Genomic DNA, 60948 nt, shown 5'->3' with positions numbered 1-60948 from the left:
CTGAACTGCCTTTACTTGAAGAAGACAACACTGATAGAAACGCCTGGCAAGGCAGCTCACAAGGGCTTTTACGTTTTAGCCTGTAAAAGAAACAAAGAAAGGGTAATTCCTTAATGATTAAAATGCGTAACATGTCGTACCCCTTGAGACAGCTGATAGGTTGATTATACGTCCACATGTTGTCCAGCACCAGGTCCAGAATGTCAGGATCAGGAGCCTCGCCATGGAAAGGAAGGAATCAAATCCTTAAACTTGGAGGTGGTTAGTGCTAACCCTTATGCCTCTTTCTGCCCCTGCAGAAAACAAACAAACAAAAAAACATGGAGATATATCCATAGTTTCTGTGGCAGTCACTTAAGAGGTTGGGTTGCCAGCTCGACATCTGATTCGTCATTCACATACTATGGGAGGAAACCGGTGCACCTGGAGAAAACACACAAAGCACGGGCTGAACATACAAAACTGTCCACACACCCACAGACCCGAGGCGGGAATCGCACCTGGACCCCGAGGCCACGGTGCTAACCAATACAAAACTGTACTGCCAAGATGATTATTACTGATTCGAATTGATTACAAATTGATTATTATTTATAAGAAAATAATAAATGAAAAAAATCTTTCGTGTAAAAAAAATATTGTGAATTTGTTTTTAACTCTCATACAAACAATTCTTCTTTACATTATCTTTCGAATATAAAAACAGACATGGATGGATAGATACTCATACTGTAATTTTATATTTTAATGCTAAATTCTACATCCATAAATGTAATTTTTTTTTAATCATCTCCTAAACTATCACTTTTCCTCTGTGAAATACAAAACCTCTTAAACTCCTTAAAGCTAATAGAAAATCATAAATCTGCTTTGTTATTGTCTCGACATTCTGATTTAATCAAAGGAATACTGTGAATTATATAATTATATAATTCAATCTTTTATGCGTTGTATGTTCTTGTACTTTTATATTTTTCGTATTGTACAGATTTTTTGTAATTTAATAAAGTTTACTCATGTCTGATATTTAGATACTCATGTGTGTGAATAAACAGTAGTCCAGGTCATTACACATAAAAGTCTCTAAGTGATGACGTAACCTTCACGTCATAAGATAGCGACAGCTATGTTTAAAAATAAATATATGTTTTAATAATAATAATAATAATAATAATAATAATAGTGATAAAAGTGAAAGTTTGGGGCCTGGTGCTTTAAAGGGCGCTCCCATGATGCATTGCGGCAGTGCGCCGTACTGTACACGTGCGCTGGCTGAGAGTGAGGTGATTAAAAATGGAGAGCGGGTGTGTGAATGAATCAGGAGATAAAGAGGACTATGAAGTGTTTCTGGCGCTACACACTGCTGCTCTGAAGGCAGCTCGGATTCCGCCGCTCTACTGGAAAAGTCTGCATTATAAACTTAAACATGAGGTACAAACAGCACCACCAGAGCTAAAGAGTGTGTGTGTGCGCGCGCGAGACAGTGACGTTAGTCGCACGAGATTGCTGTGGAATAAGATTATAAACAAATAATAAGCGGTGACAGTGTTCATTTATCACGTGTGAAATAAAAGTGATAAAGTTTAGACTTGTGAGGTGTCTATGTGTGCGCCTGCTGTAGGTGTTTGATGCCGGTGAGGTGTTCGGCGTCATGCGCGTGCAACAGGAAGATGAGGAAAGTGATGAAGATGTCCGACAAACGCTCAACCCTGGTGATGAAGAATTGTTTAAAGTGATTATAACTCGAGAAAGTGGCCTGCAAGCCTCTAATCCAACCAGGTGAGGACGCTAAAAGCCTTTTTTTTTTTTCAGAGCAGCTGCTCTCTGACACTTCCGGTTCATATCCGCGTTGTCGTTACTATAGCAACAGAGATGGCCTACAGCCCTGAGATGGACTGGCACCCCAAGTGTCCTGGGATTTATTTATTTTTTGCAATTATAAATGCAATAAATTACTGTACTTATTTTTTATTTATTTATTTATTTTTTGTTTGTTTTTGAAGGGAAAACGTGGGAAGTGTGTGGTGTGGAATAGTTCATTTCGTTTGGTCAGGGTACTAACAGAATCCCTTGTGTGTGTGAGGGAAATTTATTTACACAACTTTTTAGCATGAGCGTTCATCACATATTAACGATAACATCACATTTTCTGATTACAAAAGGTGCCTACTGTTGTAAACTGTGTTTGTGTCCTAATATATCTATATGGATGAAATCCTGCTGAATGCTCTATTTTAAAATGATTACAATTAAAATAGAAAATTAATTACTGATTTGATTATCGGCTTCATTCACGTCCATCTCCTGAGAAGAGGTAAAATTAATATACACAATATAAACTACACATGTGTAGGGAAGACTTGACAGATTTGATGATGTCAGGGTGCAGGAGCATCACAAACATCTTCACAGCTGATATCTGAATACAAACTGGTGATGATTGATCCACTTCGCTTTACATGTGCAGTGCAGTTTACTCCATGTACTTTTTGTGTTCCTTTGCAGTGTATACCTTGTGGATCATGCGTGGACGTATCGAATAGAAAGTGCCAGGCAGCAGCTGATGGAGATTCCTGGGCTGTTGGTCCGAATGGCCAGTCTGATGGGACTTCCTTTCCATGGCGAGGCTCCTGATCCTGACATTCTGGACCTGGTGCTGGACAACATGTGGACGTATAATCAAACCTATCAGCTGTCTCAAGGGGTATGACATGTTAGGCATTTTAATGATGAAAAACAACACACAACAACTTTTCCTTAAAAGAATAGTACGCATTTAATGCTTCAAAAAAAGTTAATATATTTGTTTTGATATTCACAAAATTCTTAGATGTGAATAATATCCATTGCCTGGTCAAAGAGAGTGTTAGACACAGTGATAGTTTGTTCTGTTGCATTTATCTTTAATTTATGCGTGTTTATGAAAATGCTCTTACTTTTACTATTAAACATAGCCATGGTTTATACTGTCAATTTTTTTCTGACACAACTTTTACCAGGAGTTTAAGAGAATTTTATTTTACATTACTTCCTCAAAGTTGATGGTACTGCGCATGTATACAGTATGTATGTATGCGGGTATGTATGCATGTATTAGACTCAAATTATGGTAATTTTTTTTTCTTGGCTTGATGCAGGCCTATTATATGATTCTCCTAAAAGGGCAACTTTTTTTTGTCCAGACAGTGTAGTACATAATCCATTAACTTCTTTCTTGGAGTGTTTTTGCTTGTTTGTTTTTTAATATAAAGTTCTATGAATATTTTAAATACTGTTTATGAGATTCATGTTGCTGAAAATCACAAAATCCAAAGACCTTTCTACTACGGAAAACAAAGGTAACTGAAAACCTCAGTCAGAAGCTTGAACACAACTGCTAACTCAACAGTCTTTTTTTATTATCTTTCTACACTGTAAAACAATGCTAAAGGCATCCAAAATATGGAATAATATCCTTTAAACAGTTGATAGTAATATGCTACTCATGATCTGTAAAGCCTTTATAACAGCTGCTGTCATCATGGAGCTTGATGGGTTTTTGCAAACGCACTAGATAATGTCTCATGTCATAGTTTTCAAATATTTAATATTGTTTTATATAGTAAACTCCACTGTATAAAGTTAATCCAAGCTTGTGTCCAAACATTTGACTGGTACTATATATGATTATGTGGTTGTATAAATGTATTATGTTTTTTTTGGGGGGGGGGGGGATTTGTACATCAAATCCCTGTGTGAGTTGTTGCTATAGAAACAGTGTTGTAGATTACACAGAACACCTTTTTTGTTAGGCAGAATCAGGGATTTAACACCATTGCTGTGTAAATGGATCATAATGTGAAAATTAATGTGTGATTTGTATTCTTGATATCTGTGCCAGATGTTTATTAATTGAGTTGTCTGTGTTCTTGTGTTGCAGTCTGCAGAGGAGAAGGTTCCTGTCTGGTACATAATGGATGAGTTTGGTTCGCGTGTGCAGCACTCGTCCCAGCCATCCTGCTGCATGGCTCCTCTGTTCTATGCTCCTCAGCAGATCGCGTATTCTGTGCTCTGGCCTCTGCAGGATCTGGAAAATGGAGGTATACACACATACTTTATTTCTGTCACACTGCAACAAAGATGGAAGATGTGTGACGATAAAGGGAACCTCTTAAATAATGCTGGATCAAACAAAACTGCACTGAAAAATTTTGAACCTTTTGCACGGTTGTGCAGAAATCATAGCAACCCAAAATCTACAGGGTGTTCAGTGTCTGTCTGCATTTAGACTTGTTCTAGAAATGTGCATTTCCTGAATCTAAATCAGAGCAAAACTTTCACATTGGCTTGGTTTCCTATTTGGTTTATCATCACTTTACATGTATTTAAATACATGTAGAGTGATCATTAGATAGAACCTTACATTGGGTTACTAGGTTCCACTAAGTACCAATAAGTTTACATCTGGATGATCAGATTGCAAATAAACTATGGTATAAACCGTAGCATTTGGGATCTGTTCACTTAAACCAGACTGGTGTGTGTGGTCTGGGATGCATATGGTCATATCACTATTGTAGTGTGATCACTGATATGTCAGAAGTTTTCTGGATTGCAACAAAGGACTTTATTTATACATTTTGTTTGCAGACAACAGAACTAAAAAAAATTTTACAGTTTGTACAAGTACATGAGGTGTGTGTGAATATCTCCTTGCGTGCCCTCCCTTCCCTGTATTATCTTTAACCTAAATCTGATTTCTTTAGTTTTTTCTAATCTTTGAAATTCATGAGAGTAAGAATAAGAGGATTTGTTTTCTGATCTCCTCCAGATGAGGTGACGAGGGATTACTGTTACGGTGAGCCTGATTCACTGGTGAGGAAGTGTCGACTGTTACCATGGATACCCGCAGACCTGGAAGGAGTGAGCGACGAGACTGCAGAGCCTGCTGACGTTTATTACGAGGTCTGTCTAATGGTCTAATCATGAACTGATTAACATCGACTTGTTGATACGGTGGAACTCTCTTTAAGATTTTCCTGGAAAATGCTCAGTATCGGTATCTGCTGCGCACTATCCAGTACGATCTCCACCATGAGAGTCTGCAGGTGAAGGTTAAATGCATGCATTAGTCCTATATGTTCGTATTCGTACCCAACTTTCTCAGCCGTAATCAGTTAGTTGAAAGAAACTTGTAAGAGTGTTACACACACCGAATAACACAAACCCGAGCAATCTTGGTTTGTTGTCTTAAACGTCTGAGTGTGTAAGGTTTACAGAAGATCCTTACATAATACAAAAAAATTAAGAGTAAAAATTGTAAAATGTATGGGGGGGGGGGCGAAGCAAATTGGGGTAATTCCATGAATGTTTATTTTCTTCATGACTGAACTTGTTTTCCTCGAATTTATGAAATAAAAAGCCAAAATTAAATTATCCCCTGGCAGCAAACCGGAAAGGTTCATCCTTTTATCGTGTGTGCTGGAGTGTGCAGTCAGCTGCTGACCCGAATAAAACCAGGGTTGAAAAAAGCTCAATAAATTGTGCCGTCGGGTGTCACACATCGGCGGTTCTGATGCATATTTTGAGCAACAAAAACTTTAACATATTTTATTTAATGTTACAAGATCACCATAATCTTCAAATTATGAGCTTATGATAAAACTAATAAAATAAAATAATATAAACTTAAATTAAATATTATATATTTAAGCCACAGGGAGCCGCAGCAGAGGGATGAAGGAGCCACATGCGGTTCAAAGAAAGAAAGTATGACAAAGTGGTATTAAGGATTTCTTCGAGTCTGTCTTAAATCATAATTGAGCTGCATATAAATACATTACAATAGGTCTTGGTCTTATTGGAGAATTAGTATACATCATATATATTATGTTTTAATTATACGGATTTTGTATAGTTATCCTAAAAGCTTTTAATTTCTTGAATATTTTTTCTTTAGACCATTTTGCAGGAGAACCAAGAGAAGCTCCCAGTAGAAGTCCAAGCTTGTACAGTGCCTGAGGGGAAGGTATTAAAGTAAGTTAATATTCGCACTGCTTTTTGTGCTCGCTTTTTTTGAGATGTTCCTACCCAGGTAAAATGGTAGGGTTGCATCAGGAAGAGCATCCGGCATAAAACCTGCACCAGGTTGTGTACAACAACCACCCTATAGAATTTTTAAATTTACTGTTTTATGTTTGCGTCAGAAAAAAAAAAAAAAAATTAATAATAAAATAACCCTGTGCTAAGCTTGTATGTATGATCTCGATGATATGATTATGATGATACATTTGGTACCAGTTTGTTCTCCTGACTCCAAGCTAGCTAGGAGTTTTTTGGTTAGATTGGAAAACAAATTACAACACATTATGAGGCTCACGATGGACATGTTGAATTCTTTGGTTCAAATCATGTTGATAAATTTTTTACCCTAAAAATCATGGCAAACATCACTCCCTAGACTATTCTGCATTGGAATCACACTAAGTCGGCAAAGAACAACCTCCACGCCTCTCACTATTTTGTGCAATTGTACCTTCATTTCATGGCTCTTGTTCATTTAGACTTTAAATGAACAAGATTGGTCAAACTGTTTGGGAGCCCTCAAAGTTTTTTTTTTTTCATAAAATATGATTTATACTGCGCAATGTCTCAGAGTGTGAGGAAACTTCATAATATTCTGGACTATTTAACCACTAGACCTTAGTTTGTGTGGTTTAAAGACTGTGTCTCAGACATGATTACACAGGTGCCCCTCAAGGGGCTGTATTTAATTATAGGTACTGTATTTTCCAGACAAAAGAGAATTTTTAAAAGTATTTTTATTTACTATTATTTTTTTAATTATAATTATATTGTGAAGCGATATATTCGTGAATTTAATGTCATTTGGTCAATAGATGGAGCTCTTGGCACTCGTGATTCAATTGAAAATAATACTGTCATGTGAAAAAAGGAAAAAAAAGATGTTAGCACTAAACTATAACCCTCACTGTAACACAAGTGAGAATGCTTCCCAAAAGAGAGCGCTATACTACATACTTTAAACTGCAGGTTATAAACTATGTAGCAGTCGAGCAGTAGAAATAAAATTTAAAGGAAGCGTCAAAGGTTGTCAGGGACTGGCACAAGGCAGAGACAACACTTAATGCTACAGAAAAAAAACAAACAAACAAAAGTCTAATTATAGATGGAAAGCTAGAACTGGAGGTCTGGATGAGGACCATCAACAGTTTAGTTACGTCTCCATGCCCAAGTAATTGCTAGGGAGATGATTTTTTAATGATTTTTTAAATGATAATATGACAACATATAGTCCAAAATGCATGTTGTGTATATATTATCGTGTGTGTGTACCAGTAAACTAGTGACTGGATCACAGGCACTCAAGGAATAGGTCTGTGAGGACCAAATTATTTTGAAAATACAATACAGTATGTCGTTTCATTTAGGCTACATTTACACTATCAGTTAAATGCGACCCAATTCTGATTTTTTGCTCATATGTGATGCATATCGGATATGTCCGTGTAAACAGGAAAAAAAACGCATGCATTCCGATATTTCGAGATCGGTTTCAGGCTTCCTTCATATGTGAAAATAAATCAGATATGTGCTAATGTGATTGTCGTGTAAACAGACAGATCGGTTTTTCTAAGGCACTGCGTTCTGTACGTCATTAAAACTGCGACTTCTTCCTCCTTTTTAATGCTTATTAGGGCTAAATAAAATTAAGAAATCAGTATTTGGTAAATGAAGCATATGTACAGGCTACAATTATGCCGTTTTTTTTCATCCTCCTCCGTTTTAAAACCATGGTGACGTTTCGTGAACTTTGCATATATCGCAGAGCGTCACGCATATTTCAGCTCCATCTATCTTGGCTAGTGTGCAGCGCAAGAACCTCCCTTTAAGTATGCGCGATGTTTCAGATGGCATGGCAAGTGTAAACACGTGTATCTATTGGATATGAGTCATAGTTGAAAGAACGTGCAAACAGACGGTTAAAAAAATCAGATATAGGCAACAAATCAGAATTGGGCATCGAGACCTGCAGTGTAAACGTAGCCTTACTGTAGTTCTTAACAAAATAGTATCTAAACCTTTTGTTAGTATAAAATTAATATTTTATAGATTAAAAAGAAAAATATTTTATGCAAAGTAAAATGTTAAACATTATTTATAAATAATAAATAACCTTATTTATTTTGCTCTTTTTTTCTGTAGATTTGGATATCAATGCAATGCAATGTAGCTTTACCTAAGGTTTTATTGTTGTGTGTAAAACAGGGTATATACAGAGATGAAGCAGGTTTTGGATCATCTGAAACATCCGCGATTCCAGTTCACCGAACAGGAAGATGACGCTGATGTCCTCTGGATGTATTCTCACATCCGTGATTATAAGTACGTTTGTCACTAATGTGCATATACTGTACATCACTGTATAGAAGAATTATACATAGAGGAACCAGTAAAAGTAGAGAAATATATAAAAACTTATGCCCACTTTTACACTACAGAGCACAAGGAATATAATGAATTTATAATATATATCGAATGGGGTTACATGAAAAAGATCCCCAACTTTTTAATTACAAACATAATTGTATTCCTGTAATACATAAACTTGAAATTTGTGTACATGCAATCATACATATGTGAACATTGTGCTGAAAATTGCTTAAAGGTTTAAGTGCATTTGCAAAACCCATCAAGCTACATGATGAAACTGTCTCTCATGAAGACCATGCCAGGAAAGCAAGACCAAAACTTACCTCGGCTTTAAAGAAGTTGTTCATTTAGAGTTACCAGCCTCAGCAATCACCAATTAACAAACAGCACCTCAAATTTGAGCCGTTATGAAGGATTTACAACGTAGCATAAGTACAGTAGCAGATCACAGCAGTAACATCTTAACATGTTAACTGTTATTTATTTAAATGCCCATCAACAAATGATGTTGCCAACAGGAAGTTGAGTGAGGAGCGACCTCACGTCCTGCTGAACCAGTTCCCCTGTGAGACAATCTTAACGACAAAGGACTGCTTGGCATCAGTGGCACGGAGAGCCAGACGAGGAGAAGGACATGCACCGCTATGGCTTCCCATAACCTTCAATCTTCAGACAGAGCTCCCGCAGTTCGTCAGGCATTACCTACAGAGACAGGAGAGGTCAGCTGTCTGGTTTTGTTTTGTTTAATTGTGACGCAGTGCCACGTTAAGTTAACTCCTCTGGACCTGCTGGTATAGTCCAGCTTCAAATGTGTCTAAAGTCTGTTTATATGTTGTTGGTTTCTTAGAGGAGAAGACAATCACTGGATCTGTAAGCCCTGGAACCTGGCAAGAGGTTTGGATACACACATCACTAACAACCTCAACTATATCATTCGGCAGCGGGAGAGCACTCCGAAGGTGTGTGTGTTTGCAGAGTTAAAATAAATAAATAAATAAATTATCAGAGTATGCTTTCATCCCTTCACAATTATTAATTATACTGGAGCCTGGAATCTAATTATACTAGTTATTATTAGTTCTTAAATTTTATAAATCGCTGCTCAGGGTTTAATCATAGACCCACCAGTGGTTCTGCTTTCACACACATGACGCTCGTGTTCACAACCGTGGTAGGACCTCCAGTCAACATTCACACACATTTTCACACACACTGGGTAATTTGGAAAGACCAATTGTGTTCTTTTTTTTATATTCTTCCACGTGTTTGTACTTAGTCAGAGTCAGAAACATTTCTTACTTTTGTCCTTCTTGTTTTTCAGTCTAGACATTTTATCTCGATCAGAATCAGTATTTAGATTAATAAAAAAATCAAATGTTAACATACTATCTCTGACTAGTTCCCTGAACCCCACTGGCAGCTCTACCATAATTTGTGTGTGTTTGTGTGTGTGTCAGGTCGTGTGTAAATACCTGGAGGACCCCGTGTTGTTTGACCGAGAGGAAATTGATCTTGTGAAGTTTGACATCCGTTACATGGTGCTGCTGCGCTCAGTTCAGCCTCTGAGACTCTACGCTTACAACGTATTCTGGCTTCGTTTTGCCAACAGGTTACACACACCACCTCACGCACACCTTGGTGCGTAGTCCCATTCTGCACCTATTCTACGGCTCTTACATTAGTCTTGGTAGTAAGTTCAATTACAGGTTTATGTTAATGAGGTCACTCTTATACCTTACTGATTTTATAGTAACCGCTTACATGGGATGAAAGAAGTGTCACATTAACTAAGCCTAAAATATTTTACAGATCTTAAAAAACAAAACAAAAAAAACAATCATTACAAAAAAAGTCTCATTATTTAAATAGCGAGTTGTTTATGCAACATTCCTGAATTAGATCCTGAACTACTGAAAAAAATAAAAATAATCAAAGAACATCAGTAAAAATCGAGCCATGTTTGAAAATTTCAAAATATAGTCGCAGACAGAGGTGTCAAGTAACGAAGTACAAATACTTCGTTACCTTATTTAAGTAGAAATTTTGGGTATCTATACTTTACTAGAGTAATTATTTTTCAGCCAACTTTATACTTCTACTCCTGACATTTTCACGCAATTATCTGTACTTTCTACTCCTTAAAAAAAAAAAATTTACACAAATTTGATTGTGGTTGGATGAGAAGTATAAACGTACCATTTCGACACCCTATTGGTTGGTACGCGTTCCATCGCACCTGCACATGACGTCACGTCACACACTCCAGCAAGGACGTTTAAATAAAATAGCATTTTCAGTTGATAAGGTTGTGATAAGTAGACGAAGATGTCCATAATGGAGACTCGAGCGAAACTAATGGAGATTCGAGCGAACTAATGGAGATTCGAGCGAAATGTCACAACCAAGCACCAGCGAGGAAGATAACAGCACCAGGAAGGTAACAGGAATGATATTATATATAATATATATTTTCTTTTTCGATTAATCACTTGGATTAATCATTCATTCTGACAGCACTAATATTTATTGTAGACACAATACAAGGGTAATTGTTACCAAGCCTGCCCTGGGTGCACTAATTTTTTTGGATGTTGCCCTCACGGATTCCTGCAGCTAAGCTTGGATGTTACATTCCAATAAAGGTTACTGATGACATGCCACTAAAGTTTGACTTTTTGCAACATTAAAATACTTATAGGCAACTAGTTATCATATCTTCTCCTCCATAAAACATGTTAATGCTCTGTAGTACACATATATGGTTCTTTAATGTATTTGTGTTGTACTAAAATGCATTTTTTTTTCAATAGCCATATACAGTATCCCAAATCACTATGGCTGTTAAAAAATACAACCCAAAAACACATTTTTCTTTTTTTTTTTTATAAGGTGTTAGTGCAGTATATAGGCCCATGGCACAGCCTAAGCTTTTATCCTTAATGCTTTTTTCCCCCCCTCACGTTACTTTTACTTTTATACTTTAAGTAGTTTTAAAACCAGTACTTTTACACTTTCACTTGAGGAAAAAGCTTGAGTTGATACTTCAACTTCTAAAGAAGTCTTTTAAAACCCTAGTATCTATACTTCTACTCAAGTAATAAATGTGAATACTTTTGACACCACTGGTCGCAGGTCGCAGATATTTCTGTTATAATCCCAAGATCGGTACTACAGTAGGTCTAAGGTTGGATTGGGGTCATTAATGAGTGTATCAGGATAAACAGCAGAAAAGTTGGAAGCACAGAGGAAAGAAAGTAACCAATGAGTACCAATACTCCAGTGTAACACTGTTTGCTATGTTTACTGATGTTGATCACCACAGAACAGCACTATGTTTATATCTGATCAGTATACACAAGTCACCACCTGGATAAAACTAGGCAAATAGTACTTATTTATTTTTAATAAAAAGAGGCTCTACCCATTTCTACTTCCTCTCTATTTTCTAGGCCATTCTCTCTGGATCATTTTGATGATTATCAAAAGCACTACACTGTGATGAACTATGCTGAAGGTGTTCAGCTGAAACAGGTGAGAGCGTGTACCCTCAGCACAGTGATATTTATTCATTTTTAAGCTTCATGTCTTCAGCAGTGGCTAAATGTGATGTCATGAACATGTCATGTGTACAAGTGGGATGATGTTCATAGCACCACCTCGATCGTTTTAGTGTAAACTTTTGTTGTCTTTCTTTAAAAAATTAAGTACTGCCTGATTTCTTTGCATCTCACTTCATCTCTTATTGTACCAGTAGATTATTAGCAAGGATGCGAACTCCTGTTCTATTAACAGGTTTATTGGCTTCTTTCTCATTTTTATCACAAAAAAAGATATCTATAAACACATTTTTAATTTTAAAGAATCATTGATGCACAACTTCGGTCGTAAAGTGCTTAAAGGGGGATGGGCATAAATAAGAGGGGTTCAGGAGGAACATTAAGGGGAGAAAGAGGCAGTAAAGTTAAGCATGAAGCAACAAATCAGGAACAGGGTAATACGGAAGGTAAGCATTTGTAGGGAGAATATAAGAACCTAAAGCCATCCTACCCCTAAGTTGAGTGTTTGTGATTAATTGTTTCAGAGTCCACCAAGTTGAATAAAATAAAAAAATCCTTTAAATTAAACATAACATGCATGTCTTATTGACCAAGTCCTAGTCAGTTTAATTAAAATCAACAATTATATTAGTTTCTAGCAAGAACTTTTTTATTATAAATTTTCTAGTTGCTAATGTAAGTTTACAATTAACTGCTGTCTTACTGATCAGATTCTGGAAATTCAATAGTTTTTCTATTTGTGTCTTAAAGGTTCACTATGATGAGTTCATTCCTATGTTTGAAAAGCAGTATAAAGAATATCCATGGAAAGATGTGGAGGTAAGTCTTTCTCTCTCTCTATAGTGTGTGTGTGTGTGTGTGTGTGTGTGTGTGTGTGTGTGTGTGTGTATATATATATATATATAATGTGTGTGTGTGTGTGTGTGAAATCGGCTTGTCTTTAACAGCCGTTACCCTCTGCGTTGTGATTTTGTCAAGTAACTGGAGACAAGATTTGTTACTGATCTGGAGGATTTATTGGAGCAGCTGCATGGAATAAACAGAATACAGCATTGGGTTCTGTGCATTTGTTCTCCCTTAATTCGTCTACCTCCTTTCAGCATGCTCAAACGCGGTCTGTTATTGAACATTACAATAACATTCAATTGGAAAATAACAGTATAATACTTAAACTGTTCAACTGACAAAATTACATCAGACATTTGTCCAGTCAGTTTATCCTCCCAAATCATAACATGAACAGTTTAGAAAATGTATAGAACTAAATTAAAAATAAAAGAATTTGACAACTTAAAATAACACCCAAAGAAATAAAATGTTCACAAACCATACCTGCATGGAATAAACAGAATACAGCATTGGGTTCTGTGCATTTGTTCTCCTTTAATTCGTCTACCTGTGGAAATTGAGTACCAATAAATTAGCTAGCCAGCGCTAGCACCCTTCTGGAGCTCACAGACTAACACTGCTGTTATCAGTAGTAAACTATTAAAAAGAACATCCATCCATGCACAAAAAGTTTTCTAACCGATGTCGAACACTTCCAACAGTAATATTTTTTTATACATCATACACTTAACCCAACTTTTATAACTTTTAGAGACTTTAAGAAATCAGCGCGAGCTGACCGAAAATGACATCTCCGCATGTTACACATGAAACTGCCGCTATAAACACAACTACTATAGTTCCAACAAATTGTAAAAATTACCGAAATACACAAAATAATAAAAAAATAATTATACAAATAAGTAAGGATTTTAGAGGAATACATTAATATATAATAATTATACAGTATGAATATTAACATCCGCTAGCTATATATATATATATATATATATATATATATATATATATATATATATATATATATATGTATGTGTGCGGATGTTAAAGTAGCTACCGTCGCTATAAAAGTACCTGTAAAAATCCAGTGTCTTGCAGTTTGTATCTTGCCAGAAGTGTTCTATTTACATATGGATAAAAAAGGAACGTCAAGGCCGTGAAGTGGCTGGCCACATGCATTCACAGAGAGGATTGTACACTGCATGATGGACCAAGTGCTCACCCCTCTTACCCGACGCCCATCGATCTGGAATTAGTCAGTCCAGACTTTTTTTTTTTTTTTTCATGGAACATAGGAGATAAGATCTATGAAATCTCAAAATCTTTGAGTTTCTTGAAAACAATAATTTTTTTATTAGGTTTATTAAGAAGTAGTTTTCTTGTGGTCACACAGTTTAATGAAACAGAAGCTGGGTTTAGTGTAGGCAAAGCTAAATTTAACAAAGCTAATTTGGTCTTAAAAGGAACAAATGGAGACCGGCTTTTCTTTATGCTTTTTTTAACTAAACTTTTCATGTTCCTTCCTTGGGCCACTTTTGGTGAGATGTTCTTGGAACATTATTTCTCAGTCTGCCTGTGTGGCTGAATGGGACAGATGGGATGGAGCATAACCAGTCCATCATTAGGGTAAGGGGTGTGTCTGAGAATTCCTTTCATCCGTTACAGGCAATGTTTTCACAAATGTTTTTAGCGGTGGGTAACTGAGTGCCAGACTTTACTGACAGGTTTGTTGGGTGGTTTTTGATCATCTGCTGAAGGACTTTATCTGTTGTAGTGCTGGGTGGTTTCAAGTTTTGCCACGTGTGTTAGGGGTCAGTCAAGTCAGAGTGCTCCTCAGTCTGCTGTTTGAAATAAAATAGGCCCATTATTGGCTCTTCATCAAGATAATTAATAAAATCTTGGCCTATTTTTTGTTTTGCATTGGAGCAAGTGACTAAATAATACTTTAATGCACTTAAAATATTTGTAGCATTTTCTAACGTTACAAATATTAGCAGCCGCTTGAATGAAATATTTTAATGTTTCAATAATAAGAATAATGATCACACAACATCTGAACTTTTTGTAAAAAGCATTTAACAGGTTCAGTATCACAAATTTGTTTAAATCACGTTCGAAAAAAATAATAATCTGCAAATATTTAACTGCTGGGTCGTCAAGATGATGTACTTTTTTTTAAAATAAAATTTATAAAATGTTTTGTTCATTTATGTGTACTCAGATTTTTGGGATTCCACTGTCTATATACAGTATACATGCCAGAGAAACCCATCATTTTATACTTTCAAAAATCCATTGCAACATTTTCCTAAATAACCTGCTTTTATTAAGATAATAAATATATAAATGTGAATAAAAAAATAATCTTATGATGTATCACAAAGTGTACTGTTGATAACTACATTTTGATATTATTTATTGCCAAGTCTTCCTAAACTCTTCAAACTGGTATCATATTTTTTAAAATCTTTTACATTTTTGTGTATATGTTTTAACACATCAGAGGGATATCTTCAAGGCATTTGCGGAGCTCTTTCAGGCAGCATCATCCCGGCCTGGACCCTACGGCATCTGCCCGTACCCATCCTCCAGAGCGATCTATGCCATCGACCTGATGCTGAAATGGGACCAGTCAGAAGGAGGTATTTCACGTTACTCATCCACATTTACTCACCTGCTTTTATTCAGTGCTACAGTACATACACAGGAGAGGAAATAGTGCTAGAGTGAAATCGAATGAAAAGAATAATAAAAGAAAGGATGAGGAGGGAATAGAATTTTTAAAAAATTAGGAAAATGTGTATTGGTCAGATTGTCCCTGAACATTAATGCTCATAGCATCAACAGTAGCACTTTGCTTTTATATTTGATATACAAGTATTTGTTTCAGATAAATGTAAGGTAAAGACATATTTGTTGTTAACACTGACTGTAGGGCGGGGATGTTCAAATCCAGTCCTGGAGGACCTCGGTCCAACACTATTTTGTGATTTTACTACTGAGACACAGCTGAATCCACTAATCTGTACATTTAGACAGTGTTGGATACTAGGCCTCCACAACTGGGAGTTGAACAAGGTTCTATAGGGTGTCGCATACCCAGTCTCCATTTTCCACACCCATCTGTAACCTGGCTAGCTTGTTGCTAACAAAAGGTGCATGGAAGGGTCTATGGTTTTCCTACATTTAAGATTAAGTTGTCGCATGTAATCTACAGCACAGTGAAATTTTATATATATAAATTATATATAAGAAATATTTTTTTTATAGTAAGGAAGGTGGGGTCAGAGCGCGGGGTCAGAGCGCAGGGTTAGCCAGATACAGCATGCCTGGAGCAGATAAGGTTAATGGCCGTGCTCAAAGGCTTAGCAGAGGCAGCTTGGTAGTGTGGGACTTAAACCCCTGACCTTCTGATCAATAACTCGGAGCTCTAATCGTTTAAGGCACCGCTTCTCCACATTTGCATGGAGCTTGAGAATTAAAATACCTATAAGGACAACAGAAATATTATATATTTTAATAACTGCTTAAACAATGCAAAAAACTCAATATACCTTCCTCCAATCAAGATAACACATACTGATAATTTTATGCATTCCGGTTTTGTCTTCTTTGTTTCTCAGGAAATCGAGTAATGCAGCCTCAGATTCTGGAGGTGAATTTTAATCCAGACTGTGCCCGGGCCTGCCTGTACCACCCCAGCTTCTATGACCACATGTTCCAGACGCTGTTTCTGGATCAGGCTGATCAGTGTCCTGTCACGCAGATTGTTTAACGGAAGATTGTTATTGTTTTTAAAATAAATAAAGGTGATGTGGTGCTTCAGTGTTTATCGAATGTTCAAACCCTTGATATTATTTGAACTTGCATCTGTAATTGACTAAACAAAGACTTATTCTAATCTAAATGCAGGACCTTAAAGATAAATTATCTAAACCTACAGACACTTTTAACCTACTAAAGTTGTAAATAACAATTTAAAGGTAAATTTCATACCATATGATTTGAATGAGAATTAAAGAAAAAGAATGTTATTCTTTAAATTGTGCCAAATCTTTCACCAATTAAATTCCATTTTATGTATATAATAGTTTAACAGTGGCAATTGTCACAAAGCAGCTTTACAGAACTAGTGATTAATAGTAATAAATTAGGGCATGTATGGGGAAAAAAACTATAGTTTGTTCATGATGAGCAAGGCATGGATGGCAAAAGAAAAATTCCTTAAGATGAAAAAAGGGGGAAAAAAACCTAGAGAGGAACCAGACTCAACAGGGAACCCATCCTCACTTGAGCAGTGTTTTTGCCCCTTAACTGCTCTTGTGTGTGTGTGGGTGTGTTTATATGTATATATGTACAGTGGGGGAAATAATTATTTGATCCCCTTGCAGATTTTCTAGGTTTGTCCGCTTACAGAGAAATGAAGGGTTTATGATTATCATAGGTTTATGGTACAGAATATCAAGCAAAAAAAACCAAAAAAAAGCACACAATACAAATGTTAAATCGATAACGATCGATTTGCATTTCAGTGAGGGTAATAAGTATTTGATCCCCAAGCAACCAACAATAATTCTGGCTTCCACAGACTGGTTATGTGCTCATATGGTACACATTAATTTAAGAAGGAGCTCCTAACAACAATGCGTTATGTGTATAAAAGCCACCTGACCACAGAATCTCTATCTTCCATTTAAATCTCATCACAATCAGCAAGACCAAACAGGTGTCAAAAGAAGTCAGGTACAAGACTATAGACCTGCGCAAGGCTGGAATGGGCTACATGACCATGAGCTAGAAGCTTGGTGAAAAGGAGAAAGCTGTTGGAGTAATTAATTGCAAATGGAAGAGATACAAAGTAACCATCAATGGCCTTTAGTCTGAAGCTCCATGCAAGATTTCACCTCATGGGGTAAGAATAATCATGAGAAAAATGAGGGATCAGTGCAGGACTACAAGGGAGTGAATGATCTCAAGGCAGTTGGGACTACAGTCACCAAACAAAAAAATGGTAACATGATATGCCGCCAAGGATTAAAATCAATGCAGCAAGGTCCCCCTACTCAAGAATGCACATGTACAGGCCCATCAAGTTTGCCAATGAACAGAAGGTTTGAGATAAAGTGAGACCAAAATTGAGCTCTTTGGCATCAACTTTTGGAGGGAAAAAATGCTGACTATGACCCCAAGAACACCATCCCTACAGTCAAGCACGGAGGTGGACACAAAATGCTTTGGGGCTGGTTTCATGCTAAAGGTACAGACTGACTTTGCTGCATTAAGGGGTCAATAGTCAATGGACGGGCCTTGCATTGTAACACTTGGACGAGAACCTCCTGAAGATAGGTCGTGGATGGGTCATCCAGCATGACAATGACCAAAAACATACTGCCAAGGCAACACAGGATTGAAGTCATAGAGTGGCCTAGCCAATCTTCAGACCAAAATCCTATAGAAAATTTATGGATAGAGAGCCGGAACTTTGAGTTGCCAAGCAACAGGCAAGAAACCGTAAAAAGTAAGAGAAAATCTGTAAAGAATAGTGGATCAAAATGCGTCATCTCCAGGTCAAGACCTTGTGATATCCATGGACAACAACCAAATCACTCCCTCAACCACCGCCCGCAATCTTGGGGTAACCGTGGACAATCATCTGTCATTTTCCCCACACATCGCTAACCTTACTCGCTCTTGTCGATTTCTTCTTTACAATATCAGAAGAATTCGCCCATTTCTTTCTTCACAGGCTACTCAGGTGCTTGTTCATTCCCTTGTTATTTCAAGACTGGACTACTGCAACTCACTCCTGGCAGGCCTGCCTCTGTCCACGATTCGTCCTCTGCAACTGATCCAGAATGCAGCAGCACGACTCGTTTTTAACCTTCTCAAGTTCTCCCACACCACCCCACTCCTCCGCTCCCTGCACTGGCTTCCTGTAGCTGCCCGCATCAAATTCAAAACACTGATGCTTGCCTACAAAGCCAAAAATGGCCCAGCACCCACTTACCTCTCTGCGCTAATTACACCACGCACTGCACCACGTTGCCTCCGATCCTCCAGCACTGCTCGCCTCATCCCACCATCTCTCAGGGATCGAGGGCGGCATTCATCCAGGCTCTTTTCTGTTCTGGCACCTAGATGGTGGAATGAACTTCCTCTAGATGTCCGTACATCAGAGACTTTGACTATCTTTAAACGACGACTCAAGACGCATCTGTTTCTCCAGTACTTGGACTAACCCCCCTCCCCCCGAAAAAAAAAAAAAAAAAAAAAACTCAGTTGTGTTGGACTAATGGTACTTAGTTATTAACCTAGTTAACCCAGTGTAAGTATGTATCCAATGTTGTAAACATTAAAGCACTTTTTGTAAGTCGCTCTGGATAAGAGTGTCTGCCAAATGCCTAAATGTAAATGTAAATGTGTGCAAACCTGGTAACCTAGAAAACCCAGAAAGATAAGTGTTTCCATTTATGTGCACTGTGTGCAAAGCTAAGGTAAGAGGGGAGGAAGAATCAGACCCCCATCTCCCTCTTCTCATCTTACACAGTAACCCTCCTTCCTCTCTTAATTGAGTTTTTCACAAACCCACACATTAATGGAAACACTGTTTTATTGTAAAAATTACCAAGGAACATCGCTAATGACACTTACGTGAGCGCATACTCGGAATCACCGCTGTAAAGTAAAAATAAAACAAATTAACCTGCATTTTTCCTTCGAAAGAAAATCGCGACAGAGCTTTGTTTCTGTGTAGGAAGAGAGAGAGAGAGTGTGTGTGTGTGTGTGTGTGTGTGTGTAAAGGCGAGAGGAGTTGTGCGTGTGTAAAGGTGCACGGTGTGAAATAAGGGCTACCACCAGTTAAGGCGCCCTGTATCTTTTCGAGTTGTGGTCAAGGGTGAACCGTACCTTTTTGGGTTGTGATTATGGGCGACCCGTACCTTGCCTGGATGTTGTTACAGGCGACCTGTAATACCCTTTCGGAAAAGGTACCTTTTTGGACGCAATACCTGTAATACCCTTTCAGAATGGTACCTTTTTTAGTATGTAATACCTGTAAATACTTTTTATCAATGTGGTTACTGGCGACCGTACCTTTTAGAATGCTACCTTTTTTGAATGCAATACCTGTAATACCCGTAAATAAATCTTTAAAAATTATAAAATTTAAAATTAGATGTATAATTTTTTTTTAAACTACTATAAATTTTAAATAGCATGGAAGGAGAGCATCCTGAACTATAGAAAAGCTCTTAGTGTAGCTAGATCAATGCATCTCTCCACTCTTATAGAAAATAACAAAAATAATTCTAGATATTTAATACCGTAGCCAAATTAACTAGAAATAAGACCACTTCAGAAATCTCCACGACAACATCGTACAATAGTGAGGACTTAATTAAAATTTTATTATTAAAAAAGTTAATAATCAGGCATAAAATTGAGGCTTTGAAACCGGACAATGCAATTGATGCAGATATTAAAACAACTATGTCAAATCGGAACCTAGAATACTTTACTCCCCTTGAAGAGAATGAACTAATTGCACTCATCTCATAAACTTAGATTCTATACGGACACATTTTCTTAAACAGATAGTACCAGCAATAACAGAACTCCTGTTGAGAATCATTAATTCCTCACTCAGCATTAGGTATGTTCCAAAATCTTTTAAATTAGCAGTTATTAAACCAATTACAGTAAAACCTCAGATTACGAGTAACGCCGTTTACGAGTGTTCTGCAGGATGAGCAAAGATTTTTAATACATTTAGACTTGAAAAACGAGCATTGTCTTGGTTTACGAGCATGGAGTATCAAGTTTCACGCATGTCTTTCTTGTTTAACGCCGAGCGTCACGTGATCACAAGCGACCAACGTTTTTTTCTCTCTTGCGCTGCGGAATCTTTTCCCCTGCTGGGTCTTATTGCTCGTCTCTTACTGGTATAATCAACATCCGTGCACGCGTGTACTGTTTACTAGAACACTGTGACCCCGTGTGCATGTAAAACATATTTTATTTTCAATTTTATTTTATTTGTATAGCGCTTTTAGCAATTTTCATTGCCGCAAAGCAGCTTTACACAATCAAAAGAATTATTTAAGTTTGTATGAAATGTGAATTTGTATGAATCAAAATGGTCTGTTTGTCCCTGGTGAGCAAGCCGAGGGCTACAGTGGCAAGGAAAAACTCCTGAGATGGTAATAGGAAGAAACCTTGAGAGGAACCAGACTCAAAAGGAAACCCATCCTCATTTGGGTGAAACAGAAAGCAGTAAATTATCTGCATTTATACAGTGTGTTAGGTGGCAGGCAGTTCAGCTATAATAGCTGATGTTAATTGATGTTAATATGGAGTCTAGGTAGTTAGGACTAACTATTACAGCATAACTAAAAGGGAGAGCCAGAAGGAAACACAAACATGAGGGCTTCCTGAGATGTAAAGCAAACAATAACCTTACCGGTAGCAAACCTGAGTGATTAATGAGAGTGAGGAAGACAGCATCTAAACATACCAGTTCACCATAATACGCTACGTCCATGAGTCCCCCAGATCTGCTCCTTTACCTAAGGCAAATCTATTTATAAAAATGCTTGGCTAAATAAATAGGTTTTTAGCCTGGACTTAAACACTGAGACTGTGTTTGAGTCCCGAACACTATTTGGAAGACTATTCCATAATTTTGGGGCTTTGTAAGAAAAAGCTCTGCCCCCAGTCGTATTTTTCATAACACATGGTACTGACAAGCAGCCTGCATCCTCTGACCGAAGTAGGCGTGGCGATTCGTAAGACACTAGCAGTTCGCTCAGGTACTGCGGCGCGAGACTATTTAATGCTTTATATGTCAAGAGTAGTATTTTAAAATCAATGCGAAATTTCACAGGGAGCCAATGCAGTGAAGATAAGATGTGGATAAGATGGGGGTGATGTGCTCATATCTTCTGGTTCGAGTGAGGACTCTCGCTGCTGCATTCTGGACTAGCTGAAGCTTATTTATGCATTTAGCTGAACAACCAGACAGTAAGGCATTACAATAGTCCAACCTAGAGGTTATAAAAGCATGAAGTAGTTTTTCTGCATCGTTTAGTGACAATACATTTCTTATCTTGGCAATATTTCTGAGGTGAAAGAATGCTATCCTGGTGATATTATCTACATGAGCTTCAAATGAAAGGCTGGAATCAATAATCACACCAAGGTCTTTCACTGTTGCACTTGATGGAACAGAAAGGCCATCTTAAATTACGGTGTGATCCAAAATTTTACTCCTAGCTGTATGCGGTCCTATGACTAGAACTTCTGTCTTATCCGGATTAAGCAGAAGGAAGTTAATTAGCATTCAATTTTTTATGTCCTGCACACATTGCTCAACTTCAGTAAGCTGTTTTTTCTCATCAGGTTTTGCTGAGACATAACTGTGTCATCAGCATAACAATGAAAACTAATACCATGCTTACGGATTATGTTGCCCAGAGAAAGCATGTATAGGGAAAAAAGCAGTGGAACTAAAACTGAACCCTGCGGAACGGCAAACTCCACTAGAGAACATGCAGAATAATCACCATTTAAGTCTACATACTGATAACGATGGGTCAGATAGGATCTGAGCCAGGAGAGGGCTGTGCCCTTAATTCCTACTACATTTTCTAATCTGTGAAGAAGAATAGCGTGATCAACGGTGTCAAAAGCTGCACTGATGTCGAGTAATACAAGCATAGTTACACAACCCTGATCAGAGGCCATTCTATGTAGATATAAGCATAGCTTCTCCGCTACCATCTTTTCCAGGGGAGGTTTGATATTGGCCTGTAATTGGACAGCTGACAGGGGTCGAGGTCAGGTTTCTTAATTATTGGTTTGATAAAATAATAAAAAATAAATCTTTTAAATTAGCAGTTAATAATTTAATCTTTCTTAATAAAAAAAAAATCATTTTTTTTTAAAATCTTTTTATTTTTTTACATTTAAAAGAAAATATTTTGTGTTCGGAAGCATGTGTACTGTTTCTTATAACAAGTGTGTGCGCGCGAGTAAGGCAAAAGAAATTCTCAATACAGAGGTTAAAAATCGATTTTCTTCCTCACCTTCTGGGTCATTTGTTTGTTTGTTTTACTTTACAGCAGTGATTGTTAGTTTGCGCTCACACAAGTGTCATTAGCGATGTTTATTGCTGATTTTCAGATAAAACAGTATAGCGGGAGAGAGACGTTGATTTATGAACACTGTTTACGGAAGTGTAGTCCAGTGCGGGAGATGCATTGTGGGTAATGCAGTCCGGTGTGTGTGAATGCGAATGCGAGATGTAAGCTAGGATATAGAGCCTGAATTTTGTTCTTCAGTAGTTTTTTTATTTGGATTTAAGTGCAGGATCTATCTAAAAGTTTGTACTATAATCTGACAATGCAGAAAATAAAAGAACAGGCATGCATCGACCAGTTGGTCCATCTAATCTTTACACAAGTATGAATTAACGGGCTGTTACGCTGTTGCGAGCAACATAAAAAAAAGCAGAGAGGCTTTAATAATTTAGAGAACAACAACAGTCTTTCCGTTAATGTGAGTGTGTTTGAACGAGAGGAGAAAGTTTTAATATGTAAGATGAGGAGGGGGAGACAGGAGGGGCTGAAAGCAGAAGTCTCCACTTACTCTAGCCTCACACACACACACACAGACACCGCCTGCGTGCACAAAGGGAAACGCTTATCTGCCGGGATTTATTTTTTACTTTTTGAAAGGTTTTGTATTAATTATTTTTATGTATTTATTTTTTTGTGCTGTAGAACAAATAATTTAAGTTTCCATTACTTCCTATAGGAAAATTAAATTTGGTTAACGAGTGTTTTGGAATACGAGCCCACTTCCGGAAAGAATTATGCTCGTAATCCGAGGTTCCACTGTATTAAGAAACCTGACCTCGACCCCTGTCAGCTGTATAATTACAGGCCAATATCAAACCTTCCGTTCATCTCTAAGATTCTTGAAAAGATAGTAGCGGAGCAGCTATGCTCATATCCACATAGAAATAGCATACATGAACTATATCAGTCAGGATTTGGGCCTCATCACAGCACAGAAACAGCACTCGTTAAAGTAGTAAATTACCTCCTATTGGCCTCTGATCAGGGTTGTGTAACTATGCTTGTTTTACTCGACCTCAGTGATCATGGGATTCTTCTTCACAGATCAGATAATGAAGTAGGAATTAAGTCAGCCCATTCCTGGCTCAGATCCCATTTGACCGATAGTTATCAGTACAGATCTAACCATTAAAAACGCACGTTTCGAGAAAAGGGTTGCCGCGGCTGTGTGCGGCAAGGTGTGAAAATGCCCTTCATTACCTGTAGGGGGCAGTCGTGTTTCAATCTGACGTATTGTGTGTCTACTGAAGCCGAAAATGGGTTCTCTCTCTTAGGCACCCATTGACAGCAACCGACGGAGCTCATAAACGTGTCGAGCTCAAACTGTAAATACTGATATGTATTTACTCATTTTCTTCTCTTCTATGATGATACCTCGTTAACTGCGCTTTCTTCATTTAGTATTATTATTACTATTATTGGTAGTAGTAGTGGTACTAGAAGGGCTCAGAATTTATTATTGTTATTATTATTACTATTATTGTTGTTGTTGTTCATTGTGTTTATGTGCTTTAAATATACACTAAACAATAAACACTGCATTTTGCAAAGCGAAAGCGAGTTGTGCGTTCGGCTTTTTGATCAAAAGGCTAATAAACGTGTGCGCAGAAATGAGCAGATAAAATAAAACAAACACAAAAATATGCTATTTCATTAATTAAGCATTAAGTCTATTAGCTAAACATTTAGTATGATAATCATAAGTTGTTCTGTGACATCATTCCATCTGTGACGTCATTCCATAGTTGCATGACTATTGAGCACGGTAAAATTCTGTTAAGATACGGAAGTTGTGGAGAACACAAGCCTTTGACGTAATCTAAAAGATATAGCAAATAGGTTGTTATAACCGTAATTTAAGACCGTAAGCTACAAGATACAGCAAGTCGTTATAACCACAATGGATTTATGCAAAAACTTTAAGAACTGTTAAACTTTAATGTTGAAAATAAAACAAGAGACAAAGAATTCAACGAACGTTTGAGTCGTGAGTAACCAAGTGTAACAAGAAAAATACACGTCAGAACTTGTGAATAACATGCCCGTTCATGTAAAGTCAAAAGCTTTCTTCGTCGTTCAAGCGAAGACAAGTGACTTAAAAGCGCACCTTCGCTGCATGTGAATTCTCAGAAAAACACGCAGTGACTGTTGACAAGCAACTGAAACCAAAAGTAAGGATTTGCCTGCTTTAGATGGGGAAGACAACAGCAGGCGTTAGAAATGGAGGAAGCACAATTAAAGGCACAACTAAAGGCTAACCAAGCACAATTAAAGGCACAATTAAAGGCTAAGAATCGAAACAGAGCTTGCAATGATTAATGCTGAAAAAAAAAGTGTATCAGGGTTGTGAAGAACGACAAAGTCCCGCAGGACAGAGTGTGGTCATCGAACCGAGTGGTGCACATGATCCCAAATCGGAATACAATGAATATTACGAGCACAGTGCGTCATCGGAATATCTCAGACTGCCATCACATCGCCAGGCAGCCCGCTTAAGTGTGCCCGTAAGTGTTGGGAGATAATTGCATACCTCCATAGTACCTGTTAAAATAAAGTCCAAGAAAAGCGACAAGACAGTAGAAGTGTATGCCTATATGGACCCAGGTAGTTCTGCTACTTTCTGCACAGAGTCATTAGCAAGGCGGTTAAATGTTCAAGGCAGAAAAGTTGACATGATGTTAAGCACCATGAACTCAAAGAAACGAGTAGAAAGCCATGTGCTTACTGACTTGGAGGTTAGTGGCCTGGAAGAAAACTCTCCAGAACTTTCCAAAATGTTTACACAAAAGAACATCCCAGTCTCAGTGAAACATTTCATAACAGCACGACATTGATAAGTGGCCATACCTCAGTGAAGTAAAATTGCCTCAGATCGATGCTAGAGTCGAAATCCCATAGGCAACAAAGAGTATAAGCTTCTAGAACCATGGCAAGTAACTAACAGAAGGCACAAATGGCCATATGCGGTAAAGACTGCCCTTGGATGGACATTGAATGGACCTCTTCGAGAATCGGCCGAGGAAAGCATGCATGACAACCTGCAGGCGAGCGCCATAGTCAGAGTTTCCATCGAAAGTGTAGAAAAAATGCTCATACAACAGTATAACCATGACTTTCCTGAATGGAATTGTGATGATAAAGCCGAGTTGTCACAAGAGGACTATCAGTTTTTTTAGACTCTGTGTTTTTAAACTCCCGGCAGTTTACCAATAATCACTTCTACAGTATATCGGTCTTCCATTTAAGAAAGCAGATATTTAAATGCCCAACAGCTGAAGTGCAGCCATGCAGCGCGCACTAAATCACAAAAGAAAATTTAAAAATAACCGCTCTTTTCACGAGGACTATTCAAACTTAATGAACAACATGTTTGAAAAAGGTCATGCAGTCAAGGTCCCTACACCTCACTTGAGTCGTCAAGATGGCCTAGTGTGGTAAATAACTGACCATGGTGTATATCATCCTCAGAAGAAAAATCTAAGGGTGGTCTTTAACTGTGCTGCCAGCTACCAGGGAGTATTATTGAATAGCGAACTCCTACAGGGACCAGACATAACGGACTCACTCAGTCTCCACTCCAACATACTTTCGCCCTGTGACGTACAGGTAGCTTCCTGTTTTTCGTATTGTTCCCGCGAAAGTTCCTCGTTTGTTTGTATCAGGGTTTAGATTACATTACCTTTTCTTGTTTATTCTAAATAACAACATTAACTAATTTTCAGGCTTAAATACTACTGGATTTTTGCCTTTTTCTGTTTGTCTGTTTTTTGCGCTTTTTCGAAGAAAGCGCGTATCATTTGAGAACAAGCGGAATCCATCACCAAATAACTACTCAGGTACGATATCATGTCTAATATTCAGCTTGTTCAGTGTGTAGAGTGCAGGATGTTTAGACATTCTTCCTCCGTCGTTAGTGGTAATTTTATTTGTGATAGGTGTGTGTTAGTGAGCACTCTGACGGAGAAGATATCAGCGTTAGAGGAGCGCATCCAGACTTTAGAGATGGTTAGAGAGTGTAAGAGCAGTGTTATTCCTGTAGCAGACAGTCTGGGTGCCGCAGGCATAGGTAACCAGCCCCCCGACTCCGGCATTAGAGCCCTCACAGCGGGGCGAGTGGGTGACGACTCGGCGGCATACTCGTTCAGCCAAAGCTAACGCTAAGGCTAGCCCACCGGAGCACACCTCTTCTGCGCTTCACGTGTCCAACAGGTTTGCTCTCCTCAGTGATGCACCCGCTGAGAAACCTGAAAGAGCTCTGGTTATAGGAGACTCTATACTGAGACATGTGAAATTAGCTAGGCCTTTAGGGGCACCAGCAGCAGTGATTAGGTGTATCCCGGGAGCCAGAGCACCGGACATAGTAGGTAATCTTAGAGCTCTAGGACAGCATAGGTTCTCTAAGATAGTGGTACATGTTGGAGCTAATGATATATGCCTTCGTCAGTCAGAGGTTTGTAAGAATAACTTTTCAAAGGTGTTTAAATTAGCGAAGGAAATGTCCGATGACGTAATATGCTCTGGTCCCATCCCAATGAGACGTGGCGACATAGCTTACAGCAGGTTATGGTCGCTGAACCGCTGGATGTCCAGGTGGTGCTCTGAAAACAACATGGGCTTCATAGATAATTGGAAGACCTTTGATGGCAAAACTGGCCTGTTAGGGCGGGACGGTGTCCATCCCACTCGGGAAGGTGCTGCACTCATTTCCTGTAGTATAGCTCATAGTTTCAGTAGAGGCCTAGTTAATCGGTGACAATCCAGAGCCCAGGCCAGGGAGCAGACAGACAGGCTAAACCAACCATCTGCTAGCTGCATAGAGTCGTCACTCAGGGTTCACTATATTGAGACTGTGTCTGTTCCCCGAGTTAAGCAAAAATGTAGAAAGACCCAGAAAGTCTGTTTTAGTAATTTAATTAACATAGATACCACAAACTCAGATCAGACTGAATGCGCAGCCGGCACCTCTGATCTGAAGCTAGGACTGTTAAATATTAGATCTCTCGCATTTAAAGCAGTTCTTTATTAACGAAACTATCACAGACCAGGAGTTTGATATATTATGTTTAACTGAAACCTGGATTAAACAGGATGAGTATGTAGCTCTAAATTAAGCTAGTCCTTCTGGATACAGCTACATACACCAGCCTCGGTTAACTGGTAGAGGAGGAGGCATCACAGTTATTTTCAATGATAATCTGGCTATCGTACAAAAACACAGATTTAAATTTAATGCATTTGAAATTCTCTATAGTAACAAAGTCAGATCAGACGATTCTGCTAATCATCATTTACAGCCCCTCAGGGCCGTCCTCTGAATTTCTCTGTGAATTTGCAGATTTCCTTTCAAACCTTGTCGTTTCCGTGGACAAAGCGTTAATTGCTGGAGATTTTAATTTTCATTTTGAGAATCCAGAAGACCCTCTGAGAACAGCATTTATGTCCATACTGGACTCAGTAGGAGTAAATCAGTGTGTAGTAGGACCCACTCATAAAGCAGGTCACACTTTGGACTTAATATTATCCTTCGGATTAAGTATAAGAAACATAATTACAATTCCACAGTCTGAAGTTATATCAGATCACTGTCTTGTCTCGATTAAAGTGTCTCATAGTAATGTACGCACAGCACCGCGCTACCGCCTTAAAGGTACATTCACGTCAAATACCACACAGAGCTTTATCGATAACCTTCCAGAGTTATCAACTTTGATTGAATCGCCATTTGATTCCACAGAACTCGATCAAGCGACTGAATATCTAGAGTCAACACTTTGTCATAGCTTAGATAATGTAGCTCCAGTTAAAATAAAAATGATTAGAGATAAGAAACTTGCTCCTTGGTATAACGATCACACACGCACTCGGAAAAACAAACCGCTCGGAAATTAGAACGCAAATGGCGTCAAACTAAATTGTTAGTTTTCCAAATAGCATGGAAGGAGAGCATCCTGAACTATAGAAGAGCTCTCAGTGCTGCTAGGTCAATGTATCTCTCCACTCTTATAGAAAATAAAAATAATCCCAGATTTTTATTTAATACCATAGCTAAATTAACTAAAAACAAGACCACTGCAGAAATCTCCACAACATACAGTAGTGAGGATTTCATTAACTTTTTCAATAACAAAATCATAAATATTAGGCAAAAAATTCAGGCTTTAAAACCAGACAATTTAAGTGATACAGATGATAAATTAATCACATCACATCAGAACCTAGAATACTTTACTCCCCTTGAAGCGAGTGAACTAATTTCACTCATCTCCTCTTCAAAATAGTCAACCTGTGAATTAGATCCTATACCGACACATTTTCTCAAGCAGATAGTTCCAGCAATAACAGAACCCCTGTTAAAAGTAATTAACTGTTCACTCAGCAGTGGGTACATTGTTCCTAAATCCCTTAAATTAGCAGTTATTAAACCACTAATTAAAAAACCTGACCTTGACCCCTGTCAGCTTTCCAATTACAGGCCAATATCAAACCTCCCGTATCTCTAAAATTCTGGAAAAGGTAGTATCACAACAGCTATGTTCATATCTACATAGGAATAGCATACATGAACTGTAACAGTCAGGATTTAGGCCTCATCACAGCAAAGAGACAGCACTCGTTAAAGTAGTAAATGACCTCCTAGTGGCCTCTGATCAGGGTTGTGTCACTATACTTGTGTTACTAGACCTCAGTGCAGCTTTTGACACTATTGATCATAGTATTCTCCTTCACAGATTAGAAAATGTAGTAGGAATTAAGGGAACGGCCCTCTTATGGCTCAGATCCTATTTGCCTGTTAGTTATCAGTTTGTAGATTTAGATGGTGACCATTCTCCATGTTCTCAAGTTGAGTTTGGTGTTCCACAGGGTTCTGTTTTAGGCCCACTGCTTTTTTTCCCCTTTACATGCTTCCTCTAGGCAACATAATTCGTAAACATGGTATTAGTTTTCATTGTTATGCTGATGACACAAGTATACGTTTCAGCAAAACCAGATAAGAAAAACCAGCTTACTAAAGTTGAGCAATGTGTGCAGGATATAAGAGATTGGATGTTAATTAATTTCCTTCTGCTTAATCCTGATAAGACAGAAGTTCTAGTCATAGGACCACAAGCAGCTAGTAGTTAGCTTTCTGATCACACTGATTTTAAATGGCCTTTCTGTTCCATCAAGTGCAACAGTAAAAGTATCCATGTATCCAATGTTGTAAACATTAAAGCACTTTTTGTAAGTCGCTCTGGATAAGAGCGTCTGCCAAATGCCTAAATGTAAATGTAAAAGACCTCGGTGTGATTATAGATTCAAGCCTTTCATTTGAAGCACATGTAGATAATATTACCATATACATTATAATATATATGGTATATAATATATTATAGCATTCTTTCACATCAGAAATATTGCCAAGATAAGAAATGTATTGTCACTAACCGATGCAGAAAAACTACTTCATGCTTTTATAACCTAGGTTGGACTATTGTAATGCCTTACTGTCTGGTTGTTGAATGCAGCAGCGAGAGTCCTCACTCGAACCAGAAGATATGAGCACATAACCCCTATCTTATCCACATTGCATTGGCTTTCTGTGAAATTTCACATCGATTTTAAAACACTACTCAACGTATAAAGCATTAAATGGTCTCGCGCCGCAGTATCTGAGTGAACTGCTAGTGTCTTACAATCCGCCACGCCTACTTCGATCAAAGGATGCAGGCTGCTTGTCAGTACCGCGTATTATTAAAACTACAGCAGGGGGCAGAGCTTTTTCTTACAAAGCCCCAAAGTTATGGAATAGTCTTCCAAATAGTGTTCGGGACTCAGTGTTTAAGTCCAGGCTAAAAACCTATTTATTTAGCCAAGCATTTTTATAAATAGATTAGCCTTAGGTAAAGGAGCAGATCTGGGGGACTCATGGACGTAGAGTATTAGGTGAACTGGTATGTTTGGATGCTGTCTTCCCCACTCTCATTGATCACTCAGGTATGTTGATGGAGAGGTGATTGGTTGCCTTACATCTCTGGAAGCCCTGCCGGAGTCTCTGGTTGCACTCTGCACTAAATATACATCCCCTTCTTACATTGTTCGACTGTGACCATACCCAACTGTTATTTCTCCATCTCTTTGCTCTCTCCTTTTCTGCTCTCTCCTCTCTCTCTCCCTCTTCCTCTACCCATCTCTCTGTCGAGCTATACATGTCGCTCCTGAGCTGCCAGTGATCCAGACCCCCTCTGCCCGCTGGACCTCTCTAACTCATCCTGGAGTCCTGCTTCTGGTTGGAGATTTCATCACATGGATGCCCCCGTGTGGTCTGCCTGAAATGCGTGTGGTGACTGGGGTTGGTTCCACTTTTCCATGAAGGTGGTCCTGTCCTCGACTGATGCAGACAGCTGTTCTCTGAGGACCTGTGACTTCAGTCGCTCAATAGTTCAGGACTGGAATTTCTCACAGCCTCCAGGAACAAACTGGACTTTAATCTTACACATCTCCTCTTATACTGAACTTCCAGTCTCGCATATTATTATGCACATCAATCCCTGCTATCTGTTTTCACCCAGATGAGGATGGGTTCCCTGTTGAGTCTGGTTCCTCTCAAGGTTTCTTCCTATTATCTCAGGGAGTTTTTCCTTGCCACTGTCGCCGTCGTCCTAGGCTTGCTCATCAGGGACAATCATAATTTTGATTCATACACATTCACATTTCATACAAACTTAACTTTAATTGTGTAAAGCTGCTTTGTGATGATGTAAATCGTTAAAAGTGCTATACAAATAAAATTGAATTGAATTACACGCTTTAGACAAGAGGAAGTTGCCATGATGGCAGATGTGGAAGCCATCATGGCAACTTCCGCAGAAAAAGACTCAGATTTGCTGCGCTTCCTATGGTGGCCGAATGGAGATGCAAGTCAAGATTTGGTCAAGTACAAGATGGTCGTTTATCTGTTTGGTGTAAAATCGTCTCCAAGTGTTGCTAACTTAGCTTAGGAAAACAGCAGAAGAAAACCGCAGCAATGCATCTCAACACAGTACTTAGAAACTTTTATGTAGACGACTGTTTAAAGTTTGTTTTGAGCTATGATCAAGCAGTTGCGTTATATAACAATCTCACCAACCTTTGTGCAAGTGGAGGGTTTCACCTCACCAACTGGGCAAGTAATAGTCGTGCCTTACTGACTTCTATTCCTGAGAATGAAAGAACCAAAAGACATGAGAGACTTAGATTTGAGTAAAGATGCACTTCCTGTCGAGAGAGCTCTAGGGGTATTGTGGTGCATTAATTCAGACACGTTCAAGTTTAAGATTAGTTTAAAAGAGCAGCCTGTGACCAGAAGAGGAATCTTGTTAATTACTAGTTCAATTTACGACCCCTTGTGCTTCCTTGCACCAGCCATACTGCCAGCTAAGATTTTAATGCAGCAGTTGTGCAAAGAAAAACTCACATGGGATGACGACATTCCCGAACAGTTTGCAAAAAGATGAAAAGCCTGGCTACAAGAGCTGCATCAATTGTTTGAGTTTAGTGTGGGAAGATGCATAAAACCAGTCGACTTCGTCACAACTACAGCACAACTTCATCACTTTTCAGATGCAGGTGGGATGGGATATGGAGTTGTCTCATACCTTAAGTTGATAAATGCTAATGGACTCACACCATGCATTTATGATGGGGCATTCTTGCGTAGCACCCCTGAAACAAACCACTATTTCGCAAATGGAATTGACTGCGGCAGTAGTTGCTGTGAACAATGACTAAATGTTTAAACGTCAACTGGAATGGAATTGCTGGACTCTATGTTTTGGACCGACAGTATAACTGTTTTGAGATATTGACAACGAAAGGCTTCGCCTTAAAACCTTTGTTGCCAACAGAATTGCCATTATAAGAGAGTCAACCAAGCCACAGCAGTGGGGGTATGTCAATACTTTAAAAAATCCAGCCGATTCTGCATCCAGGGGAGTTTCTTGTGAAAAATTCATGAAAAACGTTGTTGAATCCATGGTCCCTCCTTTCTCAAAGAACCAGAGTGTAGATGGCTTGAGAACATTCATGACCTGTCAATAAAGGAGGACAATAATGAGATCAAACACTCAGCTTCAGTGAATCTTGTGAGTATTACAGAGAGCACAAATGCTGTGAACAAACTGATCAATTATCACTCTGACTGGTACAAATTGAAAATATCTGTTGCTTGGATTCTTCGTATCAAGGACCTGCTTAAACGGAGAACAAAAAATGCGTAAATGACTCAATAACAGAAAATTACAAGTCTGACAATTCAGGACTTAAGAGCAGAAAACAAGTCAAGTTCATTCAGGGCCAAAAATTCAAGGAAGAAATTTCTATGCTGCAAAAGGGTGGTGTTTCTGTAAAAAGGAACAGTTGCCTCTCCAAACTAGATCCAGTTCTGCAGGATGGAGTGCTGAGAGTTGGAGGGCGTCTTGGTAGATCTGCAATGCCTGAGCACCCAGTCATTATACCTAAAGACTTACACATCACAACTTTAATCTTAAGAGACATTCATGAAAAGGTTGGACATTGTGGAAGGAACTATATGCTTTCAAAATTGCGGCGGAAATACTGGATTTCGACTGCTAACTCCCTGGTGAGAAAGCTTCTCTCCAGTTGTGTAACATGTAGAAAGATCAGAGCAAAGACGGGTAAACAAAAAATGTTAGAACTGCCACGTGACAGAATAACACCAGATCACCCACTGTTCACTAACGTAGGAGTAGACTACTTTGGACCCTTCGATGTCAAACGAGGTAGAAGTAATTCGATATAATTCAATTCAATTTTATTTGTATAGCGCTTTTAACAAGTTCAAGTTGGCTTTGTCATTACAACCATATACAGTTAGTACACAGTGAAACGAAACAACGTTCCTCCAGGACCAAGGTGCTACATGCAACATAAATTTACAACATAAATTAACATAGACACTAAACTAGCTAACCAAGAGGCCTAGTTAGCTGGCTAGCAGAGACAGACCAGAGAGACCTAACATAAATTACAACATAAATTAACAAAAACTAACTAGCTAAGTATAACATTTTTATAGACAACATAAAGGGCACGTGCAAATGTGTAAACAAGAGCAACAACAAAGTGACAGTGCGCAACCACGACATAACAGAACAAAATATGGTGTTGAGGTAGTGGGTAAATAAACATTCCTTAAAACAGCAGCAAGAATTGAGGAATTAGTGCAAAAAGTAGTCCAGTAATGGTGGTGTAGGTCAGTGTGTCTGCGCTTGTGTTGATTAGTCAGTCCAGTTCCAATATTTTGAGGTAGTTGAGTTAAGCTGTGTGATAATGTTTGTGTGTGTGTGTGTGTGTGTGTGTGTGTGTGTGTATCAGTCCAGACCCTTTTTGTTGAGGAGACGGATGGCTTGTGGAAAAAAGCTGTTGCACAGTCTGGATGTGTGCCCGAATGCTTCGGTACCTTTTTCCAGATGGCAGGAGTGTGAAGTGTGTGTGAGAGGGGTGTGTCCAATCAGCCACAATGCTGGTGGCTTTGCGGATGCAGCGTGTGGTGTAGATGTCTTCAATAGAGGGGAGAGAGAACTCGATCTTCTCCGCTGTCCTCACTATCCGCTGTAGGGTTTTGCGGTCCGATATGGCACAATTCCCAAACCAGACAGTGATGCAGCCGCTCAGGATGCTCGATAGTTCCTCTATAGAAGGTGGTTCGAACTGTGTGTTGCTACACAGTCGTGAGTCAGCAGCGTGAACAGCAGGGGACTGAGCACACAGCCTTGTGGGGCCCCAGTGCTCAGTGCGGTGGTGCCGGAGGTGCAGTTCCCGATCCAAACTGACTGAGGCCTAAAGGTCAGAAAGTCCAGGATCCAGTTGCAGAGGGAGGTGTTCAGGCCCAACAGGTTCAGCTTCCCAATAAGTTGTTGGGGGATGATAGTGTTGAATGCTGAGCTGAAACCTATGTACAGCATTCGAACATATGTGTCCTTGTCCAAGTGTGTGAGGGCAAGATGTAGTGTAGTGGAGATGGCGTCGTCCGTTGAGTGGTTAGGACAGTACGCAATTTGCAGTGTGTCCAGTGAGGAGGGCAGCAGTGTCTTGATGTGTCTCATGACAAGCCACTCAAAGCACTTCATAATGGTGGGTGTGAGTGCAACGGGACAGTAGTCATTGAGACAGGACACAGTAGACTACTTGGGCACGGGGACGATGGTGGTGGCCTTGAAGCACGTGGGAACGACGGCGCTGCTTAGAGAGATGTTGAAGATGTCGGTGAGAACATCTGCCAGCTGTTCAGCACATTCTCTGAGCACTCTGCCTGGGATGTTGTCTGGTCCAGCAGCTTTATGTGGGTTGACTCTGCGTAGAGTTTCTCACCTCAGCTGTAGTGAGACACAGCACCTGGTCGTTTGGAGGAGGGGTGGTCTTTCTCGCCGCCACGTCGTTCTGCCTGTCAAACCGAGCGTAGAAGTTGTTCAGCGCATCTGGGAGGGAGCCGTCACTGTCACAGGCAGGTGATGTCATCCTGTAGTTTGTGATGGGTTGTAAGCCCTGCCACATGCGCCGTGTGTCGCCGCTGTCCCTGAAGTGATTGTGGATTCTCTGAGCGTGTGCGCGCTTCGCCTCTCTGATGGCCCGAGAAAGTTTGGCCCTTGTCAAACTTGTTTGGCATTGTCCCAAAGCAGCTTTACACAATCAAAAGAATTATTTAAGTTTGTATGGAATTTGAATGTGTATGAGTCAAAATGGTCAGAAAGTCTCCCTGGTGAGCAAGCCGAGGGCGACAGTGGCAGGGAAAAACTCCCTGAGATGGTAGTAGGAAGAAACCTTGTTAGTTGGCAGGCAGTTTAGCATAGCAGTTGATGTTAATTAATGTCAATATGGAGTCCAGTTAGTTATTGAAAACTCAGGTAGACTTGTATAAAATTCCAGTCCTGAACTATCGAACAGTCAAGTCCTCAGAGAAACAGCTGCCAACATCAGTCGAGGACAGAACCATCTTCTAGGTAGAGAGAACCATCCCCAGACATGAGACTCATCCCAAAGAGACACTGGGCATCCATGTGACGAGATCTCCAACCAGAAGCAGGGCACCAGGATGGGTCAGACAGCTCCGGAGGGCAGACGGAGTCTGGATCACTGGCAGCTCAGGAACGACATGTGTAGCTCGACAGAGAAAGGGAAGGAGAGAGAGGGGCAGAGAGGGAAGAGAAAGAGCAGGAGAGAGCAGAAGAGAAAAGATAACAGTTAGGTCTAGTCACAGTCATATAATGTATAATGTAAATGTATATTTACTATAGAGTGCAAGCAGAGACTCCGGCAGGACTAACTATGACAGCATAACTAAAAGGGAGAGCCAAAAGGAAACACAGACATGAGGGCTCCCCGAGATGTAAAGCAACCAATTTAACAATTTAACCGTCAACAAACCTGAGTGAACAATGAGAGTGAGGAAGACAGCATCTAAACATACCAGTTCACCATAATACTCTACGTCCATGAGTCCCCCAGATCTGCTCCTTTACCTAAGGCAGATCTGTTTATAAAAATGCTTGATTAAATAAATAGGTTTTTAACCTGAACTTAAACACTGAGACTGTGACTGAGTCCCGAACATTATTTGGAAGGCTAATCCATAATTTTGGGGGTTTGTAAGAAAAAGCTCTGCCCCCAGCTGTAGTTTTCATAATACGCGGTACTGACAAGCAGCCTGCATCCTTTGATCGAAGTAGGCGTGGCGGATCAGAAGACACTAGCAGTTCGCTCAGGTACTGCGGCGCGAGACCATTTAATGCTTTATATGATAAGGTAGGTGTGATGTGCTCGTATCTTCTGGTTTTAGTGAGAACTCTCGCTGCTGCATTCTGGACTAGCTAAAGCTTGTTTATGTATCTAGTTGAACAACCAGGCAGTAAAGCATTACAACAGTCCAACCTAGAGGTGATAAAAGCATGAACTAGTTTTTCTGCATCGTTTAGCGACAGGATATTTCTTATCTTGACAATATTTCTGAGGTGAAAGAATGCTATCCTGGTAATATTATCTACATGTGCTTCAAATGAACGCTTTGTGATTTCAAATGTGCTTTTCTCACAGTGGTTACTGGCGACCCGTACCTTTTTTTTTTGGATGCAATACCTGTAATACCCATAAATACCTTTTCTCAATGTGGGTACTGGTGACCCGTACCTTTCAAGTTTTTTTTTTGGTTTGGTACCACACTTTTTTTTTTTTTTTTTTTAAATAAAGTTTACACATATCTTCGTTGAGTTTTGTTGTGGGTGTGTGATCAATACATATGTACCTGTCTGTGGACTGGTGGTTGTGGCACAGTGCTGACTGACGGTACAGGAGTCTGGGTGTTGCTGGTGGCGAGCAATGGGGCGTTCTGCTGGCACTGCTCCCTGCATGGCGGTGACTGGCATGTCCATGGATGTGAATGATGTCAGACATGAAAACTTCGTCGCTCACCAGAAGGTTGCCCTGCACCATGATGTACGTCGAAACCTGCACAGAGACGAAAACACGAAGACCTGAAGTACACGAAATTAAACCGCACACCTTTTAAGTTTCCATTGTTTGTTTGTTTTAATCACCAGTGCCTTTGAGTTTTTCTTTAAACACAACACCATATTTGATCACCAGTACCTTTTTCAGTTTTTCCTTTCACCCTCTTTGTTTTTCTTTGAGCACCAGTACCTTTTCTTTTTGTTTGAACATCAGCAACACCTCTTTTTTTTGTTTTTGATTCATCAAAGTCCGCTTTTTGTTTTGCTTTCTTTATGTTTAAACAACAGTATCACCTGAAGCGGTTTATTTCACCTGGGAGTTTGAACCACTTACCAGTACCATTCTTCCGGGTCTCCAGTGATAAATTCGAAGAAAAGAAGAGAAAATCCTGTAAAAGCAGAAATCTTTGGTTATACATGTATAAAGAGCATTAAGAACATTCTCAGGAAAAAAAAAAGGGATCAAAATGAAAAGTAGCAGTTTGTACACAGGTGATTTTAAAAGACACCATCACTAAGTTTGTCAGATATTTTCAAAGACTACAACACGTATACCTTTCGTTGTCAACCGATTGCCTGCATTTGTTTACATAAAGTAGGGATGCACCGAAATGAAAATTCTGGGCCGAAAACGAAACCGAAATTTTTGGATGCACTTGGCCGAAAACCGATACCGAAACCGAAAATGGCTTCATTAAAAAACATGTTTAAAATATTTTCTTTTTGTTTGTATTGAAAAAAATGTTGCATATTGCAACTTTGCTGTCCTCATCTGAAACTTTGAAGTGCTTCCAAACCGCCGACATACTCCGTGTTTGATGCGTAATGACAGCGCGAACGAGACGGGAGGATGGGAGAGGCGTGGCGACAATTTCGGCTTTTATTTTCGGCGCTTTCTTACGTTTCGGCCGAAACCGATAATGCTATTTCGGCCGAAAATTTTCAGCGGCCGAAATTTCGGTGCATCCCTAACATAAAGCATTGGGCCCACCGGCACTCCCCACACCGCGCTCCACAATGAGACTACGGGCACTCCCTGTACCGCATTCCATGATGAGACTACGGGCACTCCCCTTACCGCACTCCGAGTCAAGGCTACGAGCACGCCCCGTACCGCGCTCTGGGACTAGGCTACGGACGCTTCCCGTACCGCACTCACCGCGAAAAGCCTACGGGCACGCCCCTGCACCGCTGTAGAATGCGACTGCGATGCCCATCCTTTCGCTGGGGTTACGGGCCCCCGTACTATTCTTTTGCTTGGCACCTTAGCGTGAGGGGCTTCCCAGTACTTTTTGCTGGAGGAGCTATGGGCCCCCGCGCACCCCGTACCGTTGAGGGAGTGGGCAACAGCCTGCGAACCGTACCTTTTCGGGTTGTGGTTATGGGCGACCCATATCTTGCCTGGATGTTGTTACAGGCGACCTGTAATACCTTTTTAGAATGGTACGTTTTATTGGATGCAATATCTGTAAATACCTTCTCATTGTGGTCACTGGCGACCCGTACCTTTCAGTTTTTTTTAGGTTTGGTACCATACCTTTTATTTACTCATATCTTCGTTCAGTTTTGTAGTGGGTGTGTCATCAGTATATATGTACCTGTCCGTGGACTGGTGGTTGTGGCACATTGTTGACTGACGGTACAGGAGTCTGGGTGTTGCTGGTGGCGAGTAATGGGGCGTTCTGCTGGCACTGCTTCCTGCAAGGCATGTCCATGGATGTGAACGTTGAGATGGCAGACATAAGAACTTTGTTGCTTACCAGACGGCAGGACTGATGTACGTAGAGACCTGCACACAGACAAAAACACGAAGACCTGAAGTACACGAAATTAAACCACCCTTTGAGTTTCCATTGTTTTGTTTTATTTGATCTCCCAGTCCTTTATCAGTTTTTTTTCAACACCATAGTACCCTTAGTTTTTTTTGATCACCAGTACCTTTTTCAGTTTTTCTTTGAACACCTTTTTTGATCACCAGTACTTTTTCAGTTTTTCTTTGAACACCATTTTGGATCAACAGTACCTTTTTCAGTTTTTCTTTAAACACCATAGTCCCCTTATTTTTTGATCACCAGTACCTTTTCAGTTTTTCCTTTTAAGACCACACCTTTTTGGATCACTAGTACCTTTTTCAGTTTTTCTTTGAACACCATAGTATCCTTATTTTTTTGATTACCAGTACCTTTTTCAGTTTCTTTGAACACCATAGTCCCCTTATTTTTTGATCACCTGTACCTTTCAGTTTTTCCTTTCTGCACCACAACACCTTTTTTGATCACCAGTACCTTTTTCAGTTTTTCCTTTCACCCTTTTTTTTGTTTTTCTTTGAGCACCAGTACCTTTTCTTTTTGTTAGAACATCACCAACACCTTTTTTTGTTTTTAGTTCATCAAAATCCGCTCTTTGTTTTGGTTTCTTTACGTTTAAACATCAGCATCACCAGTACCTTTTTCAGTTTCTTTGAACACCATACCTTTTTTTTGAACACCAGTACCTTTTCAGTTTTTCCTTTCTGCACCACAACACCTTTTTGGATCACCAGTACCTTTTTCAGTTTTTCTTTAAACACCATAGTACCCTTATTTTTTGATTACCAGAACCTTTGTAAGTTTTTCTTTAAAGGGTACTATAGTAGTGTTCAAAGAAACTGAAAAAGGTACTGGTGTTCAAAAAAAAGGTGTTGTGGTGTTCAGTTTCTTTGAACAGCACAACACCTTTTTTTGATCACCATTACCTTTTTCAGTTTCTTTGAACATCGTCTTTTTTGTTTTTAATTCATCAAAATCCACTTTTTGTTTTGGTTTCTTTCTGTTTAAACAGCAGTATCACCTGAGTGGTTTATTTTAAATGGAGGTTTGAACCACTTACCAATACCTTCAGGGTCTCCGGCGATAAATTCGAGGAAAAGAAAAGAAAGAAAATCCTGTAAAGTCACAAATCTTTGGTTATACATGTATACAAAGCATCAAGAACATTCTCAGGCAAGAACAGCCATCACATTGAAAAATGGCAGTTTGTACACAGGTGATTTTAAAAGACACCATCACTAAGTTTGTCAGATATTTTTAAAGACTACAACACGTATACCTTTTTCTTTGAACACCATCGTACCCTTTTTTTTTTTATCACCAGTACTCTTTTCAGTTTTTCTTTGAACACCACAACACCATATTTAATCACCAGTACCTTTTTCAGTTTCTTTGAACACCACACCATCATTTTGGATCACCAGTACCTTTGCAGTTTTTCTGTGAACACCATAGTACCCTTATTTTTATGATCGCCAGTAACTTTTTCAGTTTTTCTTCGAACACCATAGTACCCTTATTTTTTTAATTACCAGTAACTTTTTCAGTTTTTCTTTCAACACCATAGTACCCTTATTTTTTTGATCACCAGTACCTTTTTCAGTTTTTCCTTTCACCCTTTTTTTTTCTTTTTCTTTGAGCACCAGTACTTTTTTTTGTTTAGTTCATCGAAATCCGCTTTTTGTTTTGGTTTCTTTATGTTTAAACAGCAGTGTCACCCGAAGCGGTTTATTTCACCTGGGAGTTTGAACCATGCTTCAGGGTCTCCGGTGATAAATTTGAAGTAAAGAAAAGAACAAAAAAAAAAAAACCTGTAAAAGAAGAAATCTTTAGTTATACATGTATACAGAGCATCAATAACATTCTCAGACAAGAGCAGCGATCAAAATGAAAAGTAGCAGTTTGTACACAGGTGATTTTAAAAGATACCATCACTAAGTTTGTCAGATATTTTTAAAGATTACAACACATATACCTTTTTCTTTGAACACCATAGTACCCTTTTTTTGATCACCAGTACTTTTTCAGTCTTTCTTTGAACACCATAGTACCCTTATTTTTTTGATTACCAGTAACTTTCAGTTTTTCTTTGAACACCACAACACCATATTTGATCACCAGTACGCTTTTCAGTTTTTCTTTGAACACCATAGTACCCTTATTTTTATGATCGCCAGTAACTTTTTCAGTTTTTCTTTCAACACCATAGTACCCTTATTTTTTTGATCACCAGTACGTTTCAGTTTTTCCTTTCACCCTTTTTTTTCTTTTTCTTTGAGCACCAGTACCTTTTTTTTGTTTTTAGTTCATCGAAATCCGCTTTTTGTTTTGGTTTCTTTATGTTTAAACAGCAGTATCACCCGAAGCGGTTTATTTCACCTGGGAGTTTAAACCATGCTTCCGGGTCTCCCGCGATAAATTCGAAGTAAAGAAAAAAACAAAGAAAAACCTGTAAAAGAAGAAATCTTTAGTTATATATGTATACAGAGCATTAAGAACATTCTCAGGCAGAAACAGAGATCACAATGAAAAGTAGCAGTTTGTACACAGGTGATTTTAAAAGACACCATCACTAAGTTTGTTAGATATTTTTAAAGATTACAACACGTATTAAGGTGCATTAAATTCCTGTGTGTATTGTTTCAGAGTGTGTTTATATGGTTGTTTATCACAGTAAAGGTGGCGCATATTAGTGTCACCGGTGTGTCTGTTTCTGATTTGGTTATTTTTTAAGTTATTTTCCTACATTTTGCAAACTTTGTCAAATCAGCCAGAAATGTTAGAGTTATCGATAATAAAAGTGTAAACACAACCCGCGGTAAAGTTGGTTTTATATTGGACATTCGCCACATATTTAATATTGTCCCTTCTCTATTTTAAGAAATAAAAACAAAAATTACAAATAACATTTTCTTTATTTGGAATGGACAGAGAACCGATGAAATTAATCTGTTTTAGATCTTTTCTTGTTACAGCGTGCTGGAGACTAATCTTTTAGAAACGCTGCTTATAGGCGCTTTGTAGAGATGGAGTGGTTAAGGGACCGTCTAACAAGAGCATGACCAAAGGTTTTGTTTACAGAAGAATACAAGATTACAGAGGAATACCTCACAGGACATCAAACATGACACGGTTAGGCTACAGTATGGATTAATTGTTTGTTTAATTGATTAATAATTATTTAAATGTATATTTAAAAATAATTACACAGACAATTCTTGTGCCAATAAAACAGCTAATTTGTTAAATGAAAGTCAGGGTGGTTTTTATTATTAAATTGTAAAAGGTATGTGTGAAAATAAATGCACATTTATACAGTCTATTATGAGTTGCAAAAAATGTCAAATCAACAAAATTCTACTTGCTAAAGAAATTTCACATGTAAATCCAACTGTATTATAATCCACCCTATCATTGCTAAAAACTACAACCATTCCCTGAAAAAAAATCACTACTAATCACTTTATCTAAACAAATGGTAAAGAGTCTTCTACTGGCTTGATTAATGTTTCAGCTGCAAAACATCACTTGAGCCTAAGTGAGGGGCTTCCTGTGGATGTGGCAAAGCTGTTACTCTGTCTCAAAATGGTCAAATCTTTGTCCTGCATTAAGACTGGATAAGTATACAAATATGTGTGAAGTAAAAACAATAGACTGAAATGTACAGAATATAGAGCTACTTTATTCCTTCCTAATTTTGCATGATGGCTTCAAGCTTTACAGCTATTCCAGAAAAAAATTATGATCGAAACTACTCAGTCAGCAATTTCAAACAAATGGCAGCATGCATTTTGGAATCAGGTAAGAATATATAAATGAAATGTTTAAATCAATATTTTTTACAAATTTCTACAATAAAGGAAAGTTAGTATGACCAAATGGATTAATAATTTTTCATTAACCGACATGTACAGTAGGATCACTCAATGAGCTCTGCCAACTTTGTGGACTGGAGAATTGTCCAAAAGGCAGTGCGAATTTTATAAAAAAATAAATAAATAAAAAAAACGAACTGATCAACCATGTTGCTTACATTTTATTTGCAGTGTTTGACAACCTTTTACATTTATTTTTGAATTGCGTGTTGAAGATGCAAACACATGTAAAATGTTTGGATATGAGAAGTGAGACTTTTCAAAAGATACACACCAAATGGAACTGCAGTTTTCGCATTTAAATTACTTTGTAAAAAATTTAACAAAGAGTTTAAACAGAATCCAATGTATGAACTATTATCTCGTTTATACAGCCACTTTATTTCAAAGTATTTAGATCCGTTTACAGTATTGTATTTCTTTTTAAAACATTTGATATATGGTACGAAACACCATCGGTGCACATAATTCATTTTTTTACCTCACTTTCTTCACTGTAAATAGTAAATATTTTTTTAAAAGGAAAAAAAATTGCTATTTATCTAACAAGTCATGTTGCATTTGGTTTTACGTGTTACTCCTGTGATCAAAAGGTATAATTATTTATGTATATGCTCTTCAGGAAAAGAAAAATAGTATGATAATATAATAGTTTCAGGTTACTATTGTAACATCAAATATAGTAATACATTTAGAAGTTTTTCTTAAGTGTGTTTACAATGTTTGTGTGACACACACACTGTACAACTACATCTTCGTACTTATCTATAATTGTTGTACTTACTAAACAATATATAAATATATAAAAATAGGCTAGATTATTGTGCACTTTGTACACATGTGCAACCCACCTAAAGAAAAAGCTATAAAAATGTTTTTTATAAAAACAATAAAAAAAAAGTTAAACTGAATATTTCAAAGGGAATGGTTATTAGCGAGTTATAGAGTGGATTATAGTACAATTGGTTTAACATGTGTAATCCACATAAAGCTATTGATTAATAAATAATTTAATTAATCAAAATATATAACTGAATAATGAAAAAGGAATGGATGTAGTTATTAGCAAAGAAAGTGGATTATAATACAGTTGGTTTAACATGTGAAATGTCCATAGCAAAGAAGCAATAGAATTTTGCTGATTTGTCATTTTTTGCAACTCAAACTATCAGTGCATTTATTTTCACACATACCTTTTTAATAACTTTAATTTAAAAAAAAAGCGACTCTCATTTAAAATATTAGCTGTTTTATTGGCACAAGAATTGTGTGTGTAAAAAATAATCCATACCGTTGCACCGTCATGCTCTTGTTAGACGGTCCCTTAGTCTCTCCATCTCCACAAAGCGTCCTGAAGCAGCGTTTCTGAAAGAAAACAGACTGTAACAGGAGAAGATAGAAAACAGATTCATTAGTAATCGGTTCTCTGTCCACTCCAGATAAAAAATAAAATAAAATAAAACAAGCCTTTGTCATTTGGGTGTTTATTTCTTAAAAACAGATATAAAACCAAATTTACCGCGGTAACAACCCCGCGGTAACACTCAGCGCCTCTGAGACGTGTGAAATATCCGCGCTGTGTGTTTATAAACACATTTAATTTGAATAAACACGCGTGATGTAGAATAGGGGGAATAAACAACAAAGACACCCAATCCAATTCAGCACGTGTTCAACGCTTAACAACAGCGTAAAGTATAAAGTTTTACCTTCTTATATGAATATAGCCTGAGACATAGTGACGGCGTGGTGCGTCCCTGTTGCCAAGCAGCAAAACTTCAAACGCTCTTCTTCGGCTGCTTATGTAGGGCATCCCTATTCTAAACGTGCTGTTTCGATGATATCGTTACGTTTCATACATTGATTCTAGGACCTTAAACTTTACTGTCTGTTGTTCAAACAAGCTTCAGTTAGTCACAAGCTTCAGTTCAGTATGTTGTTGCATGTATGTAGCACCTTGGCCCTGGAGAATCATTGTTTCGATTCGGCACATGCCACTGTTTTAAACTCCTAAAATCTTACCTACTATAGTTAAAACATCTCTGTAATTTTACTTTTCTTAAACATGTCCGAATCTGTGAAAAAAAAAAAACCTTACCTGAGACGATGAGAGAGCGCCCGGCTGCTGATCTGGCATTTAGGCGCCAGAGGTTTAAAACAGCCTTTACTGTGACAAACAACCATATAAACACACTCTGAAGCAACAATACACACAGGAATTTAATGCACCTTAAGTTAAGTGTTCATTAATGCACCTTAATTGTAAACATTGTTTTCCTCCCTATTTCAGTCTTCTTACATGTTGTATATTTTATGTTACGTGTTACGTGAACTGTAATGATACAATTTCCCTTTGGGATTAATAAAGTGCTCCTATGTATCTAGCTATCTGTAGCAGACACTAATTGAGTAGTCACTAAACACACACACACCAGTTCTGGGATAATTGGAACAAACTTTTTTTTTTTTTTTTTTTTTTAAAGAGAGAGAACCAGGCATTCAAATACGGGGATATCTGGACAATATGTGACCAAAACATTGAGTCTAACAAACTCGTGTCAAGAGAAAGTCTGAAGGAATTTAACTGTCTATTAGAGACAAACCAAAACCCTTTTAGACTTTCTAATTCCTGAGCTTTACAGACAAAATGAACAACCTGAAACCATACCTGGTGCTTTGCACGTCGTTTTGCACACTGTTCTGCTCATGACCGGACATTGCTTTCCTGTGTCGCCCTCGGCTTTGGGACTAACTATTTTAATTCATACACATTCCACACAAACTTAAATAATTATTTGGATTGTGTAAAGCTGCTTTGCGACAATGACAATTGTTAAAAGCGCTATACAAATTGAATTGAATATTTTAATTCCATTTCAATTCTCTTTTATAACTTGTACGTGGTGTAAATTTCACAGATGAAAAGTATACGGTTTTCTATGTCTTCTGTATTTTTGTACTTTATATTCTTATTTCATGTTTTGTGTGGCGTGGGTGGGGCGGCGGCTGACGACCGTCATGCTTTGCGGGGGGTTTCTATGTGTTCACCCTTTCACCCTTTTTGGGAAGTTTGTTTGGGTTAGTGGCTTCGGTCATGTTGTGTGTTGAGTGTTGACGTTCCCTGGTTACATTATTTTACATTCTTGGACTTTTTGATTACTAGAAAGGACTGAGTGAGTGTGTGGTACGAGTGGTCGGCATGTGTGATGTACAGCACTGCATTAAATGTTTACACACCTTGAATATAACAACTGTTTCTCTGGTGGTCCTTATACTACCCCCTGATTCTGTTAACGGCTAGTTATTGTTTTAATAACAGTAGCGAGTTTGTTACAGCCTAAAACCCCAACCCAAAAAGGTACGAAAAACTGAAAAAGGTACTAAAAAAAAAAAAAACAATGGAAACTTAAAGGGTGTGTGGTAGGGTAATTTTCGTGTACTTCAGGTCTTCGTGTTTTTGTCTATGTGCAGGTCTCGACGTACATCACGGCGCCGTCGGCGCCGCCCGCACACACCCTGGTGCAGTGCAACGTTTTGGTGAGCGACGAAGTTCTCATGTCTGCCATCTCAGCATTCACATCCATGGACATGCCAGTCGCGGCCATGCAGGCTTTCTCACAGGTGGGTATACACACACACACACACAGGGTTTATCTGCCCTCGTCTCTTTAACTTGCTCGTGGCTGTGCTAACTGCTAAGACTGACATCAGACCACTTTGTGCTGTAAACGTTTGTAAAAAATATTTGACTTTGTAGTTGGTAAATGAGACTTATTAAAATTGCCTGAGCTCATTAATGAAAACATCAAAGCTTTATGTAGGTATGTGTGTGTGTGTATATATATATGCGCCTCAACAGGAGACTTTGTATGTATGTATGTCTGTATTTCTGTCTCTCTGTCTCTGTCTGTCTGTCTGGAATTATGGTAGACCTCCTTTTGTCTACTCAGTGCTCAGCCTGTATTCTGCTTGTCCCGCCTGGCCAGGGAACCCCTCAATAAAACACACAAGTCAGTGCTCAGGGAGATGTTCAAAGTTTATTGTGGAAGGCAGGAGTATATATATGCACACACAAACATAACGCACCAAAAAGGTGCGGTTACATCTGGTCTGAAATGTTTATAAAAAATTACATAAAGAAGAACAGAAGTTTGAGAGTAGTTCTGCATTTATGAGCCTTCAGCAGTTTTACAACCCTGAACACGGATTATACTAAGGAATGTGTTTGTTTATAACATGTCTTACATGTCAAGGTCTAGTAAGTTTACTATTCTAGTAAAATAATTATTTAACTGCACTTTAAACCCCACCTTCTCCCAAGACCTGCACACATACAGTATAATGCATAAGAAGGGTTTGCCTACATTAAAGACTTTTGAGTATCAGCAAACTCGGATCTATTTTATTAAATTTACAACTTATTCTTCACTATGGAAAATGTTAGAAATCTCACCTGTCTGTTACCTATTCACAAATACTGTAAAGATTTTTTGAATTTTGGTAGACCTCCTTTTGTCTACTCAGTGCTCAGCCTGTATTCTGCTTGTCCCGCCTGGTACCAGGGAACCCCTCAATGATACACACAAGTCAGTGCTCAGTGAGACGTTCAAAGTTTATTGTGGGAGACAGGAGTATATATACGCACACACACAAAGAACCAAAGAAAAGGTGGATGCAGGAGTGTTTACATCCGGTCTGGAATGCTTTTAAAAGATAATGTAAGGAAGAACATAAATTTAGGAGTAGCTCCACATTTACGAGCGTTTAACAGTTTTACGACCTTTAACATAAACTAGTATAGAATGTGTTTATTGAAAGTGCAGCTTGTGTCGTGAGAAAAGGAAGAAAATCACTCTGTTCTCATGTACACAGAATATAATGAAACACACTAAAAATCAAATATTCCCTACAATTCCCCCCTTTTATTCATAAGAAATATCGTTGAATAAAACTCAGAGCTTTCAAGAAGTCGCCGGCGGATAATAAGTCATCGGACGTGGCGCAGGAACATAACCTGAAACATACTTATACAAAAGATTTTGCACACAGTGAAAAATGCATGGACCTAAAAGACACAACAACAATAAAATAAACAAAACCGGTACGACAAGGGAGAGATAAGGAGCCCATTGACCAAACAAAGTATACCAAACTCCCCAACCTACAGTACTTGACCCTTTTCATCATCCTTTAACTGAGAAGCAACCTCGCGCATCTTTTCCAAAGCAGTAGAAATCTTTCCATGTTCATCATCATTAGCTGAAATGTATGTACAACAACTATCACCTACCATAGCACAAACACCCCCCTTCTCTGCGAGGATTAAATCGAGGGCCATTCTATTCTGTACCGTGGTTAGTCGAAGAGCAGTTAATTCACCTTTAATACCTTCTACAGCAATATTAGTGGCATTAACAAAAGTAGCTAACCTGTAATGTGTTACCTCAATCTGATTCCATAACTGAAAAGGTGGATGCAGGAGTGTTTACATCCGGTCTGGAATGCTTTTAAAAAATAAGGTAAGGAAGAACATAAATTTAGGAGTAGCTCTACATTTACGAGCGTTTAACAGTTTCACGACCTTTAACATAAACTACTATAGAATGTGTTTATTGAAAGTGCAGCTTGTGTCGTGAGAAAAGGAAGAAAATCACTCTGTTCTCATGTATACAGAATATAATGAAATACTATGTATCAAGATCTGAAAAACATTTGCCACAGTGATGTAATTTATCACCCGCGTTGAATCCATGCATGCGTGTTTGTTTCAACCTGTTATTTTATCTGCCCGTGCATGTATAAAAAAACTTTTTTAACCGTGGTTTGAAATACACATTGGCAAGAGCTCTAAAATTGTGCAGAATTAATCACATGCTGGCTAAAAGCGATAATGATATCCAATATAAGAGAGAAAGGGAGAGTATATTCTGTCGAAAGTAGGATAATTTTGATTGATTGCTCAAAGGTCAAAAAGGTCAAGGGTAATCATAATTAATAAATATGTTGACATGTCTAGGTCAAAGGTCCTAATTTGTGAAAAATGCTTAAAAGTAATTAAGGAAGTAATTAAAAAACACACTGTTAAGTAACTGATAAACATGCTGACAAATCGTACGTAAATATGCTGACAAATCAGAGACTTTCGGTTTGGTAATGTGAGGTGAAGGCGTGTGTTGACAGAACTCCTGATATTTTCTAATACATAAGTTGACAATCCAATTTAAGTAATCTAAAACGTTTTAAAAGTGTAAAATAAGTGCTTAGTGCAAAGTTACTGATTTAGCAAGATGAGCAGGCACAAAGCAGCAGTAAATGCTCCGCCAACAACGAGAACCAGCATAGCTAGCAAATTAGCTACATTGGCTAGCACAGGGAAACCTGAAGAAACCCCAGCAGATAACGGCGGTGTCTCAATGAGCCAACTGATAAACGAGTTAACAAAGCAACGAGCTTCGATAAAAGATGACATCTCAGCTCTGATTCAAGAGACCATGGTGCCGCTTCAGGCATTGGTGAATGCTTTAATGGAATCGTTGGCAAGTTTCCAGACCTGAGTGTGTGCCACGGAGACACTTGCGAGCAATAACTACTCGGCGCTCAAAACTTTAAAAGAAAAAACGGTGACGCTAGGGTTAGAAAACGTGGATCGAGTTGATGACTTGGAAAACCGGTATTATATATAGATATTACAAACTCAGATCAGACTGAATGCGCAGCCGGCACCTATGATCTGAAGCTAGGACTGTTAAATATTAGATCTCTCGCATCTAAAGCAGTTATAGTTAATGAAATTATCACGGATCAGGAATTTGACTTTGGAAGGAATACTTTGTTTACCAGAAACCTGGATTAAGCAGGACGAGTATGTAGCTTTAAATGAAGCTAGTCCTCCTGAATACAGCTACATACACCAGCCTCGGTTAACTGGTAGAGGAGGAGGCGTCGCAGTTATTTACAATAATAATTTGACTATTATACAAAAACACAGACACAAATTTAATTCATTTGAAGTTTTCTATAGTAACATAAGTGTAGCTACAAATATTAAGTCAGCTCAGTCGATCCCACTAATCGTCATTTACAGACCTCCTGGGCCGTATGCTGAATTTCTTAGTGAATTTGCAGATCTCCTCTCAAACCTAGTCGTTTCTGTAGACAAGTGTCACGACTTCCATGGTGAGGAGACGAACGCAGGTGCAGGTTGAGGGAAACTGAGATTTATTATTCTTTTAAGTAACACAAAGCACAACAAAAAAGCAAGAACAAAACTCAAAATACACCGAACGGCTCTCTAGCCGCTGTCTCAGGCTGGGTCTGCAGGGGGCTATCTAAAGAGCAACTGAGAATGCTCTAGCTCATTGTTTTCTCTGGAGATGAACCATAGAGCAGAATGACTTTCCGAGAATTAGCGTGACCTTGACGAAGGCCCTTTTTCCCTATGAGCCTCGGCCTGCAGACGCCAATCAGTCCTGGGAGAAAGAGAGACACACACAAAAATTAGTAACAAGACAAACGTGCATAACAGTGACCACACGAGGTGGTATGGGTTCGGCTGGGTTAAATAGTGTGACACAGGAGGTAGACACAGGTGACTTCAGTTTAGTGTTAATGTAACTTAATGGGGAACAATACCGACATAGACACACTAGAAGGAGACAAAGCCACGGCTCAGTAATCCGGTGAGCCAGATCTTACTCCCCAGGGCTGAGGTGGCTCAGATGTGACAACAAGGCGTTAATTGCTGGAGATTTTAATATTCATTTTGAGAATCCAGAAGACCCTGTGCGTAAAGCCTTTATGTCCATACTGGACTCAGTAGGAGTAAATCAGTGTGTTGTAGGACCCACTCATAAAGCCTCCCTTTATACCTTAAATAATGTAGCTCCAGTTAAAAGAAAAATTAGTAGAGATAAGAAACTCGCTCCCTGGTATAACGATTATACATGCTCTTTAAAGCAGACCGCTCAGAAATTAGAACGTAAATGGCGTCAAACTAAATTGTTAGTATTTCAAATAGCATGGAAGGAGAGCATCCTGATCTATAGAAAAGCTCTTAGTGTAGCTAGATTAACGTATCTCTCCACTCTTATAGAAAATAACAAAAATAACCCTAGATTTTTATTTAATGCTGTACTGCAGAAATCTCCACAACAACATCATGCAATAGTGAGGACTTCATGAACTTTTTTAATAATAAAATTGAAAATATTAGGCATAAAATTGAGGCTTTGAAACCAAACAATGTAAGTTATGCAGATGTTAAACTAGCCATGTCAGATCAGAACCTAGAATACTTTACTCCCCTTGAAGAGAATGAACTAATTTTACTCATCTCTTCTGCAAATTCATCAACCTGAGTATTACTGTACCGACACATTTTCTTAAACAGAGTAGTTAAAGTTCTTAGTACCAGCAATAACAGAACAAGAATAATTAATTCTTCACTCAGCATTGGGTATGTTCCAATTTTTTTTTAATTAGCAGTTATTAAACCGATTATTAAGAAACCTGACCTTGACCCCTGTCAGCTGTCAAATTACAAACCAATATCAAACCTCCCCTTTATCTCTAAGATTCTGGAAAAGATATTAGCAGAGCAGCTATGCTCATATCTGCATAGAAATGGCATACATGAACTGTATCAGTCAGGATTTAGGCCTTATCACAGCACAGAGACAGAACTCGTTAAAGTAGTAAATGACCTCCTATTGGCCTCTGATCAAATTTTCAAATTCAAATTTTATTTTTCACATACACAGTCATACACAGTACGATATGCAGTGAAATGCTTATACGACCGCCGGTGACCTTAGAAAGAAAATAAAAAACTATATTGTAGCGTTTTTACGCCGGGAAGAATGGTGGAGAGATGAGTGAGCTTCCTGGCTGCCCAATGCAAATGGCTGGGAGGACTTTATTGAGCACCAACACAAAACAGCACATTCCACAGTCACTAAAACAGACATCTAACACACACACACACACAACCTGGCCGAAACCGCTACCCCAAACACCTTTTCCCAACACGGTGAACACATAACAATCCCTCCCGCAAAGCATGACGGTTGTTACTCAAACCCCACCCACGCCACACTGCCCCCATCCGAGCTGTGACCGTCCCCGGACACTATGGCGAACTCAGTCTTGGAGGCGTGACGGTGGTCGGCGCTGGCGTTGTGAACGCCGGAGTCTTCTTGCGGGGGAAGAAGGGTTGCAGCCCTCTTCCTGAGGCGGACCGGCCTCCACAGAGTTCGGTGTTTCACTGGCGTTGGGCCGATAGGGAGCGAGACGGTCCCGGTGGAGCACGACCACTCGCGACCGCCCCGTCAACCGCACCCGGTAGACTACATCGGAGAGCTGGGCAATGACCGTGCAGGGGCCCACCCAGTGAGACATGAGCTTAGGGGAGAGCCCCCTTTTCCTTCCGGGCGAATACACCCACACCTGCTCCCCAGTAGCAAAGTCTCGCCCCTGGCTGTGAGTGTCATACACGCGGCGCTGCTTAACACCGGCGTCCGCCAAATGTCTACGTGCCAACTCGTGGACACGGAACAGTTTGTCTTTCAATGAAAAAAAAAAATCCAAACCCGGCTTCCTGGGTAAATCCACTTGTGGAGGGGACCCGAACACAAGGTCCACGGGTGTGCGCAACTCGCGACCGAACATTAACGCAGCTGGCGTCAGCTGGGAGGACTCCTGCACTGCTGTGCGATAAGCCCAAAGCACGAGAGGCAAATGTTCGTCCCGAACCTTCTGCCGGTCGCTGGTAAGCACGGCGAGTTGGGTGGTGAGCGTTTGATTGAAGCGTTCCACGAGGCCGTCACTCTGCGGATGAAGGGGCGTGGTGCGGGTCTTTTTCACCCCGAGGCGCTCGCAGACCGCCGCAAACACCTCCGCCTCAAAGTTACGCCCCTGATCGCTGTGCAACTGCTCCGGGGCGCCGAATCGGCTGAACACCTCATCCACCAGCACTCGAGCCGTTGTGGAAGCGCTCTGATCAGGAACAGCAAACGCCTCCGGCCACTTTGTGAAATGATCCATGGCCACCAGCACATACCGGTTCCCGCGATCGGAGATGGGAAACGGCCCAAGAATGTCCACGCCCATACGCTCCATAGGTGCCCCCACCCGAAAGTCTTGCAGGGGTGCTCGCGAGCGCTGGGTAGGGCCCTTCTTTGCCGTGCAGACGTCGCATCTGTGCACAAAGAGTTCACTATCCGTGTGGCAGCCCGGCCAGTAGAAGCGAGCGCGCAACCGCCGCAGCGTTTTAGTGACTCCGAAGTGTCCTGCACCCGCATGCCCGTGCACCATTCCCAACACTAGTGCCCGGAGATTCCGCGGCACCAGCAGCTGAAAAGATTCGCCAGCGCCGCACGGCCGTTCCCAGTGGCCCGCGTTAACCCACCCCAGGACCCGCTGCAGCGCCGGATCTTTCTCCTGTTCGGCAATTAGCTGATCACAGTCCATCTGTGGCACAGGCGAAACGACTACAGGCGATGGTTTATGCGACGCAATAACTCGGCTGCACACCGGATCGGACGGCTGATTACCGACGGGGGCTCCGGAGGACTGCGCAGGGAGAACGTTCTGCTTCAGGGGGGTCGGAGAGCGTTCGATGTCGCAAACACCCACGCGCTCTTTAACCCGCTCGCAATGCCGACAACGCTCTTTGCTGCACGGCCGGCGGGATAAAGCATCGGCGTTAGCATGCAGTTTTCCCGCTCAGTGCTGAACGGTAAAATCATAGTCCTGCAACCGCTCGAGCCATCGCGCTAACTGCCCCTCGGGCTCTTTAAAACTAAGCAGCCACACCAGCGAAGCGTGATCGGTCCGCAGCAGGAAGGATTGCCCATATAAATACGGCCTAAAATGTTTAAGGGCCGCGACGACCGCTAGCAGCTCGCGCCGGGTGACGCAGTAGTTCCACTCTGGTCCTGACAACGCGCGGCTGAAGTAAGCTATAGCACGCTCTTTACCCTCGGAAACCTGAGACAGGACGGCCCCCAGCCCTACATCGCTTGCGTCCGTGTCGAGGATAAACATACGAGATGGATCAGGATATCCGAGAACGGGCGACGTGACCAAAGCTTCCCGTAACCGAGTGAAAGCGCGCACGTGCACCCTGTCCCAGCGAAACGGCTGATTCTTCTTCGTGAGCCCATGCAGTGGACTGGCGATTGTGGCAAAATCCTTCACAAACCGGCGATAGTAAGAGGCTAACTCGAGGAAGGTGCGTAGTTGTGACACATTTAGCGGTTCAGGCCAATTCTGTACCGCCGCAATTTTTGCTGGATCGGTGGCAATACCTCTAGCACTAATTACGTGTCCTAGAAAACCCGTCTCTCACCGCAACAGCTGGCACTTTTTGGGGTTGAGCCGCAAATTCGCCCGCTGGATAGCCAAAAATACTTCACGTAGGTTAGCTAGCGCGACCTCAAACTCCTTGCCGTGCACCAATAAATCATCCAGGTAAATGACACAATGATTGCGAGGAATATCAGCTAACACTTTCTCCATCAACCGTTCGAACGTCGCTGGAGCGTTACAGAGGCCGAACGGCATGCGCCGAAATTGCCATAGCCCTTGCCCGATCGAGAACGCGGTTTTTGGTCGTGCTTCCGGGGCGAGCTCTACTTGCCAATACCCGCTACGCAAATCCAACGAGCTAAACCACGCCGAGCCCGCAACGTGTTCCAGCGCATCATCTATTCGCGGCAACGGATAAGAATCTTTACGCGTCACCTCGTTTAACCGCCGGTAGTCCACACAAAACCGCCACAATTCGTCCTTTTTGCGCACAAGCACAACGGGCGAAGACCACGGTCCGGACGCTGGCTCTATGACGCCCGAGTCGGCCATCTCACGCAGCTTCTGCTCGGCGATAGCTCGTTTAGCTAATGGGAGGCGTCTCGGATGTAGCCGAACAGGCGCTGCGTCACCCGTATCGATCTTGTGCTGCACTAGATTGGTATGTGTGCACTCGCGCTCATCTACCGCGAAAATATCCGCGAACTTGTGCAAAAGGGACTTCACGGTGTCGGTCTGTGTCTGACTAAGCCCTACACTGCTACGCTGCATTAGCTCGGCCATTACCCTCGCTCGGTCGGCTACCGGATGTTTACATGGCGCGTCCACCGGAAGTTCCGCCCCCCTGGTGCGTGCTTCTAACACGTCCGGCTGCGCTTTGGGCACTAGCAACCTGGCTAACCCGAAGTTACCACGCAGAGTTCCGTCCGCGAGATTCAGCACCGCACCCCACCGTTCCAAAATGTCTAACCCCAAGATACAGTCATCCTCAATGTCTGCCACAAAGAATGGATGGGAAAGAATGATTGCACCTACTTGTATTAGCACCGTGCGACAGGCCCGTATCTTCAAATAACTCCCCGACACGGTGCGAATGCTCAAAGCCTGGTCCGGCAGCATACAACCGCGCTCGCCTTGTTCTAGTACTCCCCAGCGCAGCAGCGAAACTGTAGAGCCAGTGTCCACAAGCGCCCGTAACGAAACGTTGTCCAGGCCACAGTTTACGTAGACACCCGCGCGATTTCCTAAGCGTCCTGACCGAGAGATCTCAGGTCCATGGCGAACGCCCCTAGTGGCTCGGAGGCGCTCCGCACGCGGGTTGCCAGCTCCTCGCACGCGGCCTCGTTACGGTCATTCGCGCCAAACCGGAAGTGGAGCGACTCCCGCAACTTCGCCCAGTCCTTCTGCTCATCCGGCCGGAGGTCTTCCAACGCCCGGAGTGCTTCGCCCTCCAGCGAGAGGGCCAGCTGGACGGCTGTTTCCGCCGGGGACCAGCCCGCGAAGTCAGCGGCTAGCTCCACCTGGGCGATGAATGCGTGGGGCTCGACAGCGCCGTTGTAGGACGGCAGGTACAGCTGCAGGTCGCCTCGCCGGTTGACGGCGCACGGAGCTGTAGCTTGCTCCGGGGTTCGCTCTAACCCGTTACTCTCCATCCCACTTCTGACACCAAATGTAGCGTTTTTACGCCGGGAAGAATGGTGGAGAGACGAGTGAGCTTCCTGGCTGCCAAATGCAAATGGCTGGGAGGACTTTATTGAGCACCAACACAAAACAGCACATTCCACAGTCACTAAAACAGACATCTAACACACACACACACAACCTGGCCGAAACCGCTACCCCAAACACCTTTCCCCAACACGGTGAACACATAACAATCCCTCCCGCAAAGCATGACGGTTGTTACTCAAACCCCACCCACGCCACAATATATAAGGAATAAATATTAATAAAAGAGATAAAATACAAAGGAAAATAAATGTAACTAGTAAAATTAACAACTGTACAAATAAGGGCATGTAAAAATAATAGAATATAGGAATATGGGGGGGGAAATATATATATAAATTTTTTTAAAGTGTTTTAAAGTGGCACTGAAATGTCTTAAAGTGTCAGAGTGGCAAAGTGTCATGTGCAATGGCAGGTAAACATGTATTGTATAAAGTGACATGTGCAATGGCTTCAGATATGTAAATATGTATTGCATGAATGTGTCCATGATTATCCAGTCAGTCTCAATGTTTAAAAGACATTAACCTTATCGCCTGCGGGAAGAAGCTCCTCCTCAGTCTCAGGCCAGGGGTAGCTCAGTGGTTAAGGCATTGGACTACGGTTCAGAAGATCCCAGGTTCAAACCCCACAACCACCAAGTTACCACTGTTGGGCCCTTGAGCAAGGCCCTTAACCCTCAATTGCAATTGCTCAGATGTATAATGAGATAAAAAAATGTAAGTCGCTCTGGATAAGGGCGTCTGCCAAATGCTTAGATGTAGATGTAGATGTAGTCTCTCTGTGTTGGCCTTCAGGGAGCAGAATCGCTTCCCAGACCGCAGCAGAGAAAACAGTCCATTGTTGGGATGGCTGAGGTCACAATCTTCCTGGCCTTGGTCCAGCACCGCTTGCTGTAGATCAAGTGCAGGTCAGGGAGCTCAGCTGATCGCACCACCCTCTGTAGAGCTCGTCTGTCCTGCATGGTGCTGTTTCCAAACCAGGTCGTAATGTTTCCCGTCAGGATGCTCTCTATGGTACAGGAGTAGAAATTCCTGAGCACCTTAGAGGGCAGTCTAAAGTCTCTCAAGTGTCTGAGGTGGTAGAGACGCTGCCGGGCCTTTTTTACCACGGTGTTGATGTGACAGGACCACGTCCTGCGTGATGTGAACACCGAGGTATCGGAAGCTGTCCACTCTCTTCACTGGGTTCTCATTGATGATGGTTGTGAAGGTTGTGTAACCATGCTTGTATTACTCGACCTCAGTGCAGCTTTTGACACCATTGATCATAGTACTCTTCCTCACAGATTAGAAAATGTGGTAGGAATTAAGGGTATAGCCCTCTTCTGGCTCAGATCCTATTTGATCAATCGGTATCAGTATGTAGACTTAAATGGTGATTATTCTGCATGTTCTCTAGTGAAGTTTGGTGTTCCACAGGGTTTAGTTTTAGGCCCACTGCTTTTTTCCCTTTACATGCTTCCTCTGGGCAACATAATCCGTAAGCATGGTATTAGTTTTCACTGTCATGCTGACGACACACAGTTATATGTCTAAGCAAAACCTGATGAGATAAACCAGCTTACTAACGTTGAGCAATGTGTGCAGGACATAAGAAATTGGATGCTAATTAACTTTCTTCTGCTTAATCCAGATAAGACAGAAGTTTTAGTCATAGGACCGCATACAGCTAGAAGTAAGATTCTAGATCACTCTGTAACTTTAGATGGCCTTTCTGTTCCATCGAGTGCAACAGTAAAAGACCTCGGTGTGATTATAGACTCCAGCCTTTCATTTAAAGCTCATGTAGATAATATTACTAGGATAGCATTCTTTCACCTCAGAAATGTTGCCAGGATAAGAAATATATTGTCGCTAAACGATGCAGAAAAACTACTTCATGCTTTTATCACCTCTAGGTTGGACTATTGTAATGCCCTACTGTCTGGTTGTTTAACTAGGTGCATAAACAAGCTTCAGCTAGTCCAGAATGCAGCAGCGAGGGTCCTCACTAGAACCAGAAGATACAAGCACATCACACCTATCTTATCTTCACCTTGTCAGCTAATTGTTAACATGTGTATGTTGGGGTGAGTGTGTGAGAGAGAGGGTGGGGTGGAGGATATAACAAGCGTTAATTAGTATGGTTTAAGGGATGTGTGTGTATGTGTGTCAGGGACACACAGGATCATTTAACATCATTACAATCTTTAATCATACACCCTGTTTGGAAAATGGCAACATAATTACAATTAAATAATTATATAATTCATTCTTTTTTAAATACGCTGACCTAAATTTGTCAGCATATTTACGTATGATTTGTCAGCATATTTATCAATTACAGAATAATTATTATTATGCTGACCTAGATTTGTCAGCATATTTATCAATTACTTGACAGCATATTTCTTAATTACTTCCTTAATTACTCGTAAGCATTTTTCACAAATTACGATGACCTTTGACCTGTCAACATATTTATTAATTATGATTACCCTTGACCTTTTTGACCTTTGAGCAATTGTTGTGGAAAAATACTCAAAATCAGGCTTTGCTTACAGAAAATTACGACCTTTATTATCATGCAATAACGACCGGAGCTGCACCATGGACACAACTGAATCTCTGGTCCGTTTCCACCATTATATATGCAAGGCTAGCTGTACATCCTTCCAACATCTGTTTTCCATTAGGGGCCCTCTTTAGCTCACAATGAAGGTGCCCCAATGTAAAGCTCTGGTTTCCTATGCACGAGCACACAGAGAAGCCTATGTCTCAGCTTCGCATGCACATCCACGATTATATACAGATATGGTACCTTCTACCCCCCAAAAGTAAGTAAAATCAAATGAAATTAAATAAAACATAAGGCTCATAAGTCCCACACTAATTGTTTACTCCATGTGCTAGTCTTCCTTACACTAACTGGTGATTAAATTTAATCACTGAATTTTTATCAATGACCAACCTATGGATTCGTACTCGAGGGAAGATCGAGCCAAACATCTCCGCCCTTATTTGACTAGGACAGAGTAAAAGACTCGACCTCCATGACCTTATACTTCCCATAACCCAATAACATAACATGAACGTGTGATTTTCTAGGATTACATCAATTGGATAAATCATATAACCTACAATGAAACATACGTAACAATACAATTTTTAAGAATAGATAGAATTTTAAACAGCCTTGTCATAATATAATAGTCTTCAACCCAGATGCTTTGCGCATCGTAGAAAGTCAGTTGGAGCCCACAAGAGAGGTTGCCAGCACGTCATTATGGGCTCATGCCATGGACGATACGCATCAATATATGAACCAGTAAAGTCTCTTATTAGAGTTATATATGGATGAGTTACCCATTAGCTGCTTCAATTAAATTTCTGCATCTGGAATAAAAGAGAACGTTGTTTAGTGGCATTACACATAAGTCATAATTTGTTTAAGGCTTGCTTACTTCTCGTGCACTTTTCCTGTGGAGGAAATTTAAATTAGTTGTCACTGCTGCTGTTTTATCTGTGAAAGCAATATAGTGTTAGTTAAACAGAAATGCATTTATACAATATAGAGGACATGAATCTCTGTCACACATAATCTGTATAGTTGTTTGTCCTGTCAATTGTGTCAGGGGAAAACTGGTTGAGGTCAGTCAGTCAGTCTCGTCTGTATCAGAAATGGGATGCTGCTCTTAAGCAGTTTCTCATACTTAATTTGGAGCAGCGGAGTGTTCAACGCTGCGCAATTTGGTATCCAACTTGTGCCAATAGTCGGTTATTTCCGAATAAAGATTTAATTTCTTTGCACTTTTGTTACTATTTGATGTTAGGTCCTTCTCTCTTTTTTCCATCGTTTTCGGTACTCATGTTTTGGGGACTCTTGTGTAATGGTTCATGTGATACCACATGGTTTTGCCTTTCACTTGAATCACTGTTGGAGTGGCTGCCACACTTTGTGGGCCTCTCCCTCCTGGGCTTGTGCCATATCCTCCTGAACACTCGCAGATAGACCTGGTCTCCTGGAGTGGTGGGACATGGAGCGTCTTTTTCTTCATCGCCTGCTTCATATATGGCAGTTAGTTTCTTCATATGAGATTTTTGCAATTGTTTTAGCGTTGGGCTTTTATATGGCTTCTACAGAATGGCACAGGCATGGGTCGACCTGTAAGCATTTCATGCAGGGTTAAGTGTGTATTTCTGTTAGCTTGCATGCTTGTTAATTCATTGGTGCAAAAAGTAAAGCTTTGTACTACTATAAATATTATTAATCTTGGCTTTGAGATTGCCATTTATACTTTCTACCTTCTCCTGGGACTGTGGACATACCCAAATCTTTGCTATGTTCCCAACCGTTATAATACCTGCCTTACATTTTCTGAATGAATACTGATCCATTATCGGAACTGATCTTTAACGGAATTTCAAATCTAGGTATCACTTCCCTTGTGATTTGATAACGGTTCCTGCCCCTTCATCTGCAGATGGTATGGATTCTACCCGTCTACTAAATCTGTCAGTTCTTACGAGCATGTACCTTTCGCCTCGAACCATACTTTATCATGTCCAAATAGTTCACCACTAAGTGCTTAAATGGTCATTCTGGTGCCGGTATATGACCAATAGTTGTCGCTGTTTCCTTCCTGATATTATGCTTAGCACATATCTCACATCAAGCTAGGAAATCATCAACCATAGCATGCAGATATGAAGACCAATACCCTTGTTGCTTGATTTTTCTCACTACCTCACCTCTTGTTCAATGGTCAAGTCCATGAGCATTTAAAACCAAAAATA

General features: G+C 40.0%; 1 protein-coding gene across 1 annotated transcript; it reads left to right on the top strand.

The window, feature by feature from the left end:
• Nucleotides 1–1262: 1262 nt before the first annotated feature.
• ttll12 (tubulin tyrosine ligase-like family, member 12) lies at nt 1263–16668 on the top strand. Its single transcript, XM_053508213.1, has 14 exons — nt 1263–1431; nt 1622–1779; nt 2506–2704; nt 3920–4079; nt 4811–4944; nt 5939–6015; nt 8269–8385; nt 8952–9152; nt 9281–9392; nt 9891–10042; nt 11883–11964; nt 12741–12809; nt 15340–15478; nt 16460–16668. Exons 1-14 carry the CDS (start codon nt 1294–1296, stop codon nt 16609–16611), a joined length of 1890 nt encoding a protein of 629 aa, XP_053364188.1. The 5' UTR covers nt 1263–1293; the 3' UTR covers nt 16612–16668.
• The last annotated feature ends 44280 nt before the right edge of the window (nt 16669–60948 follow it).

Source organism: Clarias gariepinus, chromosome 12 (assembly GCF_024256425.1).
Source record: "Clarias gariepinus isolate MV-2021 ecotype Netherlands chromosome 12, CGAR_prim_01v2, whole genome shotgun sequence".
Taxonomy (NCBI): Eukaryota; Metazoa; Chordata; class Actinopteri; order Siluriformes; family Clariidae; genus Clarias; species Clarias gariepinus.
Note: the sequence above shows the minus strand (reverse complement) of the source record. Positions and strands in the feature narration are given on the sequence as shown.

What these genes read in the sequence shown, in the direction of transcription:
- ttll12 (XM_053508213.1), top strand. Translation starts at nt 1,294, where the DNA reads ATGGAGAGCGGGTGTGTGAATGAATCAGGAGATAAAGAGGACTATGAA. An exon ending in ATCCATGGAAAGATGTGGAG is followed by an intron (nt 12,810 to 15,339) that starts GTAAGTCTTTCT and finishes TTAACACATCAG; the next exon opens with AGGGATATCTTCAAGGCATT. An exon ending in ATGGGACCAGTCAGAAGGAG is followed by an intron (nt 15,479 to 16,459) that starts GTATTTCACGTT and finishes TTTGTTTCTCAG; the next exon opens with GAAATCGAGTAATGCAGCCT.